The sequence below is a fragment of the Mustelus asterias genome, chromosome 4 (genome assembly GCF_964213995.1).
Source record: "Mustelus asterias chromosome 4, sMusAst1.hap1.1, whole genome shotgun sequence".
NCBI lineage: Eukaryota > Metazoa > Chordata > Chondrichthyes > Carcharhiniformes > Triakidae > Mustelus > Mustelus asterias.
The window spans coordinates 44,235,301-44,307,389 of NC_135804.1; the positions used below are offsets into that span (position 1 = coordinate 44,235,301).

The window sequence follows — 72,089 nt, forward strand, 5'->3', positions numbered from 1 at the left end:
CCGCAATCCCACCCAGGCCCTACCCCCACATATTTTACCTGCTAATCCCACTAACCTACGCATCTCAGGGACAATTTTTAACCTGGCCAATCAACCTAACCCGCACATCTTTGGACTGTGGGAGGAAACCGGAGCACCCGGAGGAAACCCACGCAGACACGAGGAGAATGTGCAAACTCCACACAGACAGTGACCCGAGCCGGGAATCGAACCCAGGACCCTGGAGCTGTGAAGCAGCAGTGCTAACCACTGTGCTACCGTGCCGCCCATGGTAGTTTGAGAACTTGAATTCAGTTTGTTTATCAAAGAAGCTGAACAAGTAAAAATGACCCCAAAGCCATTGGATTGCCACAAAAACTCAACTCAATAACTAAGAACTTTATGGAAAGAAATCTATTATTCTTACCTGGGCTAATCTACATGTAAGAAGTCTCACAACACCAGGTTGAAGTCCAACAAGTTTATTTGGTAGCAAATACCATAAGCTTTCGGAGCTTGCTGCTCCTTCGTCAGATGGAGTGGTCTCTGTTCTCCAACAGTGCACAGACACAGAAATCAAGTTACAGAATACTAATTAGAATGCAAATCTCTACAGCCAGCCAGGTCTTAAAAGGTACAGATAATGTGGTTGGAGGGAACATTAAACACAGGTTAAAGAGATGTGTATTGTCTCCAGACAGAACAGCTGGTGAGATTATGCAAGACCAGGGGCTAATCTATATGTAACAGTTCCACACTAACTATGGTTGACCCATAGCAGCCCTTGATGCATCCTGCTCAGTGTGATATAGTGAGAGAGGAATGGCCCTCAACATTGACTTCACAAAGTCTCCTAACTTCAGGCCAAACTTAGGCAAGAAAACGGCTTACCACCAATCTCCTCCTCTCAACTGATGAATCAGCTGACAAGTCACATTAATCAACACTAGCAGAAAGCATTGAAAGCGGCTGGGACACAGAATATGTTCTGGGTGAGAGACTTAAATGCCATCATCAAGAGTGGCTTGGTGGTAATGCCATTGACTGAGTTGGCCATTCTGTGCCTGCATGCAGCAAGGCCTGGACAAAATCCAGACAGACTAAGTACCAAGTAACATTTGCACTATATTAGTGTCTGACAGCAATCATTTACAGTAAGAGAGAAACTAATCGCCTCCCTGTGACAGGCGTTACCAATGGCACGATCCCTATTATGATCTTATGGATCACCATTCACCAGAAACTCAACTAGACCAGCCATGTAAATGCCTTGTCCATTTGCACAGGTCTAAGGCTGGATACCCACTCCAAACTACCCTTAACCTCTTCACCACCTACAAGGGCACAGGTCTGGAATATGCTAGAATACTTTCCACAAGCTTGGATAGCTACAACTACAACACTGGAAGCTCAGCACCATCTAGGACAAAGCTGCAAGTTTGCTCGGCACCTCATCCACTAGCCTGAATATCCATTCCCTCTACCATTAATGTACCATGGCTGCAGTGTGTTGGCTGCAGGGCAGCAATTTCCCAATGATTCTTTAACAGACCTCTTAGAAAAGCAAGGGCAACAGGTGCATGGGAACACCACCACCTCCAAGTACACCTACAAATCACACACCATTATGATGTGGAGATATATTGCCAATTCTTCCTGGATCAAAATCCTGGAACTCTCCACCTAAAGATATTGCGGTCACAGTGGTTCTAGTAAAAAGACCAGCACTACTTTGTCAGGCCAACTGGGATGGACAATAAATGCCTGACTTACCAATGACACCCACATCCTCAAAATTAATTAAGCACAAAAAGTCTTTTATCTGTGCTGTGAGCAGGGAACCAAACTCAAGCAGACCATGGGATTTGTGACAGGGCTGCGACATTCTAGTGCCAATCCTCCAATTCACTACCCCTTTGAGTGCTGATTCCTGCTTGGAATACAGGATGGGTAAATTTACATTTATATGAATGCATTGAGCAGACTGAGACTCAGTCTGCTTTTACCAGCAGCACTCTATAGTGTAAACAATTCTGATTTCTTTATCCTGATGACACTGTGAACCCAGGAAGATGTGGGTCTGTAATTCTGTCATTAGGCTAAGGGTGGGGTGGGGCTGGGGGTTGCGAGGGAAGGAAATGTAAACATACCTAATGCTTTCTGAATCCAGAGCCGAGCTAATGAAAGTTGGCTCCACTCTAAAACTTGAAGAGCGCAGCACAGACCTGCTCGCCTGAAACTGGATCCCAGTTTAAAATTCCCTTTAGATTTCAATTTCTTGCTTTCTTGGCTCTTTTGCAAAGTAAATTAGCCAGATTCCCTTTAGAAAGAATTCGTAGTTACTATTTAAAGTGAACAATCATCTTTGTAACTCACCTTTCCTTCATTTTATATTCATTAATGCCCATGTGCAGCTGAAACTGAGTGTGATATTCAAACTCAATTTAATTACAGTTTTAATTACAATTAAAAGATAGATTATTCCACTCTTGTGGGTTTTAGGTTCCACTTTACTCGACGTGTCCCAATATTTGTGTGGCAGGTTTGTCAACACTCTCCACTATGTTGTCACTTTCAAACAGTTATCCATATTATTCCCAAATCCCTTTCTATCTTCATCTTGCAATTTAAAAGAAATATTTTCTCATCTAAATGTATCACTTTACATTTATTTAGATTTAAAATAATTGTCTATTACCCGCTCAGTTTTGCACCCCATTTGAACGCTGGCACACTTTTGTTATCCCACACAAATCATAAAACAATTATCCATTTTGCTTTTGATGCTCTCCCCTGGATTGTAGATTATGAAAAATATTGTTCCCTGACTGATCTTTAGAGAGCTGCACCATTCATTTTTGTCAAGACTCAAATGATGCTCTTTCAAAATTGCCTTGGGTTTTCTGTTGATAAGTACCTTTTTGATCCACTTCACATCTTTCCTCTTCATAGAATCATAGAATCCTACAGTGCAGAAGGAGGCCATTCAGCCCATCAAGTCTACACTGACCACAACCCCACCCAGGCCCTATCCCCGTCATCCCATATATTTACCCTAGCTGGTCCCCCTGACACTAAGGGGTAATTTAGCATGGCCAATCCACCTAACCTGCACATCTTTGGACTGTGGGAGGAAACCGGAGCACCCGAAGGAAACCCACGCAGACACAGGTAGAATGTGCAAACTCCACACAGACAGTGACCCAAGCCAGGCATCGAACCCAGGTCCCTGGTGCTGTGAGGCAGCAGTGCTAACCACTGTGCCACCGTGCTGTCCCGTGAACCATCCACGAACCCACAAACTCTTACATATGCTTCAAATTTCCTATTAAAATTTTAGATATATAATAATATTTACTCAGGTATCGTCAGTTCTAGGCACAAAGTAAAACAATGACAAAAGTTAAAGGTATATTAAGTTAAAAAATATAAGTGCAATATTTCTGAACAAGATAACCTCGTGGGATATTTTTCAATTCTGATTTATAATGCAATGTTTTGAGTTATTATTGTAAAACAATATGATGATTAATAGTGGAACACACTGATCTTCTGCTGCTGAAAACCGCATTCACTTCCCACCAGCAAATGGCAATTGAAAATTAAAATTGGGCATACAATTTATTATTTTTGTTGGAAAGCAGAAAAACTAAGTGCCTAGTTCTCTGTTAAAACATGACAACATTCTATGATGATTCATTATTTTCTGCTATTATCTCAGAGATATTGAACCATTAGACCATTGGCCTGAAACATTGGCCGGGATTTTCTGGTCCCACCAGAAATTCCTGCCCAAAATTAATGGACATATGGCTGGCCCGTGAAATGTTCTGTCTCCACCTGTGATGATTCCTGTCTGGGGTGGGACAAGAAAACCCTAGCCACCAACTTTGTTCCTCTCTCCACAGATGCTGCCTGACCCGCTGAACATTTCCACATTTTTGTTTTTTATTTATCTCAGATTTCCAGCAGCTGTATTATTTTGATTTTGTACTGAATAATGATGCTATGTTAGTCATCTGACCACTCATTTGCATCACCTAACCAAAAGTAATGACGCCATGGCGAGTTCTAGGAAAGTATGGCAGTTTGCAAATTGTGTCACTGAAAATAGATGATCTGGTCACTGTTTGTGGGGAACTGCATTTCTCTGCATTCCGACAGTGACTTCAATTCACAGAAAAGACATGGCTATGAAGTACCTTAGGATGTCTTGACGTTGTGAACGGCTCCATATGAATGTGGATTCTTGTGTTCTACCCCAGTCTCTGTTTTTCTCCCTTTTTGTCTGTGCTTTTTTGCTTTTTCCTCTCCTTCCCTTTAATTGGCAATGTTATGTATGTGGTCTGATATTGAGACTAATAATAAACCATGAGGTCAGTGGTAGTAAACTAACTGGAACAGTTTATTAACACATCTTAATCTCAGCGCAGTCAGTACAAGACTGCCTAAGTAAACTACACCAAGGGTGGAGCTTGGGTCCTGAATCATCTGACCCCTTCTCTTAAAGGGGCATGCCCCAACATACATAACAAGGAAGGCATTGCAAGGTATGGAGCCATCAATGACTGCAAGCTGCATTTTGGGAGGAGTTGCAGGGGAAAGTTATCTTTCTTCCACCATCTTCCCATCCCTGATCACCCATGCTGCCCCATATTGCCTACCTTTTATTATTCATTCATGGGATGTGGGTGTTGCTGACTGGGCCAGCATTTGTTGCCCATCCCAAGTTGCCCTTGAACTTTGTGGTTTGCTCAGCCATTTCAGAGAACATTGTTTTTTAACGAGTCAATTACGTTGCTGTGGATCTGGAGTCACACATAGGCCAGACCAAGTAAAGTGAGCAGATTTCCTTCCCTCAAGGACATTAGTGAACCAGATGGGTTTTTACATCAATTGACAATGGTTTCATGGTCATCATTAGACTTTTAATTTCAAATTTTATTTGGATTCAAATTTCACCATCTGCCATGATGGGACTTGAACCTGGGTCCCCAGAGCGTTACCCTGGGTCTCTGGATTACTAGTCCATTATGCCACTGCCTCCCTCTGACTTTCTATTTGTGTCTGCCTCTCTTTCTTACTCTCTTCCCCTCTCCATCTTTGTCTCTTTCTATCTCTCTATATATAGCCCTCGCTATCTCTCCTCTCCCCTCAGTGTCATATCTGTGTGAAAATAGAATTTCTGTCTCACACGTGTATGCCATCAACACTGACATTTTGTAACTGTCAGCAAAACACAGATGAGACATTTAGCTGGCCCCTCACTTCATCAGCTGATTTTTTTTTTGAAAACTGAAGCAACATTACACAAAGAGAGTTGTGCTGGGCTGGAATTATAGTTTGCTGCCCAGGACAAAAACTGGTGCAAATCAACTGAATGGAAAAGAAACTGCTTGATTTTCATTTCTGCAGACTAATGTTATCAGTGAAGTTGACACAGATGTAGAGCGGCCCTTGGCTATGTGGCTTATGCTTTTGCCCAATTTCTATAGAAAAATATGTAATGTTGAAAAAAATGAATTCTAAAGAAAAATGAATGCATTTTCCAAGATTAACATGTTGAACCAGACTCTAGTGGATAATCTTATTTTATGAAAGAGCCTTTGGAGCCCAAATGAGAATGATGCAGCCTGGTATAAAACATTAATTGAGTTTAAGTTATGGTAGTAGGGGTGTCTAATGTAGTTGATTAAGCCATGAGTGGATAAGCAATACTACAAGCATTTCAAATGAGTGTGCTTTTATTGCAAAGAATGTGAAAAGTGTAACATTTGCATATGAATGAATGAATGCAATATTGCCTTCAGCAGCATATCTGTGATACTCAGTTTATTCAGAGCTCTATTAATAAAGATATGCCTACCCCCTTATTCCTCTTCATAACTGCACCAAGATGATAAATGCCACACTCTTGCAATGGAGAACTTCAACAATAAAAGGAATTAAAACTGACAAACCATTTAAACTATTCCCGTTACTGAAAGATAGGGTTGGATTTTTCAGGTCCTTTGGAGGAAGGCTGGGATGGCTGGTATAAATGAGGGGTGAGGAAGCCCAAACCTTTTCTACTACCACTGGATGTTACTAGTGATGGGAGCCACAGCATCGCTGGGTGGCGAAGGACCACCTCCTGCTCCTCCCGTCATTTAACCAGCATTGGGATCACTGCTAGTATGAGGGGCAACTGCCAGTCTCCCAGAGGAGACCCTCCTTTATATTCAGAGGGCCAGAGCAACCATTGGAATGTGGGACCCTGGAATGATCAGCAAAAAAACTTATCTTGTCTTCATGGTGCTCTCTTCTTCTTATTGGAGCTTCAGCTGTGGCCATCTCGAATGGTGGTGCTGCCAAGGCTGCGTGCGGCTCCTGGGATGACCTAACAGCTCAAGGGAGGGGCTGCCATCCTCAATTGAGGAGAACCTCACAATTGCCTGCTGCTAGTATAATGTTGTGATGTGGAGATGCCGGCGTTGGACTGGGGTAAACACAGTAAGAGTTTTAACAACACCAGGTTAAAGTCCAACAGGTTTATTTGGTAGCAAATGCCATTAGCTTTCGGAGTGCTGCTCCTTCGAGGAGCAGCACTCTGAAAGCTAATGGCATTTGCTACCAAATAAACCTGTTGGACTTTAACCTGGTGTTGTTGAAACTCTTACTGAGTAAAATGTTGCCCAGGGTCCCACCATACAGAGTAAGGACCCGCTTTCAGTCACGGCTACAGGACCACTTACCTTTTTGGAAAATTCAGCCGAAAGAATTTATTTTAGTCTCATTTGGTTTTTGCTCCCAAGGGCCACCATTTTGCAGCTGTGCAGAATAGATGCTAACTATGAAATTGGAGGATAGGTTATAACACATGGTTCCAACTAAGTACAGTAAACTTCACTTCAGAACAAACACTGTGATTCTGTTGAAATTCCGCAAAAGCATTCATGCTGGCATTTCCCTATTCTCCTCCACTTCCTAGTTGTCCATTCATGCCCAAAGTGAAGCATTTTAAACATAAACAGAAATTCCTGGAAACACTCAGCAAGTCAGGCAGTATCTGTGTTCATCTCCCAGTTTGTGGTTTGTCCTTCCCCCTTCATCTGCTTCAGGCTTATTGCTCTGCATAGTTGCACAGCATGTGACAGACCAATGATGACCAAAGTATGTTTTGTTGGAGTGTATTGGAACACACCATTGACTCATCAAAGCATCTGGATTGCTCAAGGATATCAATGTTGTACGTTCATTGATGGAACTGGAGGGATGTGAGATGTTTGAATGATTAGTGGTGGGAGGAAAACAGTTTTATGAGCTTGAATTTTAATGTTCTGTGGAAAAGTTTGGTTCAATCGGGTAGGGAAGATTTCCCAACCCAAGTATTGAGGGGGCAATCGAATAGGACAGGTTTAATTCTTCCCACTTTGTTTACTTGCTATTATTAACATGGTCACTGGTAAACACAAACCTAGGCTGCTCCTCTTGCTGTCCAGAGCCTGTAATGACATGCCCACTTCAACAGTTGCTTTAATATTAACTCTTAGTTCTGATGTTTAGCAGCTAACATCATGTGACATATAATATTAAAAACCCAGGGGGCGATTCACCGGGGCTGCCAGTCTCAGTCGGGATTCCTGATGGCCCATTGAATCGGGCATGAGGCTCAAATCAGGATTCTCACTGGGCGTGCCAAACCCTTTGTGAGTCTCCCAGGCCTCTGCATCTGGCATCTCGTCCAGAGTGGGCAAGAACCTGATTACAACTGATTTAAGTACATTTCAATACAATTAGTGGGCTGCAAGCCTGATTCAATGTCCTCCTGGAATGCTCCCAACCCCTCCAATGGGAAGTCACATGGATGCCAATTAGTTCTGGTCCTGATATTTGGGGACCAGGTGCTGTGGACTGCGAGGTGGGGGGGCGGGGGGGGTTGCAGGAGGTAGGTACTGCCTCCGACTGTGCCCATTGGCTTCTCTGCTACTGCCAGGCTTCAAGGGAACTGGAAGTTGGTGGGGGAGGGGGGCTGAGGTAGGGATGAAGGGGTTGACCTTGGAGCTCTCCCTTGGGATAGGGCTCTCATGGATGGACTTCTTCCCATTTCCCTGGAAATCGTGGTGATCACTTTTAGAATGGTGATTTCAGGCATTCTTCAGGTAAAAATCTTTATTATTGTCTGTGTTCTGCAAAACCCTTGAAATGGCCTGATCTCGTTAGAACATCTGAAAGCCTTCAAAAAGTGCAGCAGCACTCCATTCTACAGTAGGGATCATCCTCAGTTGTTTTCAGAAGCCCCAGATTTTACCAGACTTCTTTGAAGTGCTTTGAGTGACAGGAGCTATCAGTTTCACTGGGGAGATCCTCTTACTTGCTCTCATCAGCACCTGCTGCTCTGAACTCTCTTAAAACTGCTTTGATTGACAGCTCCAGAGCAGATCAAAGAGGGGAATAGCTGAGGTTTGTTTATACAGGGAACTGATGATCCATTAGCTGCTGTAAGCTTTTTGACTGACAGTTCGAGGGCAGATCAAAGAGTTAACTGTTGATGCAATCAGTTCACTCCCCATTAAGCCTGAAGTGCTTCCTCTTTCACCACACCTGTTCTGTCTAGCCCCATTTTTAAACACTGCAGTTTTTTTTCCAAGTTTCTGATCCTTCCTAGAAAGCAGTTATGCTTTCAATACCATTCCACCCGCCACCCCCCCCCCGCCCCCCACCCCATTGGACTTTTGTTCCAGCCTGTTAAAGTGTCTCACTGAGCCCATAAATTTCATATTACCACTTTTTTCATATTACTGTTTTTTTTTTAACTCTGTCAAGCTTCAAGGTTGAATAGGCTGGGGTTCCCAGTTCCAGAGGAGGCTGAGGGAAGATTTAATTGAATATATAAAATAATGAAGGGGCCTTGACATAGTGGATATGGAAGGATCTATTGCTAAAAGCACATGAGTCACTGGGGGCATAGATTAACTGTGACAGGTTGAAGGATTAAAGAAGAGTTGAGGAGAAATTATTTTAACCAGAGAGTGGGGGTGGTGGAGGTGGAGGGAGAATGCTTCTAAAACATGCAGTGCATCATTATCCATTGGAAGTACCATGGCCTACAGGGCTACTGTCAAGGGCTGAAAAATTAATCTCTTTCAGCCAGCAGACATCTGATGGGCTGAATGACTGCCTCCTCTACTATTATTTTCTATAAATCTAGAGCCAATCTCCTCACTTCACCCAATGATTCCCGTAGAAAGATCATTCATATTAGTCAAATAAGACAACAAAATAATGTTGCCGCTGACATATGAGATGGGGATGCAAAATCCCGTCCATTTGAACATTAGCTCAATTGGTCTTTCATTGGCTCTTAGAAATTTAACAAGTCTGACTTTTGTTGTGGCTCCCTTGGATTTGAAATTGACCTTAGAGTAATGACAATGCTACACTTAACAAACATGCCAGATCCTTCTGTTTGTCTGTTTGCAGAAAGTGTTCTCAAGTGTCAGCTGGACAGCTGATCGCTGATTCAGGAGCCTCACATGCCTGGCATGTTTGGCCTGGTGTGATTCACGTGGGGGCATTTTTTTGCATTTCAAAATCATTGAATCCCACCTCAGCAGTGCTGCCAGCGGGAACGGATAGATTTTCCCGCGAGCGGCAGCACTTAGAATTCATTTCGGGGAATCGTGGTCCCTGTTGCAGTACCACCAAAAGATGTATCAGGTAAAATCTGAACTTTTATAATGGTTTAGGTATTAGCACCATTACAATGAGTGTGAGAGAGTTTGGAGGTGTGTTAAATATTAATAATTGGGGAACACATCTCCAAACCACTGCATATACGCCATTTTCCAACAGTGTTGCAGGCAACATGGTGGCACAGTGTTTAGCACGGCTGCCTCACAGCGCCAGGGACCTGGGTTCAATTCCAGTTTTGGGTGACTGTCTGTATGGAGTTTGCACATTCTCCTTATGTCTGCGTGGGTTTCCTCTGGATGCTCCTGTTTCCTCCCACAGTCCAAAGATGTGCAGGTTAGGTCAATTGGCCACGCTGAACTGTCCCTTAGTGTCCCAAGATGTGTCGGTTAGGGGGATTGGCGGGGGAAATATGTGGGGTTACAGGGATAGAGCGGGGGTTGGTGGCGGTGGGCTTGGGCAAGATGCGCTGTCAGAGAGTCGGTGCAGACTTGATGGGCCGAATGGTCTCCTTCTGTGCTGCAGGGATTCTATGGGATAGGCTGTGTATGTGTCATGGCTTGGAGAGACATTTCTAAAAATTATTTTTAAAGCAGGCTCCCACAATGTAATTGTAAACCAGATTTAAGTTTGATAGTTGCCAGCCATGCTGATTCCTCAGGGCTCACGAAATCTGACAGCAAAAAGGTTAGAGCTGCCACCTGGAACAGAATAGGGCATTTTAGGCCGCTGCAGTGGACCAGGAGGAGGAAGAGTGTTTCCCCTGGCTGATCAAAGAAGACTTTGGTTCACTATTTCAAACCCCTCACCACCTCCCCAGCAAGCCCCGATCTCCCCCTCGAAATTGCTGGACTCTGATGTCCATCCCACCAGTCACCAATTTCTTCCGATTGCCAGAGACTGCCCCCATTGACCCACTGATCTGACTGGCTGGCAGGCTGGAAGCAGAAGGAAATGATAATGCAGTCCTGCTTATAATAGGGGCTTTCTCACCTCAAGCTTTCCAATTTTCTTCATTGCCTCCCCTCCAAAACAATACAGGTCTCCCATTCTCCCATCTTCACTCCCCAATATATTTAACTCCTTCGCCTCATGAGAAGTTTCTATATCTTTCCCATGTCCCTCTACAAAGACTGAAACAGATGATCTGGTTATTTGTTTCATTGCTGTTTTTTGGACTTTGCTACGCACAAAGTGGTTACCATGCTTCCTGTTTTCCTGTTGCTTGTTAGATTTCAACAGGTGACTTTATTGGCTGCAAGGTGTTTTTGGATGTATAAGTTGCTGTGTAAATGTAAGTTCCTTTATGTGTCTACACAGTGGATAGCAGCAGTAAGGTCCTCTGCTGTGGCAGGAGATAAGGAGCTAATTATTTGCATCATAATGAACTTCAGATCCTTTATTGCTTTATACCCTGTGTATTCCTGCACCACAATCACTATTCGACACCTTTATCAGCTTTTTTGTTTACACTCTGATAAGTATGGATCCTTATTTAAGACGTTTTGTTAGAATATTTGAAATTCTGAATACTCCATGCGTCGTCCTGTCAATTTTATTGTCAAATATATGTTCATTGTACAGCCAACCTATTGGTAATGTACTGCAATGAATCTCAATCAAATCCCTTGAGTTACCAATAGAACATTTCATACAAAAAGAGGAATAGTTTAGATTCAAGATATGGAATATTTGAATATTAGATTTTAATGAGGATCCATTAACTATCAGATTTTTAAAAAGGCTGTTAGGTTAGGGATTTACTTACTTATTAATATTTTATTAATGCTACATTATTTATTATTAAATGTGCTTAAATTACCAGCAGTGATTAAGACTTTCTTTGTGTCTAAAGTGAGGCGATGAAATCACAAGACTAATGTCTCATGTCAAGCAAATATTTTCTCATACGGCAATAAGGGCAAATTTGCCAGTCAGGACATGTGTCATAGAATATTAGAGCAGTTGCAGCACAGAAGTAGGCCATTCAACCCATCGAGTGTGTGCCAGCTCTCTGTCAGAGCAATCCAGCTAGTCCCACTCCTTAAACCTTTCCTTGTCATCCTGCAAATGCTTTCTCTTCCAGGACTTAACGTTTTGAAAGCCTCCACCTCCACCAGCCTTCTAGGCAGTGCATTCCAGATCATAACCACTCTCTGCAATTAGAGGTTTTTCCTCAATGCTACCTTTGGTTCTTTTGCCAATCATCTTACATCTGTGTAGGACTATGTAGTATCGCTAGAAGCATGCAATTACTCTCAAGTTCTAGTCTCCTTCCTTCCTTCCTTTTCCCCCATTCTTTTTTCATATTTTTGCCATTTTTGACTTTGATTTACTTTTTAAATCAAACCTAACCAGTTTATCAGATCTGATGCCTTTTCCCCTCTAAGAGCACATTTTATTTTATTTTTTTTTATTTCCCCACTCCTGCCTTTTATATCTAGGTTAGGAAAAATTTACAAAAATCTACAATTTGTTTGAGAACAATCTAACCACAATTTGCGTGGCAAATAAAATCAAAAATCTGAATGTGAACATTTGCATTCACAAAAGATCAATCTCTGATACATCAAAATGCGTTAAGTCCAGAGTTGACTTATTGGCCTGGATTTTGGCAAAGCGGCAGTGTTTGCCGCTGATCTCAAGGAAAGCTGCTCACCAAGATCCATTGATCGATATAGTGGACTAAATCATGGGAATTTTAAAAAATTTCACAGGATGAAGACATTGTTGGCTAGACCAACATTAATTGCCCCATCCCTAACTGTCCTTGAGAATGAGGTTGCAAGTCGCCTTCTTGAACCTTTGGAGTCCATGTGGCATAAGTATGCCCATAATGCTGGGATCTTGACCCAGTGACAATGAAGGAACAGTGATATCTTTCCAAATAAGAATGTTGTGTGGCTTGGAGAGGAATTTACAGGTGGTGGTGTTCCCTTGTATTTGCTGTCCTTGTCCTTCCAGGTGGTAGAGACTGCAGGTTATAGAAGGAGCCTTGGTGAGTTGCTGCAGTGCATCTTGTGGACGATGCACACTGCTGCCACTGCGCTTCAGTGGCAGGAGTGGATGTTGAGGGTGATTGGTGGAGTGCCAATCAAGCCGGCTGCTTTGTCCTGGATGGTTTTGAACTTCTTGACTTTTACAAATGAGGATCTGCCATGGATGACTCAGTAATACTTTTGCCTCTGAATCAGAAATTTGTAGGTTTATGTTTCACTCCGGACTTGAGCACAAAAATCAGAATTGGCATTCCATTTACGTATTCAGAGATTGTTGGATGTGTCATCTTTTGGATGAGGCCCCGTCTGTTCTTCCAGGTTCACTTGAAAGATCCCACAGGACTATTTTGAAGAGGAACAGAGGAGTTACTCCTGGTGTGCTGGCCAATAATGTCCCTTAATCAACACCACAGAAACAGATAATCTGGTCATTATCACATTGTTGTTTGTGGGGGAGCAATGTTGTGTGCAAGTTTGTTGCCTCTTTTCTTACATTACAACATAGATTATACTTCAAAAGTACTTTGTTGACTGTAAAACACTTTGGGGCATTCTGTGCCCATGAATAATATTGTAATTGGAATATAATGTTATATAATATATAATTAATTCAAATTTCAATTAGACTGTTGAATTGCAAGTTTCAAAAAGGGATATTTTATTTCAAGTAATCTGTAATTAATAACTGCAGTGTTTTACGGCATTTGTAATTTGTTAAGACTTATTTGTTCCATTGAAAGATTCCCAAGTGCCAAACATTATTCTAATGAGAATCTGGCTTTGATCAATGGATCACCAGAGCTACTCTTCACAGAGGGGCCATGGCCAACGATCTAGATCATCACTCAGCCCCTGTGGAGAAGCAGCTTCATCTCTACAAACGGCTCCTTCAATGGCTCATCTAAGATAAAAATGTAGCCATGTCGAGAATCTCTGGTATAAATCTATATCCTGCTGCAAATCCCATTTAATTTTGTATGTGGGAACCATTTTCTCTCCTCTTCTAACTCAAGTGATTATCCACCAGATTGGTAGTATCCTTTTATCTCAATCAGGTTGTATTATACTATTTTATCCACTCTTGATAGTTTTATTTCATCACAGGCAAAAAGATTTTGTTCTTAGCACATGGACCTATATCATTTCCAGTGTAATAACTGACTGGTGTAATTGTAGAAAATGGCTATGAAATCAGAAACATGCAAAGAAAAACATTAGGTAGGCTGCAATTAAAACTGCCACATTGTAATGTCTCAAAGATTTTAATGATAGTGTTAATTACAATGCATTACAATGATTCAGTAAAGTATATAGCACTGGAATACCACTAATTGTAGTTTATTAAATTAAAAAAGCCTGAAATAATATAATGATGCACAGATGAAAATTAGATTTTCCTTTGTTTAGCAAAAAGAATCATAGTGCCTATAAATTAGATTGTATCTTTAAGATCATTTAAAAATGGGGAAAAAAACTATTTAAAACACTGAAAGCATTTTAATCTTTGAACATTATTTTTAACAATTGGAGCCATATAGAGAAGTTCAGGTATAAATCTTACCTCCTTTTTTTCTATGTGAAGGAGAAATTGACAAAATAACAATGTATTTTTTCATGTCTAGTATTTAAATGGGATGAATTTGACTTGTGCTTCATTTGATGAAAAGCAGTACTCTTATCTTCAAACATAAAATGTTACTGATTTCAATCTGAAACAAAATTTAATAAAATACATGGGACAGAAAGAATAGAAGAAAAAAAACAGGATTTTTTTTCTATGTAGCTATTAAAATGATGTTGAATTTTTTGAACAAGATATGGAATAATTGAATCTCTATTAGAGATGGGAGTAGGAGGGCTCACAACATCATGCATTTTGATTGATTAAAAATAAATTGATTTTGATTTACCTTTTTAATAGAAAATCTCTGTTGAAGGGACAGAATACCAATATATCTGAAGACAGCACAAGTTTCAAGCTTGAATTGACCTTAATATCCTTTCAATACAAGGTGGGTCCTTGTTTACATATATCATAGATGAACAGTGTTGAAGGAGATAATGTTGGTACTCAATAATACCAATTCCAAAATACCTGATGTATTTTATGCCATGGAACTATGCATCGTGCATACTATCTGTTACTGTAAAGTTTAGGTGTTGCAACAACATAAGATATTTGATGCAATTAAATATCATAATTCAAAGTGTATTCTCATACTTGTGGTCATATCATCTCCTGGGAGAGGCTAAAATCCAGATTAACAATGTATTTGGCCAATTCAGAGTAAAATTAAAGGGAATCCCTGTTTGACCCCCTGTAAGAAATCCAAATGAATTCTATGGGATGACATTAAATATGAGACACATATCCAACGTTTAGCCTACCTTTTGCATGTAGTTATATCAGCCACAGTAATAAATATGTCCAGCTATTTTTGCATTATTGCAATGAATCCACATTTGCCACATGAGCTGGTTCCAAGTGTAAAAAACCTTCTGTTTGAAGAAAGGCTTCCTGACAACAAACCTAGATCAATGTTTATTCAAATACACATAACCATTTATTTTCCCTAGCTAACCCATTGAATTCAAATTGTTGTCCCATACAGATACAGACACAGTATAGTACTTCATTATTTTAAACAAATCAGTTAAAGATTCCAAAAACATACACTGTTCTAATGTAAAATGGCCCAACATTTTAATTTTAATTTATTCATTCATAGGATGTAGGCATTGCTGGCTAGGACAGCATTTATTGCCCATCCCTTGAGATCGTGGTGTTGAGCTGTCTTTCATGAACTGCTGCAGAGTAAGTGGTGTAGGAATACTCACAGTGCTGTTAGCAAGGGAGTTCCAGGATTTTAACCCAGTGACAATGAAGGGATGGTCAAGTCAGGATGGTGTATGCCTTGAAGGGTGTTCTCTTGCATCTGCTGCTCCTGTCCTAGGTGGTAGAAGTTGTGAATTTAGAAGGGGCTGTTAAATGACCTTTGGGAAGTGGCTGCAGTGCATCTTGTAGATGGAACGCATTGCTGCCACTCTGCATCACTGGTGGAGGGAGTGGATGTTGAAAGTGGTAAATGGCGTGCCAATCAAGCTGGCTGCTTTGTCATAGATGGTGTCAAGATTCTTGAATGTTGTTGAAGCTGCACTCATCCAGACATGTGTTGAACATTTCATCACACTCCTGACTTGTGCTTTGTAGATGGTGGACAGACTTTGGGGAGTCAGACATAGTAACATATAAAATCCTGATGGGACTGGACAGGCTAGATGCAGGAAGAATGTTCCCAATGTTGGGGAAGTCCAGAACTAGTGTTCACAGTCTAAGAATAAGGGGTAAGCCATTCAGGACTGAGATGAGGAAGAACTTCTTCACTTAGAGAGTTGAGAACCTATGGAATTCTCTACTATAGAAAGCTGTTGCGGCCAGTTCATTAGATATGGTCAAGAGGGAGCTGGACATGGTTCTTGCGGCTAAAGGGATCAAGGGGTATGGAGAGAAAGCAGGAGTGGGATACTGAAAGTGCATGATCACCCATGATCATATTCAATAGTGGTGCAGTCTTGAAGGGCCAAATGGCCTGTTCCTGCACCTATTTTCTATGTTTCTAATGGGTGAGTTACCCACTACAGGATTCCTAGCTTCTAACCTGCTCTTATAACCACAGTATTTATATGGCTGATTCAGTTCAGGTTCAGGTCAATGGTAACATCCAGGAAAAAAAAGCTTCTAAGCATATTGTGATAGCTAAGGACTTTTAAACTAGGAATCATCCTAGTGGCTCCCCTTTCAACCTTATCCATAAAATTTATCCAAAACTGAACCAAGTATTTCAGATGCAGGTCTAACTGATGTCTTGTAAAATGATAGCATAGTTGCATAGTTCTTTTAGCTTCATACTGAATTGTTCATGCAGTTCATTCTAGTGCTCTACTTGCCTTTGCAGGAGCTTAAAGGCACTGGTCATCCACTTTTGGACACTCATGTATTATGGTGCCTAGGTCCCTTTCCCACTCAACAGACTTTAATTTTGTATCAAGCATGATCCTTGGTATTAGCTCTGTCTGCATGCACGATACTATATTTATCCATATTAAGCAACATAAGCCAGATGCTAACCCATTTCCTTCCATTACACCTGAATCAGACTGTAGCATTTTCCTACATCCGAAAAGTGATTATGCTTCAAAAGTACTTAACTGACTGCAAAACACTTTTGGTGGTCTTAAAATAATGATGGTTGTTTTATAAGGTCCCGAGCAGTAGCACAAATGACTGTGTCATCTACAAACATGCAGCCAGTACATCCAAAACCTTCATCGCGGTCACTGATGTTGATTGTTAAGATTGTCAAAGTGGTCTTATTACTCAAGCTTTGACTGCAATGAAAGTGGATGTAATATATTTTTTAAATATTGTTTTTATAGGATTTACTTTCCTTTGTAAAAGATAAAATAAAGATCCATATAAAGCGGAGGAACTACTTTACACTTGCCCACTTCCCTGTTAAAAATTGTGAAAAGAAAAAATAAAGCATGTTTCGAAGTTTAAAAGGAGAATTGATAGACATGTCAGCTATTCGTTCACTTCAAAGAATTCCACAACCAGTGAACAGAGATCTGCACATGCACTTAAACACAAATGTATGCCTGTTTATTCCCAATTCGAGAATAGTTCAGATGGGTAATATTGTTACGGTTAGCGTGGATTGATCACAAAATTGTACCAGCGTGAAGCCAGTAGTTGCAGTATAACGGCATTTGTAACATATACGGTGATACAATATTCTGACTGAATGAGCGCAGCTTAGCTCCACAGTATCAATCTTATGCTGCTTGCCCTTTTAAATAGAGTCAAGCTCTTGAAAATCGGAGGACTGGAGGTCATAAGAATAATCATAATGTGACAGTTGTGTGTGAAGTCTACTTAACAGTTTCATTATTTAAACAAGAATGACGTAATAGGGGCTGACTTTACATGGGAACTGTATGTCCAAGGTGACATTGTTTTCCCATGGCAGGAAGAATAGATGTCAGTGGCAATCTACACACCCCAAATAAATGAGCACAGGGTGTTCTGAACAGAAGAATAAGATCACGGTATTTCAGTGGAGCTAAAATATAAATGAGGATCATGTTTGAAAGAACCATTTACTACTGGTGCTTGGCCGCTGGTTAAATATCAAACTGGCACAACGAAAGGTTTGGAACAACCAAAATAATCTCTCAAAGATACTGTAGAATAATACATTAGTGCCTGCTGGAAAATAATGGCATGATTCTGGCTGGCCGGAAATATTTCAGTGAAGCAGAGTAAGATATATTTATGTACGATGACTACACTTAAGCTCAACTGCAGCATCAATTGCAGCGAAGTACTGCACACATAGTTGTGAAGTAACGCAGATAGGACACAAGTAAAATATTGCACTGCAGCCCACATAATAAGGAAAATATAGTTTTGTGGGTACTCATGGCTTGTCACAGGCAAGTTACGAAATCCAGTTCCTTAACCTTAAATATTCAAAAGGCAGCAGCATTTTTAGACACATTTAAATGACAATTCTTTGCTCTGCCTTTCTGCACCCGAATAATGTGCTAACCCAGTTATTCTGTGAATAGATCTGCATGACTTCAAACAAGTCCTTTAGGTTTCCAAAAAACTGATTGTTTGCAGGAAAAAAGTACTAATTGCAAACTGTATTTTTTCTAATGCTTAAGTGCATATATGTAGCCCATATAACAGAAAGTACCTTTGGACTGCTAAAGTGTGAACAACCTGGATAATAATTTCATAATAAGGATGCAAGCATTTGACTGGCAAAGTGATGTGCCAAAAATAAATGGATATAAAAAATTCATCTGTGCCAGTAACAGGCTGTAATTGGTGCAGTCCCCACAAACTGCCACTAGATGTCTCTGGAATACAATATGAACAATTTGAACTAATGACACCCAAAGGGTAAAATTCCCCCTTTGATAGTTTTAGCACCAAACTAGATTTCCCAATTAGTAGCCTTAATTGTTTTCGCTGAAATTATAGAAAAGGATTTTGACTTCCTAAGTGAGATACATGCTTCAAGGGTTTTGTTTTATATTTTAATTATGGCAGTAAAATCAAAGGAGGGGCTGTTAAGATCAAATAGCACTGACAATTTATTTTGGCATACAAGGCCTGATCTTGAGAGAATACAACTGTACTTAGGTATTTTTTAAACATCCAGAGAGACATGACTTTATATGTCAAATGGAATCCTGTTGCTTGCAATATGATGGAATATATATTAAACGTTTAGATAAACAAATTAGGGAATAATTGCACTTGATATATGTCATTACTTTAGAATCACAGAATCATGGCATGGTATTGGACAAAGGAAGACCATTTGGCCCATTGTGTATGTACTGGTTCTTTGATAGAACTATCTAATTAATTCCATTCCCCATCTCTTTCCTCACTGCCCTGAAAATTATTTCCCTTCAAATGTTTAACCAACACTTTACTAAAGGCTGCGATTGAACATGTTTCCAGCATCCTTTCAGGTGTTACATTCTAGGTCACCATAACTCGCTGGTAAAAATTGTTTCCTTATGTCATCTCTGGTTCTTTTGTGAATCAGTTTAAACTTGTATTCTCTGGTTACTGATCTTGCTCCCTGGAAGCAGATTCTCTTTATTTACTCTTATCAAAACCACGGTTTTGATCAGCTCTGTCAGATTGTCTCTTGATCTTCACTATTCTAAAGAGAACAATGCCAGCTTCTCCAATATCTCCACATAACTGAAGTCCCTCGTCCCTGGTACAATTCCAGTAAATCTCTTGTGCACTCTCTCCAAGGCCTTGACGTCCTTCCTAAAGTGTAGTGCTTAGAAGTGAACACAAAAGTCTAACCAAGGACTTATTCGGGGTTATCATAACTCCCTTGCTTTCTATGCCTCCATTATAAAGTCAAGGATCCTGTGTGCTTTTTCAGCAACCTTCTCAACTAGTCACATTCAAAGAACTGTATATACAAATCCCAGGTCCCCCTGAACCTCCCTTAACATTTTTATTTCATATTACCTTGCCTCATTTTGCCTATCAAAATGAATTACTGCATACTTGTCTGATTTAAATTTCTTCTTTCCTGTGTGATGATACTGTGCCTTTAAGGAATTAATTTGTGCCATGTTTCTTGTGCAGGATTTGTTTAGCAGTCAGTTCTATTAACTGGTGCCACTTTTTCTCTAACCGACAATCCCTGTTGATACTGCAGAAGTATAATTGGTTCTATTTGCTTGAATGTTTGCTTTAATCTGGAGTAATGCAGTTCTGGTATTTTAGTACTTTCTCCTGGGGTTTTTCAGAGTAGGGCTTGATTAAGTTAATTGACAGGAAAAATCATGTGATTGGGTGGGATTAGGTTTACACAGAGAAATAAGCTCAGTTGCAGCTTGGAAGTGTTAGAGAGTGTCTCCCTTTCTCTCTCTCTGTTTTTGAAGACTGGGATCTGCCAGGAATAAGTCTCTTTCTCTGGAGGCTGTTGTATGGGAGTCAGAAAACATGTATCTTTCTGTATTTGTCCAGAGGTGTCAAAAGGCTGGAAGTGTAGCACCCACATGAGCATATCTGTTTTTGTGCCAACTGATTCTGTAGAAATATATATGTCTGTGGGGATATTGCTTAAATTGGAAATATAGTGATAGTTAGCTGTTAAGAATTATACCTTGTCATGTTTAAATATTTCAACTGATAAACGTTATGCTAATTCTTTTTGTTATGTCTTTACTGTGATGTTAAATCATTTTTGTGTAAAAAAAGCCTCCTGGTGGGTCAATCAAATCATACTCATCCTAATGCAAAAATCAAAAAAGATTGTTGTCTAGGCAAACTTCATAATATACCTTGGAGTTTGTGATCCAGTCCCTAACATTTGTGTCTGCAGATTTCCTGAGTTTATGTCTCAATGCTTACTACATTCCTGAGTTTCATATCATGCAAACTTACAAATTATATCCTGCATACTCAGGTCCAGATCATTAATGTATATCATAAAAAGCAGTGGTCTTAATATGGAAGCCTGGGAAACATCATTATATAGTTCCCTTCAGTCTGAAGAATCATTGTTCATCACTCATTGTTCTCTGCTTTCTGACCCTCAACCAGTTTTGTCTCCATGCTGCCACTGGTCTTTTAGCCCTATGGGTTTTAAGTTTTTCTGAGAAGTTTAATATCTGGTACCTTGTCAAATTTGTCTTTTGAATATCAACTGCATTATCCTCATTAATCCTCATTGTTATTTCATCAAAAACTCAATCAAATTATTTAGAAACAAGTTAGATTTTGCCTTTAGAAAAATCCACACTGACTTTTAATTATTAGAGCATATTTTTCCAAATGCCAGTTAATATTGTTCCAGATTATTGTCTCTAAACGTTTCTCCATCACCAATGCTAAATTATTTAGCTCGCAACTGCAAACTTTATCCTTTTGTAACTTTGTTAAATATTTGCAATCTTCTAGGCCCCATATCCAAAGAGGATTGGAAGATTTTGGCCAATGTCTCTATGATTTCCATCCCAAATGTTCGCAGTAAATTACCACGAATCTCATTTGGACCTGGTGACATTTCTACTTTGAAGGCTGTCAATCTGTCATCCTTTTAAATATGTCCTCTTAATCTATTTTTATCCAATTTAATAGTTCAACAGCCTCCTCCTTTACTAGTAAATTGGCAGTATCCTCTTCTCTAGTCAAAACAGATGTGAAGCCCTCACATCTGCCTCTGCCTCCACAAGAAGAAGCCCATCTTTTCTTGACTACCCTTTTATGTGCTTAAAATAAACGTTTGAGTTCCCTTTTATGTTAGCCGCTAATCTATTCTCATGAGCTCTTTTTTTTCTTTTGTTCCATAAAATCACAGAATCCCTACACTGCGAAAGGAGGCCATTTGGCCCATCAAGCTTGCACCGACAACAATCCCAACCAGGCTCTTTCCCGTAACTCCACCTATTTAACCTACTAATCCCCCTGACACTAAGGGGCAATTTAGAATGGCCAATCCACCTAACCTGCCCACCTTTGGAGTGTGGGAGGAATCCGGAGCACCCAGAGGAAACCCACACAAACATGGGGAGAACGTGCAAACTCCACCTAGACAGTCACCCGAGGCTGAAATTGAACCCGGATCCCTGGCACTGTGAGGCAGCAGTGCTAACCACTGTGCCACCATGCCACCTTTTTTTGTTTAGAACTCCTTTTTGTTTCCTGTATTCAGGTTTGTTCTCTACTTTATTAGTAACCATAATATTGTCACATGTCTCCGTTTGCTTAAGTTTTGGATGCTCTTCCTTTCCCCATCATGTCAATGTGTTTACTCTGTACCCAAACCATCTCCTCTGGGAAGGCTTCCCATTATTCAATTAATGCTTTGCTTACCAATTTTTAATTTCAATTCATCTGGACTAGGTCCCTTTTTAACCGGCTGAATTCAGGTCCCCACAGTTAAGTATTTTTACACATCCCTGTCTCATTTCAGTGCCAGACAACCACCCCACCTCCATTCCCAATCATGATTAGAAGCTTCCTCTCAACACAATACTGCACCCACCGCTATTTGCTGGTTGCTAAAGGACTTGAGAGATGTTTGGGAAAAAAAGGCACCTGTGGGTGACATCTTTGAGCATGGGAAAGCATCTACATGTGTCTGGGCAGAACTAAACCTTGATCCAATGACAGGGAAAACAAGATGATTTGAAGTTTCCATCTGCTGCAGCCGTCCCCCACTCGAACAACCATTGAGATATTCCAGATGACACATCTTTCTCTGCCTGTTCAGTTCTGCTATTGAGGACTGCAGTACTGTTTTATTGTAAAGTATAGCTCCAGTTGAGTATATTCACAGCTATTCTTTTGATAGTGCAAAGGTGCTGCCACCACTCTATACTGTCATGGGAGGGTTCCATGTCTAGCCATAAAAAGGATCCAAGGATCAAGCCAGCAGAAGGAATTAGGAGACTTCCGTGGGCCAAGGTTTTTTTTGTAGAAGCATCTAAATTGTAGAGCTTTACTTCAGAAAATACAGACTAACCAAACTGAATTCAATACCAACCTAGTTTGGACTGGATTAATGCATGGATCCCCCAGTTTAATTTCACTTGAATCATTTGAGGTCAATTATAATTTCACCTCTCACGTCAATGCAGACGAATTTCAGGTGCACATTGGCTTGTTGGTATAACTCCCATCTGATTCCTAAGATCACAGAAGAAGACCAGTCTAAGACTTGCAGGCATGTATATCATACTGGTTTAAGTCTGCTCAACACAAACCATGGACAAATGGAAGGAGAACAAAAATGTTTTTGTATCAATTGTACTAATGTGCTGAAGTGAAAATTTAAAATATACATGCATAAGATTGATTAAACAATTACACATGTCCCTTTTTAATTTCTTTGTTGAAAAATGCTCTTTATTTTTGTGTATCATATCACCAGTAGGTTGGAGATCTGTTCTCAAAGCTCCAGCAACACTTAAAAAGTTGTCGCTGAGAGACATGTCTGAGTGGATTTTTGAGTGCCAGTTCTCCAATTTCCTCTCCTTACTATTGAGAAAGTGGGCAGAATTCTCCAACCTCGTCCGCAGCTGGGATTCTCCGGTCCCACTGCAGTGATCGGAGAATTGGCTGAGCGCCAAACTCTCCATTCTCGCTGGCAGTGGCAGTGGGACGTGAACGGCCAGAGAATTCCAGCCAATTTCTGACTTTTGCTGCAGAAATTGGAATCTCATTCAAAGAGGAGTTGTTGTTACAATTTTACTTCCTCCCACGTCATAGAATGGATTATTACGGTGTCATTTTAAATGTTAAAATAGTCATTAAGGTAATGAGTTTCTGAAACAAAATACAGCTCTGAAGATATAAAGACAGAGTTCTTTTATTTATGTATATATTAGATAATATGGCGAGATCATAATTACACTAAACATTAATTTGGACATTGACATGTTTGATTATCAATCAGACGTAAAAAGAGAACTTGAGAAGGTTCTACAAGGGTAAGAAGTATAAGCCTTTGGATTTGTGACCAAAGAAGACCCATGTCATGCATCATTGACGAAACAAACGTGAAGAGAGTTTGAAGACAAAGAAACAGCAAAGGAAAGAGCGCTTGCACCCCACGCACAGATTTGCTAGAAAAGCATAAATGTTCTGCCATGGAAAAAATTAAATTTAAGAAACAAAGATGGGTTGTCTTATGAGGAAAGGTTGGACAGGTCATGCCTGTATCCACGGGACTTCAGAAGAATGAGACGTGATCTTATTGAAATATACAAGATCACCCGGGGACTTGACAGGGTGGATGCTGAGAGGATGTTTCCCCTTGTGGGAGGCTCTAGAACCAGGGATGCAATTTAAAAACAGGGGGTCTTTCACTTAAGATGGAGATGAGGAGAAATATTTTCTCTCACAGGGGCACGAGTCTGTGGAATTCTCTTTGCCAGAGATCGGTGGAGGCTGTATCATTGAATCTTCTTAAGGCAGAGTTAGACGAATTCTTGGTGAGCAAGGGAATCAAAGGATATTTGGGATATGCAGCCGAAATGGAGTTGAGGCCACAGACAGATCTGCCACGATCTTATCAAATGGCGGTGAAGACTCGAAGGGCTTATTCCTGCTCCTAATTTGTATGTTCATATGTTTTTACATCTAGCCATTCTCATTCCGAGTTTCATTGTTTTCTACATATTTTTCAAAGAGACAATATCAGTCAATGTTGAAATAAAACACATGCACGCTTTACATATTTTAAGATAGAGAACTGTCCTGCTTTTGTTCTCAATTTTTCAAGACTGCACAAATAAAAATTATAAATCATGGCGAATGCAGTTTTAAAAAATGTAGCACTATAATTGTGTTACCTTGAATGTGGGTCCTACCAAAAACGAGAGGCAACATGTTTTATAACATCAAAAGAAAACCTGACACCTTAAGTATAAGGAGATTAGCAGTTACAATGATCAGTAGCAAATACCAAGAAGCTTAATACATACAGCTGGAAGGGATAATTATCTGTAAATTGCCACCAGTGCTCTTCAATTTAATGTATAAAGCCTGCCACATCATACAAGTCTAATGTCTCTTAGATTTTCCATTGAGTTTCCTTTGGAAAAATGAAAAATAATTAATGAGCTAGGCAAAAAAAGGATGTTGCTGTGACATGCTTACGAAATAAGTAGTAAGGTCCACCCACTGGCACTGAATATACAATAAGCAATTGTACTTGTATAAGTTAAAACAAAGTTCTTAGGATGTGGGTGATTCTGGCAAGGCCAGAATTTTTTGATTTGATTTGATTTGATTTTTTAAAATTTGATTTATTATTGTCACATGTATTAGCATATAGTGAAAATTATTGTTTTTTGCATGCTATATAGACAAAGCATACCGTTCATAGAGAGGGAAACGAGAGAGTGCAGAATGTCGTGTTACAATCATAGCTAGGGTGTAGAGAAAGATCAACTCAACACAAGGTGGGTCTATTCAAAAGTCTGACAGCAGCAGGGAAGAAGCTGTTCATGAGTCGGTTGGTACGTGACCTCAGACTTTTGTATCTTTTTCCCGATGGAAGAAGGTGGAAGAGAGAATGTCTGGGGTGCACGGGGTCCTTAATTATGCTGACTGATTTGCTGAGGCAGTGTGAAGTGTAGACAGAGTCAATGGATGGGAGGCTGGTTTGCGTGATGGATTGGGCTACATTCATGACCTTTTGTGGTTTCTTGCGGTCTTGGGCACAGCAGGAGCCATACCAAGCTGTGATACAACCAGAAAGAATGCTTTCTATGGTGCATCTGTAAAAGTTGGTGAGAGTCGTAACTGACATGCCAAATTCCCTTAGTCTTCTGAGAAAGTAGAGGCATTGGTGGACTTTCTTAAGTATAGCATCCACATGGGGGGCCAGGACAGGTTGTTGGTGATCTGGACACCTAAAAACCTGAAGCTCTTGACCCTTTCTACTTCGTCCCCGTTGATGTAGACAGGGGCATGTTCTCCTTTACGCTTCCTGAAGTCGATGACAATCTCATTTTATTGCTGATGGTCTATTGTGTGACCTCCATCATCTAGAAGGACAAGGGCAGCAGTAGATGGGAACACCACCAGCTACAAGTTCGCCTCCAAATCACTTAACTGGAGGGGAACTTGTAGATCGTGGTGTTGCCATGAACTTGAAAATGTATCGTCATTCTTTCATCATCAGTGGGTCAAAGCCCTGGAAAGCCCCTTCCTAATAGCACTTTGGGAGTACCTTCATTACACAAACACAGTGGTTCAAGGAGGCAGCTCACCACCATCTTCCCTAGGGCATTTAGGAATGGCAATAAATGCTAGGCTTACCATTGATGTCCATATCCCATGAATGAATTAAAAGAAATGTGATGTTGCGCCTTGTCCTTGAACAGCCCAATCTTTGTGCTGAAGGGATCCCACTGGTGCTGGATAGGGAATTCAAGGATCTTGGCTAATTGCATACACCCAAATCGGGAGACAGGATTTTCCGGCTGTGCTCGCCCCAAAACCGGAAAATCCCGCCTGAGGCCAACAGATCTTTGCGTGGTCTGCCTCCCACCTGCCGACTACGAGTCCCATGGTGGGCAGGCTGGGAAAATTCCCCCCCGATTGGTGATTGACTCAATGGCGATGGTATTAGTTGTCTTGTCCTTCTTGTTGGTAGAGCTGTGAGGCACTTTCAAAGTAAAATCAGAGAGTTGCTGTAGTGGATCCTGTAGGTATATACTGTAACCAGATTCCACTAATTGTAGAAAAGTGGCTGCTGAGTCCAACAGGATGGGCAGTGTTTATGTTTCTGGCGTGTTTTACAACTGCATCTATCCAGGCGAGTGCCCAGCCTTTTCCCTGTTCATTGACCACATGCATTTTGATGATTTGAGTGAAGGATCCTTTTTGTTACTTTCAAACTGATCGGGATAGGGATGTTTGCATTCACTGCCTGGGTTGCAATCTGCTGGAGTGAATTACCCCTTCTTTATAGAACCCACCTGACCTTCATTCCATTGATTTCTGCCAGATGACTAACTCAGCAGCAAAGACAAAAATCCCCCTACCCCTCCACCCCCTTCAGTGTCTCAAATTGCATGACAAGCAACTTTTGTGCAATTCATTTTTCATAACTTTTAAATTTGTGATCCCCTAAATGTAGCCATGAGTGGGGGGAAAAAAGAATGGTCTTGATAAACTACACACTCCACTTTGTCTTACTTCCTTTCAAACAAAGAAGAATGATCATTTCGTGGAACCAGATACAAACTATAATCACTGTTAATTTGGCAATGGTTATACTTGCTGGCCCAGAGAAGATGGCTTAGGGCAGTATTATAATTTTTAAAGGAGATAGAACGTTGCCTTTGACTATCACTGTATCTCCCCCATCCCGTGGTCATGTGTGGCTTTTGCTACCAAATAAACCTGTTGGACTTTAACCTGATGTTGTTAAACTTCTTACTGTGTCTCCCCCATCCCCCCAGCTGTACATCAAAACTTTCCAAAGTATCAACTTTTTGACATGACCCGTTCATGTTGTACAACATTGCAGGCATGCGATGTATGTGTATGAAATGCAGTTTAAAATCTTGTAAATGTGGCAACTTGATTTTATTGCAGGGCTGACGAATCCTTATAATGAGATAGGCCACCTTAAATTAAATAATGAGGATTTGTGTAATCAGATTGGCATTCCTCTTGACTGTTAATTGTAAAAATGTAAAGGAATTTGAAGCCTGATTTGCCTGGCAGGATATTCTTTCAGCTTTTTTTTCAAACTCTTTTCCTTCTTGCCCAACATCTGGAACATTGAGGGTAGCTCAAGGGTATTTCTACCTTATCTGCGTTCTTGTTAGAGTTTGATGCATTCTTCCCCAACAAACCTTTGATTAGGTAGCAACTGCTTGCTCTGATCTGTTGGTTGACCTCCCACAAGAGGTTGCTGTCACCAACCGAGATGTCCTTGCCTGTCACTTCACACATTTTAACTTCCCCGACTGGATGGTTGAAATATTTATTGCCAAAGTAATTTTGTTTTGGATCCGACTGGAATTGATTAGTGATTGCGTTTTCAAGAGAACACTTGCAGGGAGTGCAGGAAGCTGAACAAACACCCACTTTCCATTTTCTGTGGCAACACTGTGGGCGGGAATGTGGAGTCTTTCCCGCTGTGGAGGCCAATGGGGAACCACACCGTATCTTCTGGCCCCGACCGCATTCATTATGCGCCCGGGTGTTTTGCGCCATTTTCCACGGTGGGCAAGACCTGATTGCGCGTAGTCCTCCATCGTATCCGGGTGGCATATTGAAAAGTTGCCCAACATCATTTGAAAAACTATTGTTAGGACATCTGCAATATTCTCACCTACTTCCTTATTTGACATGTCCATCTCCTGCTTATTTTAGGTGGCATGGTGGCACAGTGGTTAGCACTGCTGTCTCACTGCGCCTGGCACCCGGGTTCAGTTCCGGCCCCAGGTGACTGTCTGTGTGGAGTTAGCATGTTCTTCCCGTGTCTATGTGGATTTCCTCTGGGTGCTCCAGTTTCCTCCCATAATCCAAGGATGTGCGGGTTAGGTTGATTGGCCATGCTAAATTGACCTTAGGGCCCTATTTTACCATTTTGATTCTAAGTGCTGGGCGGACTTGAAACTGGGAGTGTTTCAGATCCGACTTTTAGACCCGTTCTCAGGCACCTCCATACGCACTCTGCCTGAAAAAATATCAGCAATTCTGAATCGTGCTGCACAAACCTGTGGGCAGGGCTTAGTGCGCCCGAAATCCTGCAGCTCTGATTGGCACCTCCAACTGCGCATGCACAGACAAAAAATGATAGAATACGGCTCCCCTGCCACATCACTCCCGGGCCGGATAATGCCTCCCCCTGGGCCCCGCAGACATTGCCCAACTCCTACAACATTACTGACCCCTAATCTCCCCCCCCCCCGCCTGACCCACCACTGATGTCAGGCAGAGTGGCAGCGGACCCCCCTTCCCCCTCACTGATCACAGGCAGAGTGGCAGCGGACACCCCCCTCCCACCCCCCCACCACCACTGATGTCAAGCAGAGAGCCGTCGGGAAGCTCGGCACCTACCTCCTCACTAATTGGAGCGCCCGAATCGGACTTCAGTGCAGCATGTCTGTTTCGCGCTGAATCTGGATTGGTGAACACGGTGGTAAAGGGGGAAGTGCCAGTAAGATTGGGCGTGCAGCCCATCAAGTCAATTTGAATGCATGCAAATGCATTTAAATGGCCGTCACGCCCGTTTCGGCCATGGTCTCGATCGTGGATATTTTCAGGCCTTGATAAAGGGGGAACTGGCGCGGAGGCAGGTGCGGATCGTGCTACTCGCCTCACGCCCGACTTTACCAAGTTTTGGTTGAAAACGGGCGCAACTTGATGGTAAAATCAGGCCTTTAGTGTCAGGGGGATTAGCAAGGTAAATACGTGGGGTTGTGAAGGTGAGCTTGGGTGGGATTGTTGTCAGTGCTGGCTCGATGGGCTGAATGGCCTCCTTCTGCACTGTAGGGATTCTATGATTCTATCATCACTGACTCACTATCGAAGAATGAAGATGGACCTCCTGAAAATGAAGATGGATCTGCAGGCAAATCCTGAGGGTGCAAAATGGATCTCCTCGATGGCACTGTATCCGGAAGATCCACCTGTCAATACTCTCCTGCATCCACTGCTATGGTGTTCTGGGGTCTAGGTTTACCGATGGCCTCTATTATGAACTCCGGAGGTAGCCACTGGCATCCTTCAGGTAAGTCCCCACATCTGCATGGCATGTTGTTCCCAGTGTGTTTTGCACCCGTATACATTTCCTCTGGGCCAGTGGGGAATCAGGCAAGGGTGAAAGATCCCGGTGGACCTTTACCTGCATCCCTTTACTGGAATTCCCGATCTGCCACGGCATGCACTAATGGAAGATACCGCTGGAAATTCACACTGACGTGAAACCGATTTTTGCACTCCAATCAAATTCTCCCGACCCCTGCCCACCATTGGAGCTGCTGGGAGAATTCCACCCTGTGCATGAGTAATGTAGTGAATTCTGGGAGTTGAAATCAGAAGTTCACAGTGTCTGTGGCGTTGGTATGTTAAAAGAGAAATGTGACTTAACTAAAATTTACTGTTAGTTTTTATTTACTGATGGAACGATCTGAAAGAATCTTGGCCAGGATTCTCCGAACTCATCCGCAGCTGGGATTCTCCAGTCCCGCTGCTGTGAATGGAGATTTGGCTGTGCGCCAAATTCTCCGTTCTCACTGAGAGTGGTGGTGGGAGCGTACGACATTGGCGAATTCTGGCCCCTGGTTGAAAGTTTACATTGATAGAAGTTACATAATTTTCAATTAAAATTCTTTCTGTCACATGTACAGGTTTGTTCCTGGTTTTAACGAAAACCGGAACTCATGTTGAACATGAATCATTTGGGGTCCTGTCACGAATAGTGCAATAAAACTTCTACAGTAAGTCCTCACTTAGAGTTGTCATTGCATTCCTGAAAACCGTGATTTTAAGTGAAACAACTTTAAGTGAACCATGGGTGCCCATGGGAATCAACGTTAAAGCCAATGTAAGGTTCCTTCTGATATTATTTGCTTGGAAGCAGCAATGTACAAGTTGAAATACTGTACTGCACATGTGCAGAACCACGCTTTCCGAGCTGAAATAACTTGCAAAGAGAATAAGTCACTAAATGTAAAAGGAATGCTGTAGAAATAGGAGGGAAAACATTAGAAGCCTACAGGCAAAGGGCAGGGGGGTGGGACTAGTTGAATAGCTATTACAAGGAGCTGGCATAGGCTTGATAGGCTGAATGGCTTCCTTCTGAGCTATATAATTTGATTATTCTAAGATTAGAAGCCAAGGTGAAGCCTGTAAGTTTGGTCCTCTGACCCTAGACTCCACTGAAAACCTCTGTAACATTCAGAAACCTTGTCCCCTAAATGCTTTATTCTGCAGCTCATGCAGTCTTACAGTTAAATGCATATTTAAAAGAAAATCTTTTGGTAACCTTTCAGTCATGAAACGCTGCATTACATTTTCACATCTCCTTTTATCTCTGCCCATTGTGTTTGGTTGCCCCACTGATTTTCTTCCTGAGCATTCTTCATCCTTCGAAGAAAATATTTAATCCTATGTCACAGATGGTTACCCTCACCCTTCAATGACCTTCAGGTAGGTTTCCAGTATTCTTTGTTCAAATCTCCACAGATTCAGGTCAATAGCATTTCTATTCGCTCACTGATCTGCGATGACTATGTGCAAAGACACGCGATGATGACATGCAACTTTATGCTGCCAATGCACGGGAGCAACCTAACGGCGCGGCATGGTGGCAGAGTGGTTAGCACTGCTGCCTCACAGCGCCAGCGATCTGGGTTCAATTCCTGGCTTGGGTCACTGTCTATGCGGAGTCTGCACGTTCTACCCGTGTCTGCGTGGTTTTCCTCCGGGTGCTCCGGTTTCCTTCCACAGTCCAAAAGACGAGCTGGTTAGGTGCATTGGCCATGCTAAATTCTCCCTTAGTGTACCCGTACAGGCACCGGAGTGTGATGACTAGGGGATTTTCACAGTAACTTCATTGCAGTGTTAATGTAAACCTACCTGTGACACTAATAAATAAACTAAAAACTTAAGTGACAACGCAAATCAGAATAACAGGCTTTAAATGACTTTAAAACCAGACAACAAAGGAGGGTTTCTCCAGTCATGTCAGATGGCCAGCGGGAATCCTGATGCCCTGCTGAATGGGGCGATGGCCAAATAACCCAGACTGGGCAGATCCCAAAAATTGTACAAACCCGCTAAATTATAATACAATTAGTGGGCTGGGCAGCTCATTCAGCAGCCTCCTGCCTTGCACCCGCCTCCCCATAGGGAAATGCACCGGGCTGATAATGACCCAAGGGGTGTCAAGGAGGTAGGTCCAATAGCCATTCACCTTTCTGCCGTTACCAGGCTGCACAGGTTCCCCCAAGGGTCCTGGGAGATTGGATGGGCTCGGGCTGGGGGCAAGGGGTTGACCCCATCACTCTCCCCCGGGATGGGGGGTCGTGTGGCTGGACTGCCCTTCCTAGCCCTGATGTGGAGATGCCGGCGTTGGACTGGGATAAGCACAGTAAGAAGTCTCACAACACCAGGTGAAAGTCCAACAGGTTTATTTGGTAGCAAATACCATAAGCTTTCGGAGCTTGCTGCTCCTTCGTCAGATGGAGTGGTCTCTGTTCTCCAACAGTGCACAGACACAGAAATCAAGTTACAGAATACTAATTAGAATGCAAATCTCTACAGCCAGCCAGGTTGTTCTAATTAGTATTCTGTAACTTGATTTCTGTGTCTGTGCACTGTTGGAGAACAGAGACCACTCCATCTGACGAAGGAGCAGCAAGCTCCAAAAGCTTATGGTATTTGCTACCATATAAACCTGTTGGACTTTAACCTGGTGTTGTGAGACTTCTTCCTAGCCCTGGCAGACTTGAAGATCACCCCTGGCATGGTGATTTCAAGCAGCGCTCTGTTCAACATCTTCATTCCTGCCTGCCATCTCTGAGAACTTTGAAGTGCCTTGGTTACTTAAATCTCCATGCCTCTTGGTCACCTGGTAGGCTTTTAAATCACAGCAGCACTCCATTCTGCATCAGGGATCTCTCTCTCTCTCTCTAGCAAGCCGCAGTTATGAACAGACCCCTTTGAAGTCCTCTGATTGTCAGAAGACAGTCACTTTTACTCGGGGAGAATTCCCATCTCCACAGCTCAGAGTCTTTGAAATACCTTGCAACCATTTCAAAACCTCTGTTACCATTTAATTCCCGTCGCGTCCTTTTAATTGTCATTTGACTGGCAGCTTAAGGGTTTTACACAGCATGCAGTCAGCTGTGTTTATTTACCTTTCCCTTCACGCTTGAATGCATGTCAAGTACCCTCATTGTTCCTAACCATAATGTTTACACAAAAGAGGAACTGAAAAACACTTAGCTCTGAAGTTGTGACCCGGGGGAAGGTGGCAAGGTCAACACTCTTGTCCCCAGCCCGAGCCCACCTAACCCCAGGACTCTTGGGGGTCCATTCCTTTGCAGCCTGGCAGTGGGAGAGGGCACATGTGCTCTGGATTTACCCAATGACCCCCCCCCTTCAGGATGTAAGATGCCAGGCCAAGGTGTCGGTGACAGGGGGCAGTGCATTGTTTGCACTGCCGAGGTGCTGGGCCTGAAGGGGGCCTGAGTGAGGGTGGGGGTCTGAGGGGGGGGGAAGGTGGCATCGAGTCAGGTCACCCTCATGTCTGCATGGTGTGGGGGGAGGGGGGTGATCCGTTATTTGGGTGGCGGGGGTGGAGGATGCCCATTTTTGATGAGGAGTTGGTGGTTCTCCCCTGGTCAGCAGGGGGGGTGTCACCATTTCCACCTCTGGGGGTTAGGGGCTTGTCTCTGATGGCGGAGATCGGGGCACCCTTTAAAATGGTTCCCCGAACCCTTAAAAGCCGGACTGGTTGTTGTGATTTGCAGGATGCATGAATTTGCATCCATCAGATGGGTGAGTCCCACCTGACTGATGCTGCCAGCACCAATGGGAAACACTCCGGTTTTCCTGCTGTCATGGACACTTAGTCCAGATTCAGGAAAATCACGCCCGTTAAGTGGGATGACTTAAAGTGAGGACTTACTATAATTGTTTTTATATTCAATCTTCTTGACTCCTCTCTTTTCAGAATTGACTCAACCACAGACTTCCATCTTGCAACTTGTCCAAGTGGTTTTGTTCCAGTGACTGATGAAGAGCTTCAAACCTCTACACAGTGTTAAAGTTCTGGCCATTGAATGTGACCCGCAGCAGAAAGATAGGCTAAATTCCATCCCTCCCCCACCCTGCTCCCTACTTTGGATTTTTGATGCTGATTTTAGCAACTCTACGAGTCCATAGGTTGAAATTAGTTAAATTAGCACAGATTAGCTATTGAACCAATGCCTTTTCTGGTCTATATAATTTAGTACCATACCAAATGTTTTATTTATACACTAAAACCATTTGGGAGGTAGATACAGAGCTAAAGATTCTCAGATCTCACCACGGGTGAAACTAATTTGGTGTTTGGAAAGACAAAATTCCAATTGGAGATATTCAATATGGAGCCTAATAAGTGACTGAGGGCAGGGGCCTGAAAAAAAACTGAGGCTTTAACAAATAATAAAATGTTGTTCTTAAATGTGAGGAGTGAGGGACAGCTACTGAAGTATAATTTCCTTCACTTTTAGCGATGATTTATCCAGATAGGGATATTTTCTCATTGATTTTTGACATTGAGTTCTTGTTATGAATAAACTATTCCACTTAAAAATACCTTTTTCCTGATAGGGTAGAAATGTAAGGAATAAGATTAAGAGTAGGCCATTTGGCCCTTCAAATCGACTCTGGCATTCGGTGCAGCCGGTGTTAATCTTCAATCTGAACTCCAGCTTCCTGCACTCTCCCCGTATTCCCTGATTCACTTAATATCCAAACATCTATCAATCTGTCTCGAATCTATTCAACACCTGAGCACTAGCTGATCTTTCGGGTAGAGAATTCCAAAGATCCACAAGCATTTGAGCGAACAAATTTCCTGTTGTTCCTAAATTGCCGACGTCTTATTCTGAGACTCAACATTGTGAGTTGACTTTGCCTTCAGTAATTTACAGTATAATTCTTTGAACATTATTAATAATCCATGCCGATAAAGTAAACAAACTCAATTCATAAGTGTACCAACTTACCACAGTAGTATTATTCAGTCAGAATGTGGTGTTCAAATGTCAGCATTCCAATAAAGTTTGCTACGTTTTCAATTAGTAATGTATCCACAAGTTATTCTACTTCAAACTAAGGAATAAAGATCAATTAGTAACAGAACAAGGGCAAATTCCTGGTCATAAGATAAATCTACCCTTTCTTCTGCATGTTCTTTTCCATTAATTTGTTTAACCTAAAACTTTGTGCCTCCAATATTTTTCACTGGAAAAACTTGGCTGTGCTATTGGCATTGTTTATGATCAAAGACATTCATAATTTTAAATGCTTCTATTAACCCTTCCTGCCCGAAGATGAACAATCCCAGGTTTTCAATTGTTTCCATGTAACTGATGGCCATTATACCAGATATAATACTGGTAAATCTCTTCTCTTTATTTAAGGCCTTCGCATTCTTCCGAAAATACTCCAGCTGAGGCTTAACCAGTAACTTATGAAGTTGAACAAAACCCCTGTGCTTTATGGGTTATGGGTTAATTCCATACCACACTGCCCTCTTTTTACTGAACTCTCAGGAACACCCAGGTTTGTCCAGGGTATTTTCTCTGACTGACGGCCAAATTGCACTTGGAATAATACGATTGAATTACCTGGAAACCCCCTCAGTGGGTGCGCAAATGCTGCAAATAGTGATTAGTACATTAATCCAGCCAGTGGGATGTGTATATTTGAACACCAGTGGAAAAAGCAAGAAAGTCACTGGAGTAGCTCACTGGATCATGGTTATTGGTGCACGGAAATGGCAAAATTTCCCTCTGTGAGTTAGAAAGACAAACCTATGATTAAGCAGAGGCTTCAGCAACTTGTGAGGCGATCAGGTTCAAAGTGCATTTGTGTTCTGGCATGAAACACACCATGTAATGTCACTGAAATGTCAGTTTCCATATTCTCATCCTGTACCAGTCCTCTTTGACTTTAGAAAGTCAAAGAGGACAAAACCAGTCCTGTGGGACTGTCAGTCGCAACCACCTTACTCAAAGCAGACAACATCTTGCAGCGCCCATAGAGCACAGGGGTTTTGTTCAACCTTCATAAGGTGCTGGTTAATCATAGAATCCCTACAGTGCAGAAGGAGGCCATTCAGCCCATTGAGTCTGCACCGACCACAATCCCACCCAGTCCCTATCCCCGTAACCCCACACATTTATCCTGCTAATCCCCCTGACACCAGGGTCAATTTAGCATGGCTAATCAACCTAACCCACACATCTTTGGACTGTGGGTGGAAACCAGAGCACCCGGAGGAAACCCACGCAGACACGGGGAGAATGTGCAAACTCCACACAGTCACCCGAGGCCGGAATCGAACCTGGGTCCCTGGCGCTGAGGCACCAGTGCTAACTAATGTACCACCATGCTGACCAAAGATAACTAGCAGATAGCAAAGAAAGCCAGCAGGTGGGCTCATGCCAAACCCAGGATTGAACCAGGGACCTTTAGATCTTCAGTCTAACGCTCTCCCAACTGAGCTATTTCGGCTTGCAAGGATAAACCTCAGCTGGAGTGTTTTCGGAAGAATGCGGAGGCCTTGGAGAAAGAGATTTACCAGTATTAAATCTGGTATAATGGTCTTCAGTTACATGGAGACAATTGAGTACCTGTGTTTGTTCATCTTAGAAGAGGGATGATTAATAGAAGCATTCAAAATTATGAATGATTTTGATCATAAGGAAAAAATAATTGAATTTATATAGTACCTTTTGGAATGACAGGACATCCCAATGTTTTGCAGTCAATGAAGTATTTTTGAAATGTAGACACTATTGTGGGAACATCAGGAGCCAAATTGTGCACAGCAAGTTTCCACCAACAGCAATGTGCTAATATCCAGATAATCTATTTTTGTGCAGTTGATCGAGCAATTAAATATTGGCCAGGGCACCAGAGACAATTGCCCTACTCCTTGAAATAGTGCTGTGGGACTTTTTCACCCCTCACTTAGAGGGAAGACGGAGCTTCAGCTTAATGTCTTATACAAAAGGCAGCACTTGAAACAATATAGCTTCCCTTAGTTCTTCATTGAAGTGTCAACCTTGATTTTTGTGCTCAAGTCCTGGAGTGAGACTTGAACCTGCAACCTCCTGACCTCAAGTGCAAGAATACTCCACTAGTAGGAGGATTTATAACCAGAGGACACAGATCTATTTAGCAAAAAAAATCAGAGCAGAGAGGAGAAAAGATTTTTTATACACAGTAAATGATTATAATCTGGAATAGGTAATAGGTAATTAGCCACAGTCCGCATGCATACGCTGTCTGTAGAGGTGGGAGTAGCAGATTCAGCAGTAACTTTCAAAGGGAATTGAATATACAGTAAATATTTGCAAGGCCATGGGGAAGAAGCAGAGAAGTGGAACTAATTAGATAGCTCTTTCAAAGAGCAGACACAGGCACATTGAGCCAAATGGTCTCCTTCTGTGCTGCAAGCTTCTGATTCCAGATGACGTCCATGAGTTTGAGGGATAAATTCATGGTGAGTTGTTGATCACAGGTGAAGAATCTAAACAAGTGGTGGGTAAAAAAGGCTGCTTGTTGCTGTGTGGAGGTTCCCATATGGCCACATGCCCTACAGTGTCAAATCATGTTTCCAGACTCATGGGGAGATCAGCAAAATGGAAGATATTTCTTGATGCCCTGGTTGGCAAGTCACTTGCTTCATTACCCAAGATTCTGAAAGTTGGTCTAGATAAAGTTTTGAATTCTGTAGCCCCGCTGAGCAGTGTTGTGTAGCAAGTGTTCTCTGCTCTAAATACAGCATGTGTCAACTTGGTTCAGCTGGGAACACTCTTATCTCTGAGTTGCAAGGTGGTGGATTGAAGTCTGCCCCCCTCCTAGGTCTTAGGACAATATTGAGGAGTGCTACCTTGTCAGCGTTGCTGTTGAGTCTGTCTCTCCAGCTGGCGCTGTATGCCGATGTTGAATGTGATATATGGAGACATGTTGTGAGAGAAGACATTTGTTACCTTTGTGATGCAGCTGCAAATCATACACAGGCTGATCTGACTGATGTCTCCTGCTGGTGCATGGAAGGATCTTGTAGTGCAGAAGTTTAGTGCAACGATGACTTTCACTTCCACTGAGAATGCTGGCTGGATGTTGTACTCTAACAACATAGCTGCCTTCAGGGGCTGTGTAGAAATCAGAGATTGTGTCCCTGGCAAAGAGCAGTCTCCTTTAGCACTGTCCCTCACTAATATTGAAGTGAAGGGCAGCTTGATAGCACTCACAGAGAACTGGCTAGTTTTGATTCCTGAAGGTCCCCCTTACATGCTGGTGAACCTCCTGTGCAGAATTAATGTAATATGCAAATCAATTGAATCCTGAGTAAATTTGCATCAATTTCTGTTTAGTAATTACTTAACAAGCAAAACAATAACCCAGCAATATGTTAAAGCACATTCTGCCTAGGAACAATGGGTTGAATATTTGAAAATTTATTTATTTGTTAGTGTCAAAAGTAGGCTTACACTAACACTGCAATGAAGTTACTGTGAAAATCCCCCAGTCCCCACACTCTGGCACCTGTTCAGATACACTGAGGGAGAATTAAGCATGGCCAATACACCTAACCAGCCCGTCTTTCAGCCTGTGGGTGGAAACTGGAGCACCTGGAGAAAACCCACGCAGACACGGGAGAACGTGCAAACTCCACACAGACAGTGACCCAAGCTGGGAATCGAATCCGGGTCCCTGGCGCAGTGAGGCAGCAGTGCTAACCACTGTGCCACCATGCCGCCCTATGTGCACAGAGGTTCACATTCTATTATTGCTAATTGATAAGTGGGGGAAGAATTGCTTCAGTCACTTTGTGTAGTAATGTGAATATGTTCTTTTCCAATGGTTTCATAATCCAACTACAGAAAGCAATTCTTCCTCTAATCTAAATGCACAACTAGCACATGCACCAACTCTAATCAAATGAATGTCCACAATTATTTTCCCTGTTCTGTTCCCTGACTATGTTTCTTGGTGTGGTCTTTGGTTTCACACAGTTTGAGCACCTATACCACTCAAGGTGTGGAATCAGTGCCACAAGTCCATATTTTTAAAGTATGTTGCTCATGTAATTGTAAAAAAAGTGGAATTTTAAATAATAAGAGCCTGCAGTTAAATCAAACAACCACAGAGCAGAATCAGGTGATTAAATATATAGGCAGCAGTAAAACTAAAAAAAGTAAAGTAACATTGCTTGAAGGAAAACTCATGGCATTGGAATCTGGAAAGAAAACCTTTTGTCAAATGGAAAAGACACAGGAGCGAGGCAAAGGGAATTGTGCACGACAGAGTGTTAGAGAGGGTAAATTTATAAATATGTGAGAACAGACCTCAAATCACCATGAATGTGTGTACAAGCGTAAGCATCTCACAATAACCCACACTATTTAAACAGGGTTTCATCCTTCAGATTTTGAAAGTCATTTTCATTTCTTTAACAACTACAGGCCAGGGTTCCTAGGGCTTGGTGAAACCTGGCAGCTAAAGGGATGCTGGAGCTGCCAGAGTCAGCAGTAAGTACTTTTTCGGCACTGCTTGTGGGTCAAGAAAAGAAACACTGCTTTCCTTATGCCTCAAAAAAACCTCTGCAATCTCTCCCTTGCAGTGATTGGCTGACCAACCCCCATCACAATCTTCAGACCTCCCGTGATGGGCCTTCCTCCTAATGATCCCACCCATTCCACATCCTCACACCCTTGCAAGCTTTCCTTCTGTTCCTTAATCCGTGCTGCCATGTAACTCCTGCAACAGTTTTCAATCCTCTCTCATTGACAGGAGCCTTCAATCTGGCTGGCTGCTGGACCAGAAGTGGAATGAATGAAATTCCATCGAGGTCCTGCCATTAAATTCAGCAGGACCATCCAGTTGCCATTATTTCTTAAATTCTCATTTGCAGGAACAATCCCTCTTCACCTCTCCATTAATATCATGGACACAGTCTCCATCTATGCTCAAACTTGTTCTAAGAAGTATTCTAATGTGCAATGCTGAATGTTATAAGTTAAGAGGCAGGCACCTCACAGTACCATTCTGAGACAGAAGCCATGAGGAAATGTAATTCAAATTTAAAACTACTACATGTCAACTTTACAGTGATGTGATTAGTGTTAAAGAAAACATTTTAAAATGTTAATACTCATGATTTTGTACAATACCGCAATCATTTCTGCATTTACTTCTAATGAAGAAGAAAACAAATTTAGTTTTAAAAAGTTCCAAATAACAAAGATTGTGCATGGTACAAATCAATGCTTACAAAGTGAAAATCTTACGTTTAGTGTTGGAGCTTCACAAGGGAACAGGACATCTTTGCACCTGAGGGCAGCGATACCCTACTGTTTGTAATCAAGATTCTCCAGGATTAACCTGACCTTCATACAGGGTACAGAATATTTCCATAGTTAATTAAAGATTTAGAAAAACTGCTGACTTGCTGAAAATCATGAGTCATTTTATCCTCGTAATCTGATTTGTCATGAAAATTCTACTCAACGCAGAAAGTTATCTTACATGTGCAATTCACGTGCTTTTTGGAAGCCTGTATTTTCTTTTTGTATGACATCCCTTTAAAACCAAAGTGGGCTGGGAACTATTCTGAAAGAGGGGGTTTCCTGATTATGACATAATTAATTTCTAAGGAATATCCATATGATCTGGGTTTTGCATGGCAATTATTAGCTAAGAAAAAAGGGTAAAGTAGGAAGCTAATTGCAGTAAGGTTGGGTCAGCCTGTGTTTTCTATCTGGCAGTTCATAACATGCTGAGAATCCACGCAAAGAGGAAACAAGCAGGGTTCTCTTCGAATGGGACAGTTTTCTGTTTGGCAGTCTTTGAACAGATCCTGGTGTTAAAGAAGGTCTCTGAGAATAGAGGAGGGACTGTGTTACTGTGTGTGTTATACAATTGGAAAGAGCAGAGTGCTGAAGACAGGAAGGGCAATGCATTGCGGATTGGACCTGACCTATTGCTCTTTTTCAGTGTTGCCAGTGCTCACCAGATCATTGACCGGGATGGAAAAGGGAGTCTCTGGAGATTCTGTGCCATAACGACTGTTACTCAAGTGAGAGTCTGTTCATATACATATACCTTGTTGATGATAACCATGTCCGGGTACCTCAGATGAAATACTCCTGCTGGTGAAACAACTCAAAGACTGAAATGATTGAGTGGGGAGCGAGAGACCATACAGAGCAGAGGCCAAGTTGGAAAGACTATGAGATTTCACATGGCTCACATTTCCAGAAAGTAATGTGCTTGTGATTAAATGAGATGTATCATTTTTGTATTGACTATCAACAGTGAAATTTATCTTTTTATTTGAAATATCCTTTGCCTGTTAGTTCTGTTTGAATCATATTGATTTTTGTTCATTTGTAACAGTAAAAGCTTTAAAAAGTGAAATCTTGTCCTTTGGTTTTCTTGCTGTTGACTTCATGAAGATTCCTTTCTTTTAAAAGTTATCAGTCTCTATAGGAATCGTAACATGTAACTTTGCCTTTATTATGTCCAAAACAAGATATAAAATCTTAAGGTTAGCCCTAATAGTGGTGTGTTTGTTTTATTTAAAAATAATGCAAAATTAGCCCTTGTATCTTCATTAACCATGCAGAAGAATAGTTCTAAAATAAAGGACCAATGAGTACAGTACAAAATACAAAGAAGATGAACATAGGAGGAACTAATGACACTCATACTGTGTTAGCACAGTATGAGATCATACACTGCTGTTAACAGAGGAAATAGATTGCAGCACACAATGAACAAAGTTCTTTGAAACTCATTAACTATTTGCTGTTCTATAACTAATGTTTCCAGAACTGAAGCATCTTGTGTAATCGTACGTATGATGCCATAATGTACCTGTTGAACATAAAGAATAAATGGAATTAATTTACAACATGTTATTTAATTGAAAGGTTTAGGAGAACTCAGAAACCACAAGGTTTAAGTTTGTTTTAGTTTATTTTATTCACTAGTGTCACAAGTAGGCTTACATGAATTAACACGGCAATGAAGTTACTGTGAAAATCATCTAGTCGCCACACTTTGGCGCCTGTTCTTGTCATTTTATATTTATTTAATGTCTCCATCCACAATGATACCAGCAGAACAGGGTACACTGAGGGAGAATTTGGCATGGCCAATGGCACCTAAGCAGCATGTGGGAGAAAACCGGAGCACCTGGAGAAAACTCATGCAGACACAGGGAGAACGTGCAGACTCCACACAGAGAGTGACCCAAGTCGGGAATCGAACCTGGATCCCTGGCGCTGTGAGGCAACAGTGCTAACTATTGTGCCACAACAAGATCAAGGTTTGCAATGAGTCTACCCCCTTCATTCCATTTGTACCCTTTTTTTTGTCTGCAGTGACTCTCGGTATGCTTCACACATTGCCATTCAGGCAATGGAGCCAAAAAGCTATCCCAATCTACACAATTTAAATTTACTAATTATTCATTATCTGTTAATTCATTTTTTTGAGCAGTGAACAACTCTTATGTTATTTTGTGTAACTTGTTTAATTTGAATGAGTGGACAATTCATTTTATGAACATATATGACTTTGAATTAGTGGGAGTGAACTTTGACTAGGTGTATTTCAAATTATTATTTTATAATTAATCATATTTATTATAGCATGACTGAATTATTTTGTCTTCATTCAATCAGTTCAGTTTTAGGTTCGTTTCCATACATTTATGCTGTTACTGTTATTATCTATTCACCTCTGAAAAGCAAACAATTCTGTTAGATATAACTTGACTGATTTTAGTACCTGATCATTAAGTTCCTTAAAATGGGAGTTAATGAGAAGTGACCTTTTGTGGTTGTTTCCCCGGTCTTAATGTACAGTAGTGATATCCTAAAATTCAGTCAGATTTTCTTTCACTGGCACTTCCAGTGAAATCATAAATATCTTTTATTAGACATGATTACAATTTTATCAGAAATACTGACCACAGCATGTCAACCAGAAATCAAACAGTATTTTCTTGCGATATCAAATATAAAAACTGAAATTTATTTCTGAAGATTGATTACAGCTCTTAAAATCTGGAGTAACATGCATTTAAATTAAATGCTTAAAACAATAAGGAGACCAACTTTTATTTAAACCATTCCTCATCTGATTTTATCTGGGGCCCTGTTCCGCTCATACCATTGTGGATGGAGACATGAAATAAATATAAAATGACAAGAATATGTTATATTACATACTCTCCCTATCATTTACATCTTAGTGATGCTTGATGTTAGAAACACCATCCTTAAACCATGCCTCCACCCTTGCCCCCTGCACCGACACTAACCCCCCCATTCTCCACTGCCCTCAATGATCCAGTACTGTTAAAAGACTATTGAGGAGTGCAAGGGGATTGGGTATTGCTTTGCCTAGTCTAATTGATTGAATAGTGACTGAAATTTTGGTAGGCTATGCAGGCATGATAATCATTCTCTTTCCTCAAATCTTACAACTTGAGCCCTTTCCACCATTCTTTTTGGTAAATCAAATAAACTAAATCAAATAAACTGAGGGACAAAGTAAAAGGGGCAGCCCCTTAAAAGGACCGCTCAAAACAAAAAACAAAGCATAAGGAAACTTAAAATATCAAACCAAAATGTGATTAAAGGGGTCAATAATGCACCCCAGCCCCTGCGGTGCCCAATGGGCATGGAAGGCCTCGATGGTGCCCTTGGACACCACATGTTCCCTCTCCAGGGACACCTGGCTGCAAATGTAGCCACAGTTAGTCAGAGGGGCGAACAGTTGAGTCCGACGACCCCTTGGTAACCAGCTCCCTGGATCTTTTAGTTGCACATTTGGCTCAGGAGCAGCTTCCCAAGGAGGTCCTCCACCTTCCCCACCCCCCCTCTACATCGGGTACCTATAAATCAGAAGCGTGGGACTGAAGTGCAAACAAAACATCAATAAAAGGTTTTTGAAATAACTGAAAAGGGAGTGCAACCTATAACATTTAACATACTCAGCCCTACTCACCCAAGACAAGAAACCTGGAGATATCAGATGTATCTCCGTGATCTTCCTAAATTAATTCAAATCAATCTGGGATATCAGCTGATGTGGATAGAAATAATAGCCTGTCCAGTTGACCCAGCCTCAATGGCTTTTCATTATTTAATTGAAAGGAAAGAGAGTTCCAGATTATCATCATCCTTTGAGGTGCAAAACTAAGATCGCAACTCTTCAAATACCAAAGCAATGCGTGCCAATATGCACCAAGACCTGGACAACATTCAGGCTTGAGCTGAGAAGTAGCAAATAACATTTGTGCCACAAAATACCAGGCAATGACCATCTCCAACAGCAAAGAATCTAACCATCTCTCCCTACCATTCAATGGCATTACCATCACTCAATCCCCCACTATCAACTGTTATCTTAAGGATTCCCATTTACTAGAAACTGAACTCGACCAGCTGTATAAATAATGCGGCTACAAGAGTAGGTCAGATGCTGGAAATTCTGAGGCAAGTACCTCACTTCCTGACTTCCCAAAGCCTGTCCACCATCTACAAGGTGCAAGTGTGTTGGAATATTCTCCACTTGCCTGGATGAGTGGGTGTGTGGCTCCAACAATGTTCAAGAAGTTAAACACCATCCAAACAAAACAGTCTGCTTGATCGACATCCATCCACTGCTTTAAACATTCACTCCATCCACTGATGCACAGTGGCAGCTATATACAAGATGCACTGCAGTCAGTCACTAAGACTCCTTCGGCAACACCTTCCAAACTTGTGATCCCTACTACCTAAAGTAAAAGGCCAGCAGATTCAGGGAATGCCACTATTTCCAAGTTCCTCTCCAAGCCGCACACCATTCTGACTTGAATTTATATCACCATCCGTGTACTGCTGCAGGATCAAAATCCTGAGATTCCCTCCCCATCATCACTGTGTGTGTACCTGTAACCAGCTGGACTGCAACTGTTCAAGGAGCTGGCTCAAAACCACCTTCTCAAGGGCACTTAGGGATGGCCAACAAATGCCAGTGATCTCCACATCCCATAAAAGGATGGAAAAGAGATATGGGGCAGAATTCTCCCAAAATACGACTAATGTGTTATAACTAAGAGAAAACAGGAGCGATGCCATCAGTCTCTCATGAGCTCCGTAATCCTCCCACACTCAGTCACTTTTTTGAAGAGTGGCGAGTTGCGTGCTGGTATTGGGAGGGGTGACGAAAGCAGAGAGGGGGAACAGCGAGCACCAACCGACTGAGTTTTAAAAGATATTGTCCATGGAGCCGAAACACACTGGTGAGCCCGGCTTCAGAATGCTCGGGTGCCATCTCGCACCGATCTCACAGTGCACTGGGAGAACCCCTCCCTTCCCCCATGGACATCGGGTGTCCCTCCCTCACCAGCAGCATGTTATCCCACCCCCTCCCCGACACAGGTCATCGACATTGGAGCCATCCCAATGGGTCCACCTGACGTGCCCGCTGTCATGACCCCTGACTTGCCCCCCTATCAGGACCCCACCGACATGATCCACTCCTGCTTGCCCCCCCCCCCCCCCCCCCCCCCCCCATGGCTCCCCCATCATACCCCCAGTGCATTCCTCCTGCATCATAGCCCCCACCCAGGCCCTTTGCACTGCCCCTTGCACACTGGTTGTGTTCAACTGGCACTGTCCAGGTGCCTGGTGGCCATTGCCGGTTGGCACTGCCTGATGGGCACTGCCCAGCCATGCCCCTGACCACCTGGGAACTTCTATAGCCTCTGAACCCCCCAGCATTGTTATTACACCAGGTCTCCACTAGCGGAGACCAGTAGTGATTCGCGCTGGCGTGACCTCCTGCTGGAGGGATGGGAACATTCCAGGAGGGGGGAAGATCGCATGCGAAACTCGCTAATGAGATTGAGATCCAGTCAATCGCATACAAATTGGCCAAAGGGCATGATCTGGTTCATGCCACTGGAAAGGAGCCATGACAATTGTAAACTGTTTCATGTTGGGTGCAAAACTGATTTTTAGGCCCGCACACTACTCTCCAGGATTGGTGCGTTCTGCACCAGGTGCTGCGAGGTCAGAGAATTGCCCCCATTGTATTGTATTGAGTATTGCAATAGTAAGAAGTCTCACAACACCAGCGACTCACCTGATGAAGGAGCAGCACTCCGAAAGCTCGTGATACCAAATAACTGTTGGACTTTAACCTGGTGTTGTGAGACTTCTTACTGTGTTTACCCCAGTCCAATGCCGGCATCTCCACATCATGAGTATTGCAATATGCAGTGATATTTCCACTTCTGACCTTATGATGGAAGAAAGGTCATTGATGGAGCAGCTGAGGATGGTAGGGCCCAGTACCTCTCAAAAACTCCTGCACCAAGTCCTCGGACTAAGATGATTGGCCTCCAACAGCCACAACCATCTTTCTTCGTGCCAGTGGAGAATTTTCCCCCTGATTTCCATTGACTTCAATGTTGTCAGAGTCCATGGATGCCACATAAAATTGCACTGCCAAGCATTCGAAAGGTAAATCACCACAAACAATATGAAAAGAGTGAAATTAGTTTAATTGAAATACAACTACAGCCTGACTGTTGACTGTTTTAAAATGGATTCAATGTATCGAAAGGAAATCCCTATTTATGCATATCCTGTAAATGTTCCAGATGTTGAACGATTACAAAGTTAAAAGTATCATTGGCAGACTTATTTTAAAATTATTATTAACCTCGGACATCCATCTTAACTACAGGTTAGTTGCAACTTTCTTGTGTTGGTCAGGAATGAAAAGTTTAATAACACTCCATCCTCTCAGGCATTGCACAGCATGTGGCATTTTTCAGCTCACTTTAAATAATCTATAACCAGCTCTTAAAAGGCAGTATTAATAATACATGCAAACTGAACAGTTAAAAGGAACTGCTCAGTAGATTGCAAATGGATTAATATAAATTTGGTGTTTTAATCAATTGATAGCTTTGTTTCACTGATTATTGTGACAAATAAATGTTCTTTGAAACTGGTTTCTTAATTGGCTTTTATATATTTGTCTCAAGGTTACAGTACCAATTTTAAAACAGAGATAAGCGGCTGAATTAACTTGAAGTCAGACCTTGATGGAAGCCCCAGACAGAAGCACTGAGGCAATATGACCAACACCACCTGCTCAACAGGACAACCACTGGGCAGGCCATCGGACAGCTGAAGATGCAGTTTTGATGGCTGGACCGGTCAAGTGTTTCCCTCCACTACTCTCCTATAAGAACATAAGAAATAGGAGCAGGAGTAGGCCATCTAGCCCCTCAAGCCTGCTCCGCCATTCAATAAGATCATGGCTGATCTGATAGTGGGTTCAGTTCCACTTTCCCGCCCGCTCCCCATAAACCTTAATTCCCTTAATGGTTAAAAATCTATCTATCTGTGACTTAAACGCATTTAACGAGGTAGCCTCTACTGCTTCATTGGGCAGAGAAGTCCAAAGATTCACTACCCTCTGGGATCAGAAGTTCCTCCTCAACTCTGTTCTAAATTGACTCCCCCGTATTTTGAGGCTATGCCCCCTAGTTCTTGTTTCCGTTATAAGTGGAAATAACCTCGCTGCTTCTACCCTGTCTAGCCCCTTCATTATCTTATATGTCTCTATAAGATCTCCCCTCAACCTTCTAAACTCCAATGAGTACATGGACCTGCATGGACCTTGGTCATAGTGGTGGTCTGCTGTGCCCTCCATTATGTGGCTGTCCAGAGAGAGATGTGGACCTTGAGGACAATGAGGCCCTGAGATGAAACAGCTTATCGGGTGAGGTGCAGGAGGTGAGAGAGCAGGAGGAAATGGAAATGGAGGGAGCTCAATCTGACCCAAGAGGTGTCCTTGTACCATGACAAGTTGGCACCCTCCTGCCACTCTCTGCGAAGGGAAACCCCCTCTCTCCGTCACAGCCTCCAGCATTAGAATCAGATCAGCATCAATAAAACGAGGGCCAGTTCTTCTGCATTAAAATCAGATGTGGGTGGATTTGAAGGCTACTTGAGTTTGTGTTTAGAATTTTTGCAATTTTAACAACAATCCAGCCTACCCATTTTTCAGGCTTAAAATTAACCCCAAGATACAGTGAGTGGGCAAATGACAATGTGGTGCAACACTCCTGTCTACAGCTGGTGAAGTGGATGTGCTATTGCATGAGGTGGTGTCATAGAATCTCTACTGTGTAGAAGGAGGCCATTCAGCCCATCGAGCCTGCACTGACAACCCACCCAGGCCCCAGCCCCATAACCCTATGTATTTACCCTGCTAATACCCATGATTCGAAGGGGAAATTTATCATGGCCAATCAGCGTAGCCTGCACATCTTTGGATTGTGGGAGGAAACTGGAGTGCCCGGAGGAAATCCATGCAGGCACGAGGAGAAGACACAGCCAGTCGCCCGAGGCCAGAATTGAACCTGGGTCCCTGGCACTGTGAGGCAGCAGTGCTAACCACTGTACCCCCATGCCGCATGCATTATAGTGCATGGAGAATTTACTGTGATTGGCATTCCTGGGCACTTTCCCAGCTCAATATTGCTTTAACATGTCTAGCTGGAGGTGGTGACCAGGCTCCATGCTATATTCAAGAGGGGTAGGAGGGGATGGAGAACTTGAAAGAACTTGGCAAGGGAAGGTTAGCCAACAGGTACACATGACTTGTGACATTATTGTGTGTCTGTTGCAAAAGAGCAATTTTCTGCAAGGTCACCAAACTTGCCATGGTTCATCAAATAGAAACGGCGAGGTGTTACCAGGTCAGGAATAAATGCAGCCTTGATCTTTATAAGCACTGCCAGCTGCATTTATGAGTAACAGTATGTGAAGGGAAGGGGCAGAGAATATTGAGATCAAAGTGCAATATCTTGTTCTGTGATGTACCATGTTAATAACTTCTTTCTTTCTGTCATAGTGCACACAGGGTTAATACTAAATTCACTCAAAGAAAGCAGCTCAGTTTGTTATGATATCCAAGAATTGTAGAATATAGACAATCTCAAGTTTGGAAAAAAAAACAGATCCATCTAGTCTGCCTTCCTGATGATCCAGCAGTTATAATCAATGATGTGCTTATCCTCAAGATACTTGTCTATCTTAACTTTGAAGAGATTTCAGCTACTAGCTCTTACAGCCTCCTTTGGTAAGTTATTTCAAAAGGCTTCTGTGATGGCACTCCAGGTATGGCACTGTACAGAGGCAACATAATTTCTTCCTTCATGCACTCTAGTCCGCTTCTTGTTCTATGTAACAATTGATTTGTTATTTTCATAGCAGCTAGATAATTGACTTAAACAGAAAAATGTTGGAAAATCTCACCAGGTCTGACAGCATCTGTGGAGAGAGAATGGAGCCAATGTTTCGAATCGAGATGACCCATCGTCAGAGCTAGACTTGAAACATTGGCTCTATTCTCTCTCCACAGATGCTATCAGACCTGCTGAGATTTTCCAGCATTTTTCTGTCTTTGTTTCAGATTCCAGCATCCGCAGTATTTTGCGTTTATCTTAAGATAATTGACTTGATGGATTTATCTACTATAACCCCTAATAATGTTTGCTTTTGCCAATATTTCTCCATTAATCCTGTTATCCCTCTCCTTTTTTCATGCTCCTAAATGTAAGACAACACTGATCAACATTAAACAGCAGTGGCCAATTGATGGCCTATCTCGACCAACAGGGCCTGTCCTATGGCTTGCTATCGTAACGACTCTTTCTAGTTTGGGGTCAGTGACATATTTGCAGGACAGCTTTAAGTCCGAGTGGCAAAGCCATTCAGAGCTGCCAGTGCTGGGTCACCCAGTCCATCACCTTGCTGGGTTTCCAGTGCATCACACATTGAGAAGTATTATCTAAATGAAGAGAAGGCTAGATAAAACTTTTGGGGGTACACATTACCCACCCTTTACCTCAATCATAGGATCATAGAATCCGTACAGTGCAGAGGGAGTCCATTCAGCCCATCGAACCTGCACTGACAACAATCCCACTCAAGCCCTATCCCTGTAAGTCCACATATTTACCCTGCTAATCCCCTTGACACTAGTGGGCAACTTACGATGGCCAATCAACCTAACCTGCACATCTTTGGACTGTGGGAGGAAACCAGAGCACTCAGAGGAAACCCATGCAGGCATGAGGAGAACATGCAAACTCTACATTTTGAGGACAATACCTGACTTGGCTACTGCCAGCAAGCTGGAAATGCTTAACCAGCACTTTCCAGGTAGCTCACCAGCTGGCAGGCATTCTGGAAGCCCTTTATGCAGCACTAAAATGAAAGTTCTATCTGAAAGTGGGGCGAACAGATGGCCCACAGTGCACTGGAAGGTTTTTGTCATGTCAGGGAAATATCTTTGCTCAAATCTTATTTGTTTTTGTGGTTGCTCAGGCCTCAAGGTCTGGAGTACCCTCTCTACACCTCTCTACTGCACTTCCCTCAACCAAAGCACTGCTTAAAAATTGACTGTGGTCAAGCTTTTTGTCATCTGACCTAATATTTCCTTATGTGGTTTGGTGTAAGATTTCATTTTAGAATTCTCCTGTAAAAAAACCTGGGAAGTTTCATGACATAAAATGTGCTACATAAATGTAAGTTGTTGTTGTGTGTCTGCAATAAATCTTTACAGATTGGTAGCTAGGCTGCTTAACCTCTGTTACCAATGAACAACGCATACTCTAACTATTGGCATCTCTAACTGAACTGAGGCGGCATGGTCACACCGTGGTTAGTACTGCTGCCTCACAGAGCCAGGGACCCAGGTTCAATTCCCGGCTTGGGTCACTGTCTGTGTGGAGTTTGCACATTCTCCCCGTGTCTGCGTGGGTTTCCTCCAAGTTGCTCCAGTTTCCTCCCACAGTCCAATGATGGGTTAGGTGGATTGGCCATGCTAAATTAGTGTCAGGGGGACCAGTGAGGATAAATATTTGCGGTTATGGGAATAGGGCCTGGGTAGGATTGTGGTCGGTGCAAACTCGATGGGCCGAATGGCCTCCTGTAGGGATTCTATGATCTCAACATTGTGTTGCATTTGAGTGTATTGTTATAAATACATAATGCCAAGAACTATATGTTTTTGAGTAATGTAGACACTTGGTTGGGAGCGGACCATTTTTTTAAAAAGAAGGTTTTAAGTTCATTTTGGATTGTAGGCAAAGTGCCTTTTCCAAGCAGTCACATGACTTCAGCATAATGACAAGCAAGGCACCTGAGGAGATAAGAATTATTTAGTTACTTGAACGTTTTTTTGCTGGAGGCAAAAATACGACTGTTTTTAGGCTGTGAGGCCCTGGTGATATTTTTGGAAACCAGCCGACTGAAATAAATTTTGAAGTTAATGTTTGGACTCAGTTTTGGGAATGAACTTGCTCTCTCCTTGCCTTGACTGAAATTTAGTGTGGTTATCAGTATTCAGTTAGAGATCCTCATCTCAGTATAACTCATTTGCATTTGGACACTTGAGAAGCCGAGAAAAGAGAGAGATCCCAAGGACATTGATTGTACTCTGTTCTCCTCCACACTGAGGCTCCTTTGGAAAGAACTTGCAGACAACTAAAGTAACCAGCGAACTGTCTCCACACACAGGGACATTAGATCGACAGTGCCAAAACGCTTCAAACTTTATCCTTTCTCATAAAGTTTTCGCATTGGCCGAAGGTTTTTTTTCTGCTAAAACATCAATCTTTGCAGAAACCCTACTTGTTTTGTCCTTTGTGTGTATATGTGTGTGTATATGTGTGTGTGTGTGTGTTGGGGTTTAAAGGGGTATATAGTTACACTTCCGGATTGCAGTTTTTGCAGTTTGCTTTTTTAAGAAGTTTTGGTTCATAATGAATCATTCATTCTGCGTTTGTTGAAAGAAGCCTGGCTAAAGTCTCTTTTATTCTGTGTCCAACAACAGTGAAAGTAAATAATTGATCATTTTGGTGAATGAATAAAGCATTTACACTCTTGGTGTGACCTAGTGGGGCTAGGTAATCTCCGGACTCCTCCTGTCCCAGTCATAACAGTGGAGGTGATTTTCAGCCCACGTCCGTTGCCAGAGAGAACGGCGACAAGGGCTGAAAATCCAAAGAGAATTGGGAAATGTTGGCACGCGTTCTGCAGATCATTGCATACAATACTGGACAGAATGGCTGTTCAGATTTGTGGTGGTCCACTGCATGGCCCCATCATAAGGGGACAGGCTATGTCACCAACTCTATCATGAGCAGCGGAGGAGGAGGGGGAACACGAGGAAGTGGAGAACAGCACCTTTCCAGGTGGACTGTCCTTGAAGGATCAATCTGAATGCAATACTAGTGACTGCAACTCCAATTTCGCATTCACGAACAGTCACACACCTGACCTTCTCTCTGTCACTGACCATTGTAACATCAGTTTGGCCACAATACAAAAAATAAAAGACACCACAAAATAAAAATTCCAAACAAAATTTATAAATGAAACCACATCATATTCCATACATCATTAAATTAATCACCCCATTGATGTCTGGCTTCTGTGTGCTTTTGCCAATCCTCGCGCTTCATCGTGACACTGCCTCAATTGCTGCAGCATAACTGCTGACTTTCAGTGGTGGAGACTGCAGATGTTCCTGGAGGACGATGCCAAGCAGCTCGGGGTCTAAAAAGCCTGGTTGGAGATTGCACTAATCCCAGGGTTAGTGGCAGCAATCTGGGCTGGTTGGCTGGGAAACAGGCGACAACAAGGGACATTGGTGGGGGTAGGAGGGGTGGAGGATGAATGCTGATGTCTTGAGAGAGGACAGAAGATCCATACTTAAAGTTTTTAAAGTTTATTTATTTGTGTCACAAATAGGCTTACATTAATGCTGCAATGAAGTTACTGTGAAAATCCCCGAGTCCCCACACTCTGGCGCCTGTTCAGGTACACTGAGGGAGAATTTAGCATGGCCAATGCACCTAACCAGCATGTCTTTCGGACTGTGGGAGGAAACCGGAGCAAACCCACGCAGACAAGGGGAGAACGTGCAGACTCTGTACAGACAGTGACCCAAGCCGGGAATCGAACTGGGTACCTGGCGCTGTGAGCCAGCAGTGCTAACCTGGCGCTATGTGGCAGCAGTGCTAACCACTGTGCCACCATGCCACCCATTCATGGAGCCACTGCTATGCCCTACTGGAGCACAGAATGCTGAACTCCTGTGACACCCACCACTTTCTGTTCCCACTCTTTTCTGAATGTATGCCTGGAGGGGTCTCTGAGCACTCTGAGGATTCAAGCCATCACTCCTTTCAACAAGGGCTGCAGTGTGCAGCACCTGGAAACCTTGAATCACACTCTATCCCATGTTGTACAAGCCTTCAATATTTCCCAGACCAGAATCACTTCCTTCATGATAAGCACCTACTCTGGGCATGCTGCCCACATCACCAATAAGTGCAAGTTAATTGTGCATCACCATCCACCCAACCTTTTTTGGTTGCTGCCAAATTTAATCTGCATGAGCAAGATTAAAACAATATAGCAAACAGAGCACACCAAACACAATATACTATGTATTGATTAAATTACAGTGTTTGAGGATTCTGGGTCTGTACTTGATGGAGTTTAGAAGGATGAGGGGGGGATCTCATTGAAACTGACAGAATACTAAAAGGCCTGGGTAGATTGGATGTGGGGAAGATGTTTCCATTAGTAGGAGAGATGAGGATCCGAGGGCACAGCCTCAGAATGAAGGGACGATCCTTTAGAACAGAGATGAGGAGGAATTTCTCCAGCCAGAGGGTGGTGAACCTTTGGAATTCACTGCCACAGAAGGCAGTGGAGGCCAGGTCATTGAGTGTATTTAAGACAGAGATTGATAGGTTCTTGATTGGTAAGGAGATCAAAGGTTACGGGGAAAAGGCGGGAGAGTGGGGTTGAGAAACTTATCAGTCGTGATTGAATGTAGAGCAGACTCGATGGACCAAATGGCCTAATTCTGCTCTTATATCTTATGGTCTTATGGATTAAATGGTTGCATACATCTAATTGAAAAGAAAATGACAATTTTACAAATTCCACACATACACTAACGAGCAGTTTGAATCTTCCAGTTGGTACTTTGAGATCGGGAAAATGTCAGCCACTCTTAGCTGAGAAAGGAAGTTCAAACATGACCTCACACATAAAGCAGCTTGTGCGATTCAGGTTGAAAAGGTTCGCAGGTGAGCTGTGCTCAATCTTTTAAAAGGGCATTGGCTGAATACATAACTATGAATGATATTGAATGGCCAAATGCAAAGATTAAAGCTTTGTGTCATGTCTTTGGCTTAGCGTATCCATGTCAATGACATATAGGAATCTAAAGAAGTGACCAGCACCTAAAGCGTACACCTTTCTTCTTTTGTAATGAAACATTCTTTTATCTTAAGTTCAAGGAAATATTTGCATCAGATGTTTCGGAGCTGATGAGCCTTTGAGGGTGAAAATTTAGAACTATTGATCAGCAATTGACAACTGCAATAGAAATTTTATATCAGATGAGGTCAGCCCATATATAATTTATGGCTGGAACAAATATGAGTGACAGGGGAACAGCGGGAGACTTCAGTGCAGTATTGATTACTTTAAAAAACCAAGAAAGGCATCATGCTGTCGGCTGGAAGGATATAGTGACCAAATAGGAGAGATAGGGCAAGCATGAGAGAGCAAATGGGAGAAAAAGAAGTAAAACCATTATGAATAGTGTGCTATCAGACACTGGTAGCTTGGGAAGTGCAGTAGACGGTTAGGAACAGAGCACTGCTCTCCCATACTGGTCCCAATCAATAAAACCATGTCAAAACATAAAATGCATGCTTTTGCTCTTAAGTAAAAGGTTCCAAGATTTTTAAAAGCATTGATTTAAGTCAGATCGATGGAAATCAAGGCATATTTTCCTGTGGAAAGAGCAGTAATAATCACACTTTCCAGATAATAGCACAATGGTTAGGACTGGGGACCAAGGGTGTAAATGCTAGGCATGTGTCTGTGTCTCTTCTCAGTAAAGGTCAGAGACGGAGAACAGGTTTCAATATTATATTTCTATTTCATTATTCCCGAAGATAGGAAGTACAAGCATTTACTCTCAGAAGAAACATATTTAACCAATTTGACACTACTGATAGACTTTCAGCAAGCGATAATTTATTTCCATTTCTCAAATATTTTTAACTATGCCCTTGACACGGTTTTTCAATATAATCCAGACACACATCAGCTTTCAATAAAGGACTTTTAAAAATACACCATTATATATTGAGTAAAGCTCATTTTTAGTAACTATGAAAATGGAAATCTAAAATAATTTTCTAAATAAGTAAGCAACAAAGGGACTAATATTCGACAATCGTAGCAATTTACACCAGATGTTTCACTGAAAAATATTTTTGCCAATTTGAGCCTTAAGTTTCTTGAAGCTGACAAAAAAGAAATACTTAAAATATATTATTCACATATATTCTAAAATGCAGAACTAGGTACTAATCACGCAATGGTTTCTAAAGGAAGATATCGGAAAATCTAGTGGGAGAAAAATTTATACTCAGCATTTAATGGGATCCTTCCACATCACGACTGGATGCATATTCTAATAGGATAATGTTGGTTTCTAAGAAGTAACACTTGTACTATATTGACCTTTTCCATTAAAAGAATTGTTCTGGATGCAAAATTAAAGAATATTCAGGGAATTAAGATATGAAAAGCATGTTAGACCACTAAACTCTAATTAGGTAAATCAAATTGGGCACCATTATCTACCTGTAGCAGAAGTAGTCACTTGCATTAGCACTCAGCTTAGTCTATAATGAAATTAGAGAATAACACTAATTGAATTACACATAAAAGGATCATGCTGACAAATGTGATAGTATCTTGCTGTAATGCACACCTCCTCCTACAGTCGTTAAATCCAATGAAATGGAAATCTACAGGTCTTGACAGGGGTCTGATAAAATCTGTGAACAGTGTTTCATTTAGAAATGGCAAATCAATTTATTGCAGCCCCATAACAATGCAGCTCATTCTATTGTCCCTTAATGCTTTTTTTTTAATACACCAAAACCAATTACATGCAGAGGACAAGGTCACATGATACAAATGTACTTTATGTGCTGGCCTAATGTCCCATTGATGCACCGACGGCGATTTCTATTTTTAACACGACTATATCACCTTGAATTACACACAGAAGGTGTTCTGTGCTTGCAGAGGAACTTGATTTTCATGATTATGGCATGCCTGAGAAGTTGCAAACAACAATCTTTTATATTCTGTTTCAGTTGATTAAAAAAGAAACAAATCTTGTATTTTCTTAGTACTCAGGCTCTCCTAGACTGTGGAATACATCCAATAACAGAGGGCAAATTATGCAATAAGAATACAGCCACTCATAATTCTAATGAGTTGTAACATTAACTCAAAAGGCACATCAAAAATTTAAAGGTCTGCAAGCAGTGAGTAGAGAGCAGGAAGAGTAACAGCAAGGCTATATCAGAGATGGAGCAAGGGGCAGAACATTTACATTTCTGGCCTGAAGTAGATGGGCTTCAGCATTTCGCTGTTTGGGACCAAGTGTAGATTAGGATCATTGAGTCTGAAGACTTTTAATTTGCGAACTATTTTACAAATGCTAGGTATTGTGGCTCGGCAAGGATAGCAGTGAGGCAGTGGAACAATATCGATGTACCGGGGAGTGTAATGACATGGGTAAACTGGAAGACTAGGATAGCAGTGATGTGTAAAGAACACTTATGTGTTCCATAAAAGGGGTTGAAAATAAAGGGCTAGTTTAAGTGAATGAGTTCACTCTAACAGTGTGGGATGGGAGGTGAAAGTTGGGCATGCCTGCTGTGATTTTGGTGCCAGCGGTGAAAAAGGTTCTTGTTAAAGGACTTAGTAACAATGGAAGACTGATCTTTTTATGCTTGCTGACCAGATATTTTGTAACGTACAGATTATGTTTTTACCTTCTGAAAGCTACATTAGCAATGTACTTAGCACACAAGTCTACCACGGTGGCACTATAACTTTGCTGGACATATTATTGCTAAATATATCTCAAAGGTACAGCTGTCTCCTTCACTTAAAGTGTATATCTGCTTGGGGCATTTAAAGCTAAACATACATCATTCTTTAACACGAAGACTTATTTCTTAAGTGTATATTTGTGATCACTTTATTCTAAATGTATAGTGTAGCATTTCTGACCCCTTACTTAAATACTAACGGTTCAACTACCTGTTAGAGTCTGGACATATAATTGTCATACCCTTAAGTTCTCCAAGCAGTCATATACTGTCTTATTGCTGCAAATGTGAACTAGCATGTTTTCAATGAAATGAGCTTGATTTTTATGGATGCCACATTTAAGTACTCAAATTAACCCTTGGATTGCTAGCAGGTGATTCCTGCATTTCTAAACTGGTTGATACTGGGGGCGATCTTACTGTTGTGCCCCACCGGCCAATGGGTGGGGTGAGCCGGTAAGATCGTGCGAGAGCCGGGAAATCAGGCTCAAACCCGATTTCTTGCCTCTCGCGATCTTACCGACACTGAATATCCGGCGCGATCAGCCTCACGCCCATTTCCGGCACGAGGCTGAATAATTTATTTAAATTGGATTTAAGTATATTTAATATGGAATTAATGAGTCTAGGACATTATTGTCCCGGTTCACTTGCCTCTGTGGCCTCACCAGGAGAGGTAGTCTCCGGCAAGATTCACAGCTGGACCCCAACAACAGGGACCAGTCATGATGGCGTCGCTGGTAGAACTGGTCAGAGGCAAGGGGGGGGGTGCCCATTGGCAGTGACACCCTGGCACTGCCACTGGGGTCAGACTGGAGCAGCCTGGTCAGTGGTGTGGGGGGGGGTTGGGACCTGTTGCTACTATGCATCAGAGGGGAGGGAGGGGGATGATCAGAGCTGGCCGGTGATCGTGAGGAGGTCGGGCCGGCGATTGCAGTGTCAGGAGGGGTGGATCGGTCTGGGCGGGGGTTTGTGGGGTCAATCGGTCCAGGTGGTTGGGGAGGGGGGGGTTCACGATAGGTCACAGGCCCCAGTGATAGCTGGGGGTTGCTTTGTTTAGGTTGGCTGAAAGCAGCAGAGCTAAGTGACAGGCCTCTGCTACTAGAGACCTGCACATGCGCAATGGCGCCCTCTGCTGCTCTCAGCCAGCATTTAGGTGATTTAAGCCCCGCCTCCTCCCGTGCAGGCCAGAATCTGTTTTTGAGGAGTTTTTTGTCGAAGTGCATAAGGTAGCTGATTTGAACTCGCCCAAAAAATGGATCAGAAACTCATCCATTTTCACGCCCGTCCTGGACTGAGAATTTATTTGGTAAGATCGACCCCATTGTATTTTCACATGCCTTGAGCAGAATCTGACCACCTTAGCCTCGGGTGAAACTGTGGGACCACTCTGGAATCGTGGGCCTTCTGGTTGGCTCCAGATTCCCTGGCCAATTAGGGAATGGGAGTGGAGGCCATTTTTTTTTCTAAACAGGATTTCTAATTAAAGGCACCATAGCTGGTTTGAGAAAAACTCAGAAGCACTCAGATCTGCAGCACTCAGATCTCAGGCTGCAGCACCCTGAAGAATAGTGAGGATCAGTTCTCGGATCTCCGACTCTTCCCTGGAGGTCCTGTGTGGAATGAGGGGCTGCAGTGAGCGGAGCTCTCTCGAAGATAAGAGGAGGGGCAGATTATCCCCAAACATGTGGGTGCGGGTGGAAGTGGCAGAAGAAGTGAAGAAGCAGCAACTGAAGACTGTGGTCGAAGAGGATCCAACACCTCAGGAGGGTATGGCAGACATTACACCATCAGCGGCCAGCCCCACACTCTGACTTGTCTTGCATTCTCCTACACAACACATTTCATGTTAACATTCCTCGCAGCTCCACTCATTCCTCTCCCTGCGGTTGCACCACATTTCTACCCGAACTGCTAACACTCACACTTGCCTGTAGCCCTCTCGCCCCCATGTCACACACTCCCCACCATTCACCCCCACTCCACCCACCCCCCCCCCCCCAACAAAATGGCAACTTTTTGTCCTCTGCACACAAGCCATTGAGTACTCTGACTTCCCTGTTTTCCCTCCTTGCAGGGAAGAGCATACTACTTGACGTGAGGTACAGATGCAGAATGTGGGGTGGAAAGGGGATAGTTGTCCAGTGACAGGCCCCTTGATTGCCATTGACAATCCACGCCCTCCTGCTCCACTGGGAAGCAGGTCTGATATCAAGATTTTGATAGCAACCTACCATGACAAACTGAGGCCCCCGAGGCAATGCTGCTCAGACATGTTGATTCTCTCTGCCTGTCGACCCTTTGTTGAGGGTCTTGCCTCCCTCCAGTAGATTTTGGTGTTCATCCCATTTGCCCTGTGGAGGGGAATGTGGCTGAGGTAAAGGCAGCTGGTGCTATTGCTGGTGTTGCTCCTGCTGATCTGGAGCAGATGGCAGTGGGATGCCCCTCCACCTTTAACCCTCAGCAGAAGGGAAAGGTGGAGCTCCAAGCTGCTCCAGTGTGGATGTAAAAGCGGACAGCAGGGAAGTGTAGCTGAGAGTGGGTGAAGTATTGGACAAGTGAAATAAACTTCTGAGCATTTGGCATGGCTTGTTAAGCAGTGAGAGCGCTCTCTGGCAGAAGGGGTGCTTTGAACAGCAGCTTCACACCTGGACAAAGCTGGAGATCTTCAGTGGGGACTGATCAAAGCCTTCACCATTTGTCAGTTTGAAGAAATCTTTCTTGCTGTGTACTTGCCTTCTCCAACCTGCTGGGTTCAGACACAGCGTGGGACTGCTCTGTTGTTGGGAAAGAGGGAATCCATGCACAAAATTGCTCTTAATTACCTTCTTAAGCACTTCAGTTGGCTTCTGGCCTCAGCCATGGGGGTTCTGGACATCACTACCAACCCGACACTGGGAAAGACAAAAAGAGATGGGAAGACATCATGATACTGGTGCACAGACCCTTTTCGCTTGCCCCCAAACCTGTCTCCCCGGAGGGGGGATATGATGCTCCAATAGACTTATATTTCAATAATAAAACTAGGTGAACCTCAGGCACAGCACTTTTTCCATAATATTAACCTTGAAGTACCTTTCAAAAGCACAATTTTATTTCCAAATAAAATTGTGCACATACTATCTGCCAAATTTTCTCTTTCAACTGGAATGAACATTAATTCCCTCCATTTAGGAAGACAGAAACCACCAGCTTTGGCCCCCATGTTAAACTGTGTATCCTTGCCAATGATGCTACACCTTTTCTCAGACTGAACCTTACTTTTTGCAACTTTGAGAGCTCCATCCCTTCTGATGATTGTATTTCTGCCCTGTGCTGTTCCGTCCTGTGCAATCCCTTGCCCAATAAGCAATCATCACAATATATCCCACTAGGGAAAGATGTGCTGATTGGTTGGCAAGTATAACTCCAACCCACTAATTCTTTATACCCCCAGTTTCACAGTGCTCTCACTCTTAGACTTGTCTTTACACCCACCAGTCTCACTGTGCTCTCGCTCTCAAGTCTGTACATTTCTCCTTCTACCATTTTTGCTGTAATATCCATCCATGGGGTGGCAGGCCATCTCAACATTGCCAAAATGCCCATTTAAATGGCTCAAATGGGGTCCCACTGTCAGCTTGCCAGTTGCTGGCAAAATGGCATGGTAGCAGGAGGATGTTGTGCACACCCCAAATATCTCCCACGTGCCATTTTGCCAGCCTTCCTGCTTCTCCGCCCATAATTAAAGGGCTGGTAAACTATCAGCCTGCACATTGTTTCAGTGATGCCTGCCTGGATGTGATGTTGGTTGCAGTAAGCACCTGCAGAAAGATATTGGGCCTGATTTTACCACTGCGTTGCGTCCGTTTTCGGTGCGTGAAAACTCGGTAAAGTCGGGCGTGAGGCGAGTAGCATAGTCCATGCCCGTCTCAATGCCGATTCCCTCTTTACCAAGGCCCGAAAATGGCCGCGATTGGGACCATGCCCGAAACAGGCGTGACAGCCATTTAAATGCATTTGCATGCATTTAAATTGACTGAATGGGCCGCACGCCCAAACTTAGTGGCACTTCCCCCTTTCCCACCCCATTCATCCATCCAGAATCGGCACGAAACAGACATGCTCCATAAAAGTCCGATTTGGGCACTCCAGTTAGTGAGGAGGTAAGTGCCGAGCGTCCGATGGCTCTCAGCTTCAGATTGCCTGGGGGGGGGGGTGATCTGCCGCCACTCTGCCTGAGATCAGTGCATGGGAAGGGGGGGTCCGCTGTCACTGTCTGAGATCAGTGGGGGGGGGGTCCGCTGCCACTCTGCCTGAGATCAGTGGATGGGAGGGGGGAAGTGGGGTCCACTGCTACTCTGCCTGAGATCAGTGGGGGGGAAGGGGGGTCCGCTGTCACTCAGTCTGAGATCAGTGAGTGGGAAGGGGGGAGGGGCCCGCGATTAGTCTGGGTGGCATAGGGTGGGGGGGATAAGGGGGTCAGTAATGTTGTGGGGGTGGGGCAATGTCTGCGGGGGCCAGGGGAGGCATTATCCGGCCCGGGAGCGATGTGGCAGGGGAGCTGCATTCTATCATTTTTTTTCTGCGCATGCGCGGTTGAAGGCGCCGATCAGAGCTGCAGGATTTCGGGCGTGCTAAGCCCCGCCCACAGGCTTCTGCAGCACGATTCGGAATTGCTGATATTTTTTTAGGCAGAGTGCGTATGAGGGCACCTGAGAACAGGTCTAAAAGTTGGATCTGAAACACTCCCAGTTTCAAGTCCGCATTTAGAATCAAAATGGTAAAATAGGGCCCATCGTTTCCTATTGACAAAAGGAAGAAGTTTGTAGGAGGAACCATGGAGTGGCTAGTGCCATCCTTGTGAAAGCAATCTAATGACCCAAGCAGGACAGAAAAATTGAGTACAGTGGAATATTGATCTTTATGTGCAATTCACTCCAACTCACTCACTTTGCTTTCTCAGGTCAGCTCCAGTGCATCACCTATCACCCCAAGTTACAAAGCAATACATCCATCTCTCTCTCTGTCTACACACTTCCTGACATCCACAACTGTCCATTCACCCTCAGCTTTATGCAATGTCATGCCTCTTTCTCATTCTCACCTTTAACAAATACGCTCGAACTATCCATTTGACACACACCATTACTCTTACTCATCTCTTATTCATAAATCTGTTCTTTTCCTCCTTGCAGTAAAAGACAGCATTGAGCATGGGATAGAGGCTGCGACATGGATGTAGCCCTTCAACCACCTCTCAATTGCAGAGGAGGAGATGCTGACATCTGTGATATCTTGTTGTGCCTGGTCATTGGAGATGCAGTGATGGGCTACCCAAAGGAAACATTAAATATCGGAAAGCAATATAGCGTGTGACACTCACTCATGTTGGTTTCATGTTAGCAGTGAGCGTAATATAGTCAACTGTGCACTTGTCATTTAAAACATCCTAACTTGGGAGTTTTAATTCATATCTTTAAATCTCCCATTGGATCCTCAAGTAACCTACAGGATGTGGTCCAGAAGAAGGTGGCATGGTGGCACAGTGGTTAGCACTGCTGCCTCACAGCACCAGGAACCGGGTTCAATTCCAGCCTTGGGTCACTATCTGTGTGGAGTTTGCATGTTCTCCCTGTGTCTGCGTGGGTTTCCTCTGGGTGCTCCCATTTCCTCCCACAGTCCAAAGGTGTGTGGGTTAGGTTGATTGGCCATACTAAATTGCCCCTTAGTGTCAGTGGCATCAGCAAGGGTAAATATGTGGCGTTACAGAGATAGGGCCTGAGTGGGATTGTGATTGGTGCAGACTCGATGGGCCAAATGGCCTCCTTCTGCACTGTAGGGATTCTATGATTCTATGAATAATGTTGATTCCTTTGACGAGGTGACTCACACACAGAATGCACGATCACGCAACTCATGCAGACTGCGCACCAGCTCAGATACTCACACTTCAGTTGGATTGCTAAGGAAGGTGGTTGGGTTTTCACCTGGTGACTCACATATCACAAGTGAGCAAGAGCAGATGGTAGAGACAGGAACAGCAGTGGAGAATCTGCATTGGAAGGTGCAGGATCTCTAAGCTCTGTGCAGCCCAGAAGATATCGGCCAAGAGTATCTCAGTAGCTGGGGTAGGGATCTGAACAGCTTGCCTCTCTCTCTCTCTGCTGAAGCCACAGGAATTGCACTATGTAGAGGTGTGATGAAGAGTAAAGATTATAGTGGCACAAAGGTGTGTTAGACAATGTTACTTTGTTGGTTTCTATTTAATATTTCAGCCACATCAATATTATTTTTGTTCACCAGAGTCCCTACAGTACAGAAGGAGGCCATTTGGTCCAGCAAGCCTGCACTGACAACAATCCCATCCTATCCCCATAACCCCAAATATTTAACCTGCTAATCCCCCCGAAAGTAGGGTAAATTTTAGCATGGCCAATCAACCCAACCCGCACATCTTTGGACCGTTGGAGGAAACCGGAGCACCCGGAGGAAACCCACGCAGATATGGAGAGAATGTGCAAACTCCACACAGATAGTGACCTAAGCTGGGAATCGAATCCACGTCCCTGGCACTGTGAGACAGCAGTGCTAACCACTGTGCCACTGTGCTGCCCCACTTTTCTGTTTTGCCCATTTTTGGTTGCTGTGTTGGCAAGCAGCTTTCTCACTCATGATGAATAGAAAAAGATGAATTGATGTCGAACAATGGAGGTCTGTGAAAGGGTTGTTTGCAGAATTGTTTTGTGCTATAAAGGGGCTATGGTGTGGAAGTAGCTTTTGTATGTGGTTATCAGATAGGTGGACTGGTGGAAACTAAATGGACTTCACAATATTGAAGGCCTCATCACGACCAATGTACGCTGTGGCTGGTGCCTTGGCAACATCACATTGCACATTCCAATCTTTTTCCTCCTCCTCATCAGAATTGCCTGAAGAGATTTAGTGTTTTGTTCCTTCAGTAGGTACAAATCTTGCCTCTGTGTAATAATGTACATGATGTGGAGATGCCGGCGTTGGACTGGGGTAAACACAGTAAGAAGTTTAACAACACCAGGTTAAAGTCCAACAGGTTTATTTGGTAGCAAAAGCCACACAAGCTTTCGAAGCTCTAAGCCCCTTCTTCAGGTGAGTGGGAATTCTGTTCACAAACAGAGCTTATAAAGACACAGACTCAATTTACATGAATAATGGTTGGAATGCGAATACTTACAACTAATCAAGTCTTTAAGAAACAAAACAATGGGAGTGGAGAGAGCATCAAGACAGGCTAAAAAGATGTGTATTGTCTCCAGACAAGACAGCCAGTGAAACTCTGCAGGTCCACGCAACTGTGGGAGTTACAAATAGTGTGACATGAACCCAATATCCCGGTTGAGGCCGTCCTCGTGTGTGCGGAACTTGGCTATCAGTTTCTGCTCAGCGACTCTGCGCTGTCGTGTGTCGTGAAGGCCGCCTTGGACGCTGCGACAACGGATGAATGAACACCGCTCGACAATCACCAGGCAAGACTGTTCTCTTCCTGTTGGGGAGCACTTCAGCGGTCACGGGCATTCGGCCTCTGATATTCGGGTAAGCGTTCTCCAAGGCGGCCTTCACGACACACGACAGCGCAGAGTCGCTGAGCAGAAACTGATAGCCAAGTTCCGCACACACGAGGACGGCCTCAACCGGGATATTGGGTTCATGTCACACTATTTGTAACTCCCACAGTTGCGTGGACCTGCAGAGTTTCACTGGCTGTCTTGTCTGGAGACAATACACATCTTTTTAGCCTGTCTTGATGCTCTCTCCACTCCCATTGTTTTGTTTCTTAAAGACTTGATTAGTTGTAAGTATTCGCATTCCAACCATTATTCATGTAAATTGAGTCTGTGTCTTTATAAGCTCTGTTTGTGAACAGAATTCCCACTCATCTGAAGAAGGGGCTTAGAGCTTCGAAAGCTTGTGTGGCTTTTGCTACCAAATAAACCTGTTGGACTTTAACCTGGTGTTGTTAAACTTCTTACTGTAATAATGTACAGACATGGTATGCCACAACCACTCTGGGGATGCTGACTGGGATCCACCTGAAATGCATCTTCATAACACTGATCCCATGCACGATAACACATCTGGCTGTCATGTGGCTTTCATCAAATCGTTCCTGGGCCTCTTTGATTGAGTTCTTCATGGGTGTCATCAGCCATGATTAAGCAGCCATTCCCTATCCCTGAGCAGGCAGCCGATAACTCTGCTTTGAGATGGGAAGAGTTCAGGGAGGGTGGTCTACTTGTGACTAATAAATAAACTTTAAAAACTTTAAAACTTTAATCTGCAACAAAGCATGTGAAATCAACATGAACACTACTCCCTTATTTGGAAAAAAACTTGAATTTGTAGAAATTCACATGGCAAGGGAGCCATGTTGTTGTTGGCTTTTTAATAAAATGACTAAGAGTGCTGTTAGCAGGCAGAACCACTAAAACCATTGGTTCAGCCAGTCTGTGAACCAGACCCAAACAAGCTGTGAGCCAAAGGCAGCCAAAGTACGTCACCTACTCCAGATAAAGTTCACCTGAGAATCAACTCCTGAAATTCAACTATAAGAAACCTCACAGCCTGCCGTGGATGTTTTATATCACAAGATCCTCACCTCACCTTTGAGGAATTTAAGAAATCAGGCGCAATCCTGATTTCTCTGCTCTCACCCATGGCGGGGTGAGCTGGTAAAATCGCAGCCATACACTCCAAAGGTAAGAAAAATAACACCTCTTTCCATAATAAAACATACCAATCACGGAAGTAAGAAAGCAAATATACTCTGCCCATGACGGAATTGAGAGCTGCATCCAAGATTTAAATCCATGCGAGTAACTGAGCCAAATCAGATTTAAGACAAATTGGAATTGAAAGGGAAAAAATGACAAAACTATTGGAAGAAAAACAAAAGGGATTACTGCAATAGACTTTGTAAATACTGATAGGAAATAAGATGGTTGGCTTCGATGTAAATGCATTTGCGCAACAGGAGGTCTTATCCAAAATTAGAATCTCGATCCATAGAACAACTAAAAGCCATAGCCAAATAGACAGAACTGCAAAACACGTAATAATAAACCCTAAGGTTCTTGGCTTTTCTTCAAATTTGGAACAGATAAAGGGTCCACAACTTGAGTCAGACCAGGTTACCTTGATGCAACTTGACCTAGAGGAGCGCAGACCAGAATTGCATTTTCAGGGAAAAAAAGCATGAGAGAGAGGAACATAAGGCAGGGAGTCAATTCCAGGGATGAGAGCATGAGCAAGCTTTCCACTAGGAAACTAAGACAGATTGAAACAGCCTAGGTGAACTTGACTTGACCTGATCGGAGGAGGGATGCTGATAATTTAAATACGCTTAGCCCAGAAATAAGCTCTGATTTCATAACGTATTCCCAATTCATCCTCAAATTTGAAGCAAAGGATGTGGAAACCTTCTTCACTGCCCTTGAGAAACTGGCAGGTCAGTTAATGTGACCAGCAGAGTCTTGAACTCTCCTCGTACAAGGTCAGATGGTGGGAAAAGCCCACAATGTTTATTACATGCTGCCTGCAAGAGTCCTGCAAGTTTGAACACACAAAAATTCTCCGTGCCTACTGGAGAAATACCACTGAAGGTTCCAGAGCTCTTGTAAAGAAACCACTCAAAACTTTCCTGACTTAGAGAGAACGAAACAGCTAATATTTGACCCGTTGGTGCGAGCCCTAAAAATCGGGTGCACCTCCAAGGAGTTAAGAGAAATAGTATTGCTGGAGAAGTTCAAAAATTGTCTCCCATATGCCTTAAAAAAAGGATTTCAAAAATGTAAGGAACGTGTTTTTGGATATTCTTTGCCCAGAGATATCTTTTTAAAGTTTACCAGATTAATTTGGTGCCATGAATGTCATTCTTCGAGAAACCACAGATAGAAGGGGGGACAGTTGGAGAGAGAAGAGATACTTTATATATGGGACATAATAAATAACTGCTGTTGCCAGGCTGATTGCTTAACAAACACCTGACCTGAGAGAAGTATTGTTGGAACATTTTTATTATTTAAAACTTTCAGTGGACATTTAGGAAGGACAGAAAATGAGGAAAAGGTGGAGGGGCGGTGCTGATAATTAATGATGGCATTAGCAAAGTAGAGAGGGATGACGTAAGTTCAGGAAATCAGAATGTGGAAATGGTTTGGGTAGAGATGAGAAATGGTAAAGGCAAGAAGTCACACGTGGGATCCATGTACAGGCCCCCTAATAATAACCACATGGTAGGGTAGAACATAAAGGAAGATATAATGGGAGCTTATCAGAAAGGTATGGTGGAAATCACAGGAGATTTTAATCCGCATATAGACAGGAAAAGTCGGATGGGCAAAGGTAGACTACATGAAGAGTCCATTGAATGTTTCTGGGATAGTTTTTGAACAGTACATTCTGGAGCCAAACAGAGAGCAGGTTACACTTGACCTGGTATTGTGCAATGAGATGGGATTAAATAATGATCTCACTGTGAAGGTGCCTTGAGGTAGCAGCGACCATAGTATGATTGAATTTTACATTCAACTTGAGAAAAGAGCAGTGGGTCTAAGACTAGTATTTTAAAATTAACTAAGGGCAATTATGAAGGCAGGGTTTGCTAAAGTGAATTGGAAAATCAGGTTAAAGGATAGATCAATGGAGATGCAGTGGCAAACATTTAAAGGGATTTTTCATGATACACAGAATTGATATGTTCCAATGAATAAGAAAAGGTCCAAAGGAGGGACACACCATCCGTGATAAACTAGAAAGGTCAAAGATAGTGTTAAGCTTAATCAAAAGCATACAATTGTGCAAAGATTAGTGAAAGGTCAGAACACCTGACGGAATATAAGAAACGGCAAAGGATGGTTAAAAGATTAATAAGGAGGGAATGGTTAGAGTAGAAGAGGAAGGTAGCATGAGCTATAAAAACAGATAGCAAGAGTTTCTATAAATATTAAAAATAAGAGTGAGTTAACAAAGCGAGTGTTGGTTTGATAGAATGTAAGTCTGGAAAATTAATAATGGAAAACAAGGAAATGGCAGATGGATAAAAGCAAATTTCTGCGGATGCTGGAATCTGAAACCAAAAGAGAAAATGCTAGATAATCTCAGCAGATCTGGCAGCATCTGTAAGGAGAGAAAAGAGCTGATGTTTTGAGTCCAGGTGACCCTTTGTCAAAGGTCATGGCAGAAGAATTGGCAGATGAATTGAACAGACATTTTGCATCAGTCTTCATTATCGAGGAAACAAGTAACAGCCCAAAAGCAGCTATAATTCAGGAAATGGAAGGGAGGGAGGAACTCCAGGAAATTACAATCACCAGAGAAGTGGTACTGAGTAAATTGTTTTGTCTTTGGGCTGGCAGGTTCCCGGGTCCTAATAGATTTCACGCTAAGGTCTAAATAGAAGTGACGAGTGAGATAGTTGATGCATTGGCTTTAATTTTCTGAAACTGCCCAGATTCGGGTAAGATCTCATGAGATTGGAAGATAACAAACATAACTCCATTATTCAAAAAGGGAGGGAGACAGAAAGAGATAAATTATAAGCCATTTAGCAGAACATCTGTCATAACGAAAATTTTAGAAGCTATTATTAAGGAAGTTATAACTGGGCAGTTCTTTGAGGAAGTAACCTGTACTGTGGATAAAGGGGAATGAGTGGATGTACTGTACTTAGATTTCCAGAAAACATTTGATAAAGTGCCACATCAAAGGTTATTGTAGAAAGTAAATGCTCGTGGTATAGGGATAACACATCGGCATGGATAAGATTGGCTGGCTTTCAGGCAGCAGAGAATAGGCATGAACGGGTCTTATTCAGGTTGGCAAGATGTAATGAGTTTTGTGTCACAGGGATCTGTGCTGTGACCCCATCTTTTTACAGCTTATATAAAGGATTCGGATGAAGAATGCATGGATCAGTCCCGCCATCCCTCTGTACAGTTTATAGCCCCATCACCCCTCTCTGTGCTGTGTATAGTCCCAATAGCCTCACCATCCCTCTCTGTGCTATGTACAGCCCCAATAGTGCAAACATTCTTCTTTGTGCTGTTTATAGCCCACTGGTCCCACCATCCCTCTCTGTGCTGTGTACAGCCCCAATAACTCCACCATCCCTCTCTGTGTGTTTATAGGCCCACTGGTCCCGCCATTCCTCTCTCTGCTGTGTGCAGCCCCAATAGTCCCACCTTCCCTCTCTGTGCTGTTTGTAGCCCCACTGCTCTCATTGTTTCTTGTCGCTCATAAATGGAACATAATTTAAAACATGGCTGGTGTGAATCCAAATATTTCAGTGAAGGATTTTACACCAGTCTGGCTCAAAACTAACACATTGGAGTAAATTAATGTACATTGAATATTGCTCTCCATTCTGATTGCTAGCAATGGATAATTCAAAATTAAATCTATCTGTACAAAAAAGCTGGCCCTGTAGAAAGCAAAGACTGTGATCACAGACTGGACAATACAACTCCTATTGAGGCGATCCATTAATAAATTGAGTTGAAAGAAAAAGAGAGACTTGCATTTATATAGTATCCTTCACAACCTCAGCATGTCCCAAAGTGCCTTACAACCATGGAACTGCATTTGAAGTTTGCACAGCTAGGGTATAAACAGGATATTTGAAATAAATTCAGAAAGTCAGAATAAAAGGGGAAGTTCACTTGGTATTCTACAATAGCCGTGCTGATTAGCCATCTAGCAGTGAATACAATTGACAGGTTTTATGGTAGGGCTCGCTATTTTTTTGTTTGTTTATTGATGCTGTTAGCATCAGGGACATAACACACATAGGAATCCTGCAAAAGTCTGTGTATTGGAGCAGGTAGATCCTGAACAATGCAACTCCAGGGCAATCAATCATATCTAGCAAGTTGTGGAAATTAACTAAAGTCAGTTATTACTACAGTAACATGTATCTGATCACCCACAGCAACAGTATAATTCTTTAATGTCACGTTCATTATACGTAGATTTGGTGTGTTATTTGCAATGATATTTAATTTAAAAGACTTGTGTAGTGATAGCATTCCAGTCAAGAAAAGTTTAGCTCACTTGTCATTAATTTGCCTGGGAGAGAAACTGGTTAGTTTGCCGCCAAAGCCATTGCAAGCTACCTCCCCACCTGCACATTATTTTATTTACAACCTTATGGATCAACTCAAATACAGACCCAAGGAATTCTTATGGCATCAGGTCAAACATGGGCAAGGAAAACTCCTGCTGATTTCCACATACTGCAACCCCCTCAGCAGATGAATCTGTACTCCGCCATGTTGAACATCACTTGGAGGAAGCACTCAGGATGGCAAGGACACAGAATGTGCTTTGAGTGGGACTTCAATGTTCATCACAAAGAGTGGCTTGGTAGAACCACCACAGGTGGAACAGATCAAGTTCTAAAGGACATAACTGCTGGACTGGGATTGTGGCAGGTGGTGAGGGAACCTACAAGAGGGAAAAACATACTTGAACTCATCTTCACCAATCTGTCTGCCACAAATGCATCTGTCCATGACGCTATCGGTGGACTAGACCACCGCACAGTCCTTATGGAGACAAAGTCCCATCTTCACATTGAGGATACCCTCCATTGTGTTGTGCAGCACTATCACTGTGCTAAATAGGTTAGACTTTGAACAGAAACAGCAACTCAAGACTGGCCAACCATGAGGTGTGTGGGCATCAGCAGCAGCAGAATTGTATTCAACCACAATCTGTAACCTCATGGCCCAGCATATCCCCCACTCTACCATTACCACCAAGCCAGGGGATCAACACTGATTCAATGAAGAATGCAGGAGGGCATGCCAGGAACAGAACCAGGCATACCTAAAAATGAGGGGGCAACCTGGTGAACCTACAACACAGGACTATTTATGTGCCAAACAGCGTAAGCAGCAAATGATAGGCAGAGATAAGCGATCCCCCAATCAACAGATCAGGTCCAAACTCTGCAATCCTGCCACATCCAACCATTAATGATGATGGAGAGTTAAATAACTCACTGAAGAAGGAGGCTTCACAAACATCCCCATCCTCAATGATGGAGAAACCCAGCATATCAGTGCAAAAGGTAGGGCTGAAGCATTTGCATCAATCTTCAGCCAGAAGAGCTAAGTAAATGATACATCTCGGCCTCCTCCAAAGGTCCCAGCATTACAGATGTCAGTCTTCAGCCAATTCAATTCACTCCACATGACATCAAGAAACAGTGGAAGGCACTGGATACTGCAAAGGCAATGGGCCCTAACTGTATTCCAGCAATAGTACTGAAGACTTGTGTTCCAGAACTTGCCGCACTCCTGGCCAAGCTGTTCCAGTACAGTTACAACATTGGCATCTACCTGACAATGTGGAAAAGTGCCCAGGCATGTCCTGTAAACAAAAAGCAGGACAAATCCAACTTGGCAAATTACCACCCCTTCAGTCCACTCGCGATCATCAGTAAAGTGATGGAAGAGGTCATCAATGGTGCTATGAAGCAGCACTTGCTCAGCAATAACGTGCTCAGTGACGCTCAGTTTGAGTTCTGCCAGGGCCACTCAACTTCTGACCTCATTACAGTCTTGGCTTAAACATGGACAAAAGAGCTGAACTTCAGAAGTGAGGTGAATGACTGCCCTTGACATCAAGGCAGCATTTGACTGATCATGGCATCAAGAAGCCCTCCAAAATTGGACTCAATGGGAATCAGCGGGCAAATTCTCTGCTGGTTGGAGTCATATCTAACACAAAGGAAAATGGCTGTGATGGTTGGAGGTCAGTCATCTCAGCTTCAGGATGTCACTGCAGGAGTTTCTCAGGGTAGTGTCCTCGGCCCAACCATATTCAATTGCATCATCAATGACCTTCCTTCCATCATAAGGTCAGAAGTGGGAATATTTGCTGATGATTGCACAATGTTCAGCACCATTCGTCAACTCCTGAAGCAGTCCATCTCCAAGTGCAGAAAGACCTAGATAATTTCAAGCTTGGGCAGGTAACATTTGTGCCACACAAATGCCAAGCAATGGCCATCTCGAAAAAGAGAGAATGTAAATATCGCCCCCTTGGCACTCAATGTCATCACCATTGCTGAATTCCCCACTGTCAACATCCTAGAGGGTTACCATTCACTAAAAACTGAACCAGACTAGCCACTTAAAACACTGTGGCTACAAGAGCAAGACTGAATCCTGAGGCAAACAACTCACATCCTGACTCCCCAAAGCCTGTCTACCACCTACAAGGCGCAAGCCAGGAGTGTGAAGTCAGAATACTCTCCACTTGCCTGGATGAGTGCAGCTCCAACAACACTCAAGAAGCTTGACACCATCTATGACAAAGCAGGTTCCTTTACTGGCATCCCTTCCACAAACATTCACACCCTCCACCCCAGCAACTCAACAAGGCTCCTTTGACAGACCTTCCAAACCCATGACCACCGCCATCCAAATTGACAAGGGCAACAAATGCTTTGGAAGTTAGAAGTTCCTCTTCAAGACACTTCCCCTTCAAGCAATTGAACATACAAAATAAACAATACATACGTTTCTGCTGAATGGAAATGTTAGCGTATCAAAAC

The 72,089-nt window shown here is 42.7% G+C and overlaps 1 non-coding gene across 1 annotated transcript; it reads right to left on the reverse strand.

The window, feature by feature from the left end:
• Positions 1–35,901: 35,901 nt before the first annotated feature.
• Positions 35,902–35,973, reverse strand: trnaf-gaa (transfer RNA phenylalanine (anticodon GAA)). Its single transcript has one exon. It is a non-coding gene; the product is annotated as a tRNA-Phe (tRNA).
• Between the last annotated feature and the right edge of the window lie 36,116 nt (positions 35,974–72,089).